General features: G+C 36.2%; 1 protein-coding gene across 3 annotated transcripts; it reads left to right on the top strand.

Moving 5' to 3' along the window:
• Positions 1-14,172: 14,172 nt before the first annotated feature.
• Positions 14,173-67,884, top strand: LOC129248589 (protein rolling stone). 3 transcript variants are annotated; one of them, XM_054888203.1, is made up of 7 exons: positions 14,173-14,815; positions 54,425-54,526; positions 54,590-54,703; positions 60,221-60,449; positions 60,546-60,665; positions 67,132-67,315; positions 67,378-67,884. In XM_054888203.1, exons 3-7 carry the CDS (start codon positions 54,602-54,604, stop codon positions 67,742-67,744), a joined length of 1,002 nt encoding a protein of 333 aa, XP_054744178.1. In that variant the 5' UTR covers positions 14,173-14,815; positions 54,425-54,526; positions 54,590-54,601; the 3' UTR covers positions 67,745-67,884. The 3 variants fall into 3 exon arrangements, with proteins under 3 accessions (XP_054744178.1, XP_054744177.1, XP_054744176.1); XM_054888202.1 differs by having other exon boundaries at positions 54,425-54,529; XM_054888201.1 differs by having other exon boundaries at positions 54,425-54,703.
• Positions 67,885-70,546: the final 2,662 nt, after the last annotated feature.

The raw sequence follows: 70,546 nt of genomic DNA, 5'->3' as shown, positions 1-70,546 counted from the left end.
GAAGGTAAATCTTCACACAAACATTCTTCAATTTCCCTTTGCGTCAATGATAGTTGCATTATTGAAATAATTGCCTAAAATATTGTAAATACCAAAGAAAGTCCCACTCATAGTGACCGTATAAAAAAGCAAATTCTAGGTACACTTACGTCACGGTGGTTATTGTTGCTAACCACCACTGATTATAAGAAATATTCGTAAAATAATCGAAATTTAAGCGAGAAAGCAACCACTGTGCATCAAACACACCACAAGAACTAAATTTGCACAAAAATCAAACCATAAATTACGTTATTGAATTTATTATGAATTTTTACTTCTAGCTTTCACAAAAACGCGCGGCCACGGATTTTTACTTTAAATTTTCTCAACACGTGGTGGGTGTAGCTAGCTACTAGCGTCCTCTTCACTTAAAAGGAAGCAATAATCAATATTCGCGCAAAATTAAAAACATAAATGTCCCCAACCGTCGTAAAAAGAATAAAAAATAGGTGGTTAGCAACGCTAACCACCGAGACGGAAAGAGTTAAGAATTGGCAGATATGAACATAAAATAAATACCTAAGAATTAATTAAAAATTAGGGAATTAAAACATTTCATTTCCAATATTTGGTTGCATTAAAAATATTACATTAATAAAATATCTATACTATAAAGGTGAATCTCTTTGTACGTTGTCCGCGCATCACTACGAAACAACACCAAATGACGTAAAAATTTTTATACATTCATATTTTCACCCAATGAAGGTTATAGGCATGTTTTTATATTGGAACTCCCTTCCCACAGCCCCCAGGCCGTGCCACCACTCTCATTCGTCACTAATAATCAAATATTTGTTTAAATTTAATCTAAAAAATCTTAGTTTTTCCTATTTCCCACTATTTATAGCACACTCTAGACTTTATAATCCGCATAAGCTGTTCAACTGTGACCCAAATGCAAAGTTCAAAAACGGTTTGAGATAGAAAATTAATAAAAATAATTTTGCTTGATATTTTTCTGATTGATTGTTTTGATTTTATTCAACGAGGCATAGCAACGGATGCCGGGTATTGTAATATTATGGTTATTAATAAAAAATTATTTTCTATGAAATTATTGTTTGTAATTCTTTTATATATCCCTAAAGCTAGTATAAGCATATAAACAAAAAAAGATAAATTTAGTTGCCTTAAAATTGCATATTTTAATACAATTTCAAGCTTTTATATTTACATACTTAAAAATAAATTTTCATTTCATTTCATTCAAATTCATTCTAATTTGACTTTTAGCTTTAATTCTAATAAACAAGTTAATTATAGCCAAAAGCAGAAATGAAAGTGAATTTAACTATTTTACAAGTTTAATTATTTAATATCCTCCCCATCTTCCAATTATTTATTCAATAGAATTCCCCTTTCCTTTTAATTTGCAACTGAGATTCGTTGACAACACTATTTGCCTCAGATGCTTGAGCGAGTTATTCTGTTCATTCTTCAAGATGTTGAGCAAACTTGAAACATGTGATTGTGTGCGTTTTGGCCAGCTTTGAGCTCAAAGTAGATGTGCCATATCATAACCTTAACCGTAGTATTAACCATTACGATATTTATGTCATCAATTATTGGTGATATATATATCCATAAGCAGCTGAAATAATATTTACACATACTACTCCATCTGTACATATCGGAGTGCAGAAACTAAAAAAGAGATAACAACAATGCAGCAAATCACAAAGAAGTAGTTATGGTTACGGCGAAAAACCAAAATTCAATTAGTCTCTATGGTTATGGTTATAACTACGGAATTGTGGCATATCACCGCTAATCGACTACAATATTGCCAATATATTGGTTCGATCAGCAAATTTATGGTGTCATGGTTATGGCATCTCTCCTTTGGACTATAAATATCGTTAAGTTTAATACTACGGTAAGCTCCTATTGTATGGAGTCCAAAGATGTTCGACGGAGCCGGGAGGCCATATAAAGGCTAGCCGCAAACAGTAGGCTGCATATTTACTTTGTCACAAGGCATTATGGGGAACGAAATATATTAGTAGATGAGATAGCAAAAAGTGCTGTTAGATTACCATTTGAACAAGAGAACGACATACCAAAACCGCTAAATAAATACAATATACAATGAAATGGACGACTACATTAAAAAGCGAGTGGAAGCTAGGTGGACTAATCTGACCACATGCAAAACAGCAAAAGTCATGTGTAGAACTAACGACAAAAAACTGACTCAATTCGTATTTACGCTCTCGCGAAAGGACTGCAGAACTATCAAAGTTTTGCTGACAGGTCATAATCTATTGGCTGCACGTGCGTACAAGATAGGGATTGTTAATACGGATAAATGCAGAGAGGATGTTGAGGAAACTTTAGAACACCTTCTGTGCGTTTGTCCGCCATTATTAAAAACGCGTTTAAAATGCCTGGGTGCCCCATTGTTTGAGGGTCTGGAGGACGTCTCAAAAGCGGATCACCCAGCGCTGCTTAGATTCGCCAAAAGCGCTGACATCCTACTTGATGTCTACTTTCGGTATTCATAGAGGTCGGCATCCATCTGGTATCGCTGGGGATCAAAAGTTCTATGCGTGGCCTGTTGCCAACCAGGCTAACCTAACCTAACCTAATACTAAGGTTAAGGTTATAGCCTTATGGTATGGCACCTCTACTTTAAGTTTTAAGTGGACAAAGAGAGTAAAATTTTTTTCTTCTTATTCAGTTTACTTTACTAATCCATAACCAAAGAGAATGAGATCATAAAAATGTGTGGCTGAACAGTGGGTAATAAAGATACTATTTATAGTATATCCGACACTCTATTACGTAAATGCGACTTATTAAAATTCATTTAAAAAAGCTGTTCAGAAGTTGCAGAAAGAAACTTATAGTAATAAGAATAAGAGTTTAACCGAAGGAATACATTTTTTGAACACCGTTGCATACTTTTGGCTACTCGTACCAATGCATTTGCATTTTCAAACGATTGTGTAATAATTCCCCTACTGTTGGTACAACACTACTACCTTTTACAATATGAAAACTGCTTTAATAATAATGAAATGTTTATAATTTTCTAGAAAAATGTGGGTGCCCATTTGTAGTGTAAATAGTTGCCTACAAAAATATCTAATATTTATAGAAATTGTAGCGTTTCGTTTAAATGTCATACCTTCTAACAAATGTCTCAAATTAGATTCAATTATCTTTGTAGCTTTTAAAGTAAAGTATACAAAAATTTACATAAACATTCTGTCAAAAAAGTATCGAGAATTGTTCAATAAAACGCAAAATAAATTGTTTAAGGTAAATAAATTTATTTTATCGCCTACAAAATAGGCTCCATTCGAACCAATACACATATGCCAACGATTAGTACAGTGATCAAAGCATCTTTGAAACGCGTTTGATGAGATCTTCATCAGCTCCTTCAGCGAATTCTCTTTAATGACCTCTATCGAGTTTTTGGTCAAAAAAAGGTTCACAATATGAGCCTTGTGAGACGGTGCGTTATCATGGTGGCAGATCCATCAGTTCTCTTTCCACAAATTGGGCCGTTTCCTACGCACATTCTCTCCCAAACGTCGCATAACTTCCAAATAATATTCTTTATTTACCGTAGAACCAATTGGAATGAATTCCGAGTGCGCAACACCATGATAATCAAAGAAAACGAGTAGCATTACTTTCACTTTTGACCGACTTTGACGTGGTTTTTTGTGTTTCTGCTCATGTGGATAATGCCATTCAGGTGATTGTTGACTGGTTTGCTTTCAAACTCATATACCCACGTCTCATCGCCTGTTATGATGCGCTGCCACGTGCTATTTCGAAAACCCTTTGACCTCAGTACAATAGATGCAGGACTCACAAAGTTTATGGGACTCCACGTCATACAATTTCCGAACTCGTAGGTAGCTGCGTTTACCGGTCATTGAACGATCGGTACACACGCGGGAAAGCTTTGGAGACCTTTCAGAGAAGGAGACTGTTGAGCAATTTCTCTGTAAATGCCCAGGTTTGGCAGCTAGACGATTAAAGTCACTGGGTACTCCTTTCTTCGACAGCCTGGGACAGTGTGCCAACCTAAATCCCATCAATCTTCTCCATTATATCAACAGCTCTGGCTGCCTGTAAATATCTGCCTGGTCTCATAATAGTATCAAAACGGCACGTTGCTGCTACTAAGGGAGTGTCAGAGTGGTATTTCAACCATCCATCACCTACCTACCTAAAGTTAGGAGTGGGAGGCGGGCTAAACGAGAAAAACTGCTTCATCTGTAACTTGAATGGAATTGAAACAATCCAGCACTTTCTAGGAAGATGCCCCACATTAAAATGGTATCGACCCGCAACTTTTGGGAAACACTTTCTAGTCCAATCAGAAACTATACAAGTTCTGAACGGTATCGATGATCCAAATTGGAGAATTCTTACTAGCTTTGTTATTGGTGCTTTACGATGTAGGCAATTTATTTTATGATAGATGAGTAATATTGATCTTTCATCCCGCAAACGCCTTAATAGGTATGTCAATGCTGTATATTCATTTTTAACCCTTTCGGTACGGAAAGCCGCTAACGGAAATACAAATTATTTTATATGTTTAATAGTTGCAATGGGTGAAATAAAAGTCTTTTGTCCCATCAAAATTGTAGGTATCTTCAAACATTGCCGGGACATATAAGTCCCGTTCGGACCGAAAGGGTTAAAATAAGATGTGTTTTGTAATTTATATTATTTTTATAAGTTATATAATTAATAAAATATGGATTCTAATCTATCTATTTACAGCTCAAGATCAGTCACTAAATTTTTTACATTATTACCATGAACGATATCCTACCTGCTGCTGGGTGTGGAGCAATCATATAACTTTTAATTTCTGCACAGGATCGTAAAATAAAAATTAAGGTGTATCCTAATTGACATAATAAATCATCAACTTAATACAAAATATAAATCTCCTTTAACGGCACAGCAAATTGGATCGGGGTTTTACTGAAACATAATGTTTTATTTATCTTTATTACGAACAGGATGGTCTCCAAGTTAATGAGTTAGTGTTGTTGCTTTGCATTATAATTCGCTTTTCTATTAAGTGCTCTTTTGTTACTTAGCTATTAAATTCTAAAAAATTAGTAGTATTAACATTAACGTTTTATACCTTTTTAAACTTTTAAAGCATTAACAATTCACAGTTACATGAATAAACCGCTTTAATCGCAATAATCTTGGTGGCTGGGTGATAATGCTGTAACACCAGATAATAACGACATAAAATTTGTGTTGAGGTGTATATGTAGATTCATCGCTGCAAGCGCAACATCATATACTGTACTTTGTACAGCTGCGAAATAAAAAAAAACAAGAAATACGAGAAGCTAAATTGTCTGTGTAGCTACTTTACAATCATAATCATCGTCGCAATAGTTGACGTCGCTGATTGCTTGCCGCAAGACATATTTACATACTCACCGACAATCAAATCAAATATATTTCATAACTGCAATAGCTAAGCCTTGGCATACTGAGTTTTTCAGACCGTCTAAGTCAGTTTTGCATTTAATTTGCTTCAATATGTGTTGCAATTTGTCATAGTATTCACTCAACCGTACTATTTTTTAAAAGATTAGATGCTCTATGGATGGTATGAAAAAACCCTGGCCATCCAACTGGCATCTATCTTCGCGCCATTGGTAGATTAGGTGGTAAGGTCCCGAAAGTGACAGAATGTTAATTTTGCATTAAACCATGATGCCATGAATTTCGTTAATCTTCCTGTTAGCGAAGACCTGGGATATATTTTTTCAATAAGTTTAGAACAAAATTTAATATTAGCTCTGATGCACCGATGAACCAAACCCATTATCGTTTCTGTTCGTCCAAATGCCATGAATATGATGAACGCAATTGTCAATAGATGACTTAACTACAAATCTCTATTTTCAATAAGTCGCATTTATTTTTGATTGCACCTTGCACATTATCAGGGTATTGAATGTAATCTCAGAAGCAAATGTAACTATGTACGCTGCCAAAACAAAAACACTGTTTGGCGCTTTCAAAGCAATAAGAAAATCGAGCCGGAACTATTTAAGGCGACAGATACTCGTACATACGAAAAAATTATAAGACCAAATAATTTCGCATATTTTATTATTAGTTTAAGACTAGCAATTTATGTTATTAATATTTAAATTTTTAATGATGAATGTTTAAAAAATATTCTGAAATAAGCATCCATTTCACGAAACTTAAATTAATTATTTATTAAGAAAAGTAAAATCTATAGAACGAAAAATGTATAAGACCGATGTTATTATAGTAAAAATAAAATTATCAAAGCGTTTTTATATCTTCTTTTATTTTACAATGATTTGTTTGTTGTTTGACAAAGGATAAGTGTTCATTCGATAGAACTTTTTCTGCTCTACAAAACTATGTTAATTGTATTTTTGAGTTATTCTATTTTTTAGCTGCCGAAGCAGCCCGGGACATTTGCGACGTTTATGGAGAAGGTGTCATGGGTGAGTCTATAGCACTAAAATGGTTTGCAAAGTTCAAAAATGGCGACTTTGACGTCAATGACACGTCTCTAGCAGACGACCTTCTGAATTCGCTGAAGAGCATCTCAAATCATTTTTGAAGGAGAACGATCGCCAAACCAGTTATGAATTGGCGGGAAAATAAACAATTCTCAATTACCTTCATTCTGAAAAATTGGAAACCTGGGTGCTTCACGAACTCAACGAAAAGAAATAAAGAAAGTCGTCTTCGAATTGGGTGGAGAGTTTAGCCGGATCTTCATCCAAATAAGATCATGATATGTGTTTGGTGGGACTGGGAGGGCATGGTGCACTGGGAAATACTCGAAAAGAATGCCACGGTCAAAGAGGAGCTCTACATTGCACAGCTACACCGCGTGAATGAGGCTTTCCGACTGAAAAGATCTGATCGACATGGTCAAACAACTTCACTACAACGCCAGGTCCCATGCTGCATAAGTCGTCAAAGCCACACTCCAAGAGCTGGAATGGGAGGTCCTTCAGCAACCACCGCATTCTCCTGACCTTGCACCGACCAATTACCATCTTTTCTGGCCGCCACATGAAGGCCGCTACCTTCGATAACAAAGAGGTCCTGAAAAAAATGCTCAACAACTTTTTTGTCACCAGACCAGTCGATTGTTGGCGAAACGGCATGAACAAGTTAGTCAAGGTGTGAAGAGGTTGTAAACAGCAACGGTGAATAACAGGCGGTATGAATGAATGGATTGCGCTTTCGAAAGATCATTAAGGATTTTTTATGGCCGGAATTGGATGGTATTGATCTTCAGAACGTTTCTTTTCAACAAGATCATTTATATTAAAAAATAGCATTTTTCTTTGAATATCAAAATAACACCTCTTATTCGATTACCTTATTGATATAATTATTGTTATTTGTTTAAACAAAAGTCTCCGGTAAAAACGCTACGAATTTATTACCCAACCCAGCATTTAAAATAAACAAGTAGAATCATTGGTTCATAATTTGGAGCTTAGTAATTTGTGTTGAATCCTCCTTGGATTATAACTTGTTGTAGTCGAGGCATCAATTTTATATTTTATAATATTGTGATAAATCTTCGACCATTCTGCATTAATCGCACTTCTATGGCTTTTAGCGTTGTCAAACTGACTTGCATTTTTGAAAACCGATTGATAAAGTATTGCCCATACATTGCCTATCGATTGAGTTAAGGTCAGGACTGCAGACAGGCCATTCTAAAATTGGCCAATTCTGCTAAAAACTCTTTTGTTGCTTTGGAAACATGAACGGTTGCGTTGTCATACTTGAAAATCCACTCCTTTTCGATATTATCATCAAAAAAAGTAATAAGTACTTCTAGAAGTTCAATATACTTAACACACTAGTAATTTTTATGGATATGAAACATATAAGAGTTTTGGCTTTGACGCTGCCCAAACCATGACAGAACCCCCTCCGAAATTACGGTTGAAATTTTCCATCTTTTTCTTCCGTTTATCATGCCAATCCATTTAAGAGCCATCTGGACCATCCAGATTGAATTTTTTTATCGAAAAAATATACTCTTTCCCATTCATCTTAGCAAAATTGGTTCTTTTCCGCAAATGTCAATCTTGCCTCTTTGTGTTGTGTGGTTAATGTAGGCTTAGGTACTCGTTTTTCATTTTTCAGACCAGAATCCGCTTGCAAACTTTATTGCACACGACGGGTGCAGCAGGGTTATTAGATTTATATGTATATAGCTAAACGTTTGATTATTGCTTAAATATATATCATCACAACCATCTTGGTCTTATAAGTTTGCATGCGGTGTATAAAGCAATGCTCAACACTTTTGGTTTCTAAAAAAATGGGTACAGGGCTTGGACGACCTGCACCTGACATGGTGCAATAATGTTTCAACAACAACGCTGAAGGAAATATTAAAACTACCTTCTGAAATGTATCTACATACAGGTCTGCAGGAGCATGTGCTTTGACGCCTTTGGCCTATTTTTTGTGTGGTTATATGAAGTCATTGGCCTAGGTGAACCACAACAACTATTATGGCATGTACGCCAAAATCGACCGTACTGTTCGTGACATATGATCTCAAATGGTCCAAAAAGTTCTCGGATGTTTTTATTTATTTCTACTGACCTGGTAGGGACCGAAAAACAACAAATTTCTAAAAGAGAGGAGCAGTCCATTTTCTCCTTGATAATATTAAACAAAGAGGTTGTCTGTAAAGTCGGTTTACTGACGATAGTTTAACGTGATAACGTCATAAGAAAATACTGATTGAATGGTTGCATTTTTTAAAAGAAAATTTTAATATTATTTGTTTAATAGATATTTTGTATGGATATAGAGAATGAGTTAACATTAACATAACATAATTTAAAATAACATAACATAACATAACATAACATAACATAACATAACATAACATAACATAACATAACATAACATAACACAACACAACACAACATAACATAACATAACATAACATAACATAACATAACATAACATAACATAACATAACATAACATAACATAACATAACATAACATAACATAACATAACATAACATAACATAACATAACATAACATAACATAACATAACATAACATAACATAACATAACATAACATAACATAACATAACATAACATAACATAACATAACATAACATAACATAACATAACATAACATAACATAACATAACATAACATAACATAACATAACATAACATAACATAACATAACATAACATAACATAACATAACATAACATAACATAACATAACATAACATAACATAACATAACATAACATAACATAACATAACATAACATAACATAACATAACATAACATAACATAACATAACATAACATAACATAACATAACATAACATAACATAACATAACATAACATAACATAACATAACATAACATAACATAACATAACATAACATAACATAACATAACATAACATAACATAACATAACATAACATAACATAACATAACATAACATAACATAACATAACATAACATAACATAACATAACATAACATAACATAACATAACATAACATAATATAACATAACATAACATAACATAACATAACATAACATAACATAACATAACATAACATAACATAACATAACATAACATAACATAACATAACATAACATAACATAACATAACATAACATAACATAACATAACATAACATAACATAACATAACATAACATAACATAACATAACATAACATAACATAACATAACATAACATAACATAACATAACATAACATAACATAACATAACATAACATAACATAACATAACATAACACAACATAACATAACATAACATAACATAACATAACATAACATAACATAACATAACACAACATAACATAACATAACATAACATAACATAACATAACATAACATGCTGTTCAAGCAAGGTAACGACACATTTTTTCGTGCGTGCAGCCTGTTAAATCAAATTATAAGACGTTATCACGTCAAAAATTAATAATAATAACATTAAAACAGCAGGTATTATTAACAAACTTGGTTTTATTTTAAATTCTTCAAGTAAATCAAATTAATAATAATCAATAAGAAGGCATATGCAAATACAAATACGTGAATTTATATATGTACATATGCGCATATACATACACATATACGCTCACTTAAGTAGGAGAGAGCAAGATGTCGAACGTTGCCGTTCGTTTGCTTTGTTTGCCTTGTCGTTCGTTCCGCTCTTTCGCTTGCAGTTAATTCAAGGTAACGGCAATGAGCAAAGTAACGACACATGAGCAAGGTAACGGCAATGAGCAAGGTAACACTAATGAGCAAGGTAACACTAATGAGCAAGGTAACGACACATTTTTTCGTGCGTGCAGCCTGTTAAATCGAATTATAAGACGTTATCACGTCAAAAGACAGCGACAAAATTGATATTTTATGGCACTTTCTAATTGTATAAAACTAATTAGAAGTAAGTGTGATTTATGTGATGGTTCAGAATGAAAGAAATTCTGGGAAGAGAGAGAACACTTAACAAACCTTTTTGTACACGTTCAATTCTGTCAATAGAGAATTGGTGGTAAGGTCTCGAAATATACACAGCGTACTAGAACGTAGATCGAACAAATGCCGTAAATAGCAACTTAAGAGTAGAAGGGTGGGCAAATTTCAAGCTATACACCAAAAATTGTTTCATGTATCCACATATGGAAGGAATAACAAAATTATTTTTCAGTATTAATATCTTGATATCTGCTGACTAAAAAATGATAATTTCTCTAATATTTTATTACTTTAATTTATGATTCTATGTCTGTTATTTTAACAAAGAAGAAACTTCCAAAAAAATCATTATATTGATATAACTCTTTCAAAATGATAAGTTATACATACATTCTTAACTAAAGGATTTTCCAATAACAGGTGTTATTTAAATATATAAAAGGCTATCGAGAGATGATTAACGATTTTTTATGGTCGAAATTGGATGGTATTGATCTGGACAACGTTTATTTTCAACAAAACGGCGCTACGTGCCACACAAGCAACGAAACCATTGATCTTTTACGGGAAAATTTTCCGGAACGTCTAATCTCTCGAAGAGGTGATCACAATTGGCCACCGAGAGCTTGGGATTTAACACCTTGGGACTTTTTTCTTTAGTGCCACGTGAAAGAGAAGGTCTACGCCAACAGCCCAGGGTTGATTCAAGATCTCAAAGATGGAATTTGAGAGGCTATCGAGGACATAGGGTAGCCATTTTGCAATTAGGTTATGGAAAATTTCATGAAAAGGATATTGTCTTGTAAGCGTGGGCGTGGTGGTCATTTGCCTGATGTTTTTTTCCACTATTAACGGCATACCTTCCTCTTTATATTGAAATAAACGTCCGATCATTGAATATCAAAAAAACACTTCTCATTGGAAAATCCTTTACTTGAAGGAAAGTAAAGGTCTTTATATAAAAGGTGAGGCAAAATTAATTACCTAATTTTGTTTTCGGATAACTTTTTCATTAAGTACAAAAGATAACTATTTGAGAGATGGAAATCTTTATTTTCACCTATATGAGCTCCATTACTTGTCTGTTTATATACTGCAACTGTCTAGTTCACAAGTGTCAAATATGATTGCCGTACAACGTCATTCGCAAAAATTATAAATTTTCCGATTGGGTAATTAATTTTACGTCACCTTTTGCAATTGGATTGCCCACATTGCGTTTGAGTATTGACTGAATCTCATTTCAGATACTTCTGTTTTTTATCTAAGTTTAGTGTAGTCTAAGTTTTAATTACTAATTAGCCGGCCTTGTTATGTTTGTTGCTGTTTTTCCAACGAGCTGCTCAAATTGCGTTTGATTACCATTAATGAGCTGTACACATACCTGTAATTGCGTAAATGAAATCTTTGAGAGTAAATTCCCTATGAGCGTAGATCTCAACATTTATTTACGCTCACTACAGGTTTGATTATAAATGCCTCTGTTTATTTAATAACTGTAAGGTGTGAAGAAACAAAGGTACTCAGTGGGTGAAGACCATAAAGCGAAATAAACTAATTACAGTGACGCTGCTATGTTAACCGCTCGGAAATTTTCCGACTTCAAACACGCAAAATTCAGAGGAAGTGAACAGCAATTCAAATGATGTTGATGTGATGCACAGATTCAGATTGAAGGAATGAAAATATATCATATTTATTTAATTAAATAAAATTTCAAAAATAGTTTATATAGTTAAGTTCAAAATTAAAAAATAAGCGAAAAACACGTTTTCGTATTCATTGATCAGATTAATTAATTCAATACTTCAGCAACTACTTCTATAAAAGACTACAGACCAGCAGATGGGCAGAAGCTTCATTGAGATAATGAATCGTTACATAGGTTAACATAATTAATGCCTAGTCGTGAAGTTCATAATGAGAAAAATAATATACTTATCATCATTAATATAATAGAGCATACATTGAAACAACTTCAACATAATCTAAGTTAATATATATATTTTTTAATTTCATTTCACGGTTACTGAAAAACTTTAAATATGCTCCAAAACGCACTAAATATGTACTATTCAGTTTGGAAAAATGCAAACGAAAATTTGAGTGAAGCTACATGCTCGATATCTCCAAGAATGATGGATTAAAAATTACGAAAGCCGTGAGAATATTTCTGACTGCGACGTAGTAGATAAATTCGGTCGTTAATAACCAAGAATAGGCGGTTTCTTCGCCAAACGTTATCAAGTGGCGAATATATGAAGCAACTGGTATAAATAAGCATATATACATATGTATAATGGTAGCACTGGAAAAGAGCTGACAAAAGCACTTAATGAGTCAGGCCGCGTATATACAGGAAAATATTTACTGCTGCAACTCGTCACTTGTGATTCTTGTCAACACCCTTAATGTTCTTGTTGACTGTAGACTAAAAATTCATAATAGCAAAGTGTGTGATCACGAGGGATAACACTAAAAGAGAATTGGCAATGTTGAAGCAACAAAAGTATCTCTGTATGAACGTGGTCTAATGAAGTCTAATGAAACTCTCTTGGAAGAGAGTTGGTAGCGTTGAAAATAGTGAGAAATACAATTGGTTGTCAGAATCGCGAAGAGTAAAGTAGCGGTTTTGGGAAGACACCGCCTTTAGTTTCTGAACACCGTGAACCTACTATAGATTGTGTTAGCAGAGCTCTGCTGAAACAGAAATGTCAGGTGAAGTCGCGAGTTTCATTGTAAAGCATATCTGTCTCACCGAATTTCTTGCCACAACTGCCTTAACACTTTACTTGGAGACCTCATGAGAAAACAGGCCAAAGTCAAAATAGAAATTAGACAGATGTTGAGAAACATTTACTCGTAGTAGAAGGTGTAGATGTGGGTTAAGACCAACCTACCATGTGAGTAACATGTGTTTCTGGTGAACTTAAACTCCACTTAACTTAGAAAACATGAAGAGCTGAAGGCTCGTACAACCAAGCTCTGTGATCTATAATACTTGTTAATATAATAACAATAAAAATGAAAAACAATACAACGGTAAAATGAAAACAAATGCCCACTTATAACTTCAGCTCAATAACTGATTCTGTCCGCGATGGAGAGAATAATAAGGTGGCACCAATCGTGGTACCGTTACTTTGTTCTCAGCGAATTTTACAGAATCGCTGTGTGTGTGGCGTCGCACTGTGCAATTTATTTGGCTTTTGTTTGTATCACTGCTTCTTCTTTTTTTTGTATTCTCGCTCGTATATTCACATCTCTCACATGCAACTGCGCCAATGTGACGTCACACACACTCTAATGGCTCTCAAATTCACTGCGAACGGAATAGCGGTTCACGGCTGTCGCCACCTTCTGTACTCTCTCCAGCGTACGCTGACACAGCTCAAATTACATTCCAAACCACAGTGGGTAAATAATGGATACTCAAACAACAAATACAGCATCGGTGTTCTTGTTTGCGGCTTAATATGTGACCAGGTGGGATTGTTGCTGAGAGCGATATTTACGTTAATGTTGACAGAGTATAGCAGCGCGTGTGTGTGCGATGGCTCCACTTTGCTGGGGAGCTGAGTGCGCGGCCCGTTTTTGGCTCAGTTGAAACATCACAACGTTCACGAGTGGAGCGTTAGTGCGGATGTGCGGCTGCGCGTTGACAACATTGTTTGGCAGAAGTCAGTAAATTATTTATAGCGAATATTTCCGGCTAGAATTCATAAAACGAAAGAAAATAAATAAAAGAATTTTTATTTACGGCACTGTGCTGCAAGTATTGCTAGTTTTTGTGTAAAAAAAAAATTCTGCAATCAAATATGTACATCTGTATGTAGGCGCCATCGCAGGTATATCCTGTGCGTAGTTTTGCTGCAATAACTTTGTTGCTGTGCAGTTTTTTTATACGAGTATTCATCACTTTTCCTTTTTCGTTCGTTTTGTGCGTGCGATGAATACTTCGACGGTATAAAATAACTTACATACATACATATAAAATTTAATTCATACTATTATTGTGGTGTTAATGTGTGTTGTTACTTTTTATGTTGCATATTAGTATTTTGTGTACATTTTTGTTTGTATGAAACTGTTTTTTTATCGCAAATGCCGTAGCACTGCGTTGCGATCGGGGACGCATGCGTAACGTTTTGGCTTGGAATGTAAAATAATTTGGCGCAACCAAAAGCTATAACTATCGCACCTGCAAAGGCAACAACAGCTACGATTCTGCGCTTGTGACTGAGTGTGGGTATTACAAGGTAATTGACCTAATTTGTGTTTGCTAGTGTTGTTATGGTTTTAAGATATTTCTTTGGTGATTAACCCAACGAATGCGTTTTCAACAGTTTGAGTTACTGTTATTATTTATGTTATGTTTAAACTTGTTTGATTTTGTCATTACACAAATAAGAAAAAAGTGGTAAGCAGGCTTTAAAACAATTAAACAGGCAAAGATATCCTTCATTACATAATCAATAGAAGAATTAATATAAGAAAAGATCGAAGCTCATTAATATAAGCAAGCCACTCAAAAATATTTAAACCATTTTTTTGCGTGTACCTTTCGCCCTATTTCAACGAAGCATACACCGCGTTGAAGGATATAACTTCCTTTAGTGCAGAAATGTTAACATCGATGGAGACTGCCATCTGATATACAGACCAAAAAGTGGTTGTCTCTGAGACCAATTAAATTAGGGAACTGAGACTTGGCACGAATACATAAATTGTATATAGTGTGCTTGTGGTGAAAAGTGGTAGGTATTGGAAAAGGAGGCGTGATACCCCCATACGAACGGAAACTTCATATAGCTTTTCTTGGAGCCGCTTATGTTTAGGTACTGCAATTTTATACAATGAAATGAATTACGAATTGCTTATTTAAAGCAATAATTAGAAAAGGGGGCACCTCCTGCTCAAACTTAATCCTCATACCGTGTGTGCAAAATAAATGATTCAACGGAAATTTCAAAATGTTAAAAAAACAAAAACCTCACAGTTCATTCGTAAAACCCCTTTTTCTCATTTGTTATATTTTGTCCGCATATGGGAGAATGGCTTGGTGCGTGACTACCATTCGGAAGACGTAGGTTCACATCTCCCTGAAATAGCAAAATAAAGAAAAAGTCTTTTCCAATAGCTGTCGTCCCTCGATAGGCAATGGCAAACCTCCGAGTGTATTTCTGCCATGAAAAATATCTGCCATTCGGAGTCGGCTTAAAACTGTAGGTCCCTCCATATGTGGAATAACATCAACACGCACGTCACAAAATAAGAGGAGGAGCTCGGCCAAACACCCAAAGCGGGTGTAAACGCCAATTATATATATGTATATACACGAGTATATATGAGAACTTCACGTCCATGAAACAGAGGTTTTTGTTTGATTTGTTATGAAAAGAAATCTTAATGCAATGCCGCGTCCGGCAAAGAGAGTGTCCACGTCAGAGAGAGAGTAATATGTACTGAAATTTATACTTAAAACTTGGCATAGGAAAAAATGTCCACCTAAGGGAGATCTCCGTCTAGTAGAGGTGTCCATTAGGAGAGGTTTCACTGTAAATTTCATTTAGGGATATGCAAGATAATAGCTTTTGGTTTAGACATAAGACGTTTACAATAGCAAATGTCCAAAGAATAGTTTGAATAATTGAAATTTACTTAATCTGCAAATATTGATTAGATCCACTCGAACATCTAAATTCTTCGTATTTTTATATAACTTTACGTAACCCACATAAATAAATCGTTCAGATGATACTTGGTTTTATTAAAAAAAAAAAAGAATATTCCAACTAAATACTAAAGAACATATGTAAATATTTATTATGATAATAAAATTTAAAATCAAGTATTTTGCAATTATATAAAAATCAATAGGTATGCATTCACGTGGTAGAAAATTGTACATATTCTATAACAAAAATTACTTGAATCTAATTATAATGAATTCAAATGGCTTAGTTCTAGCTTCTAGTCGGGTCATCCTTTGCCTTTGCTACTACTCTTAACAGACTTTGCTGAGAAACAACAATTTTATCATTTCGGATGTTACTTACTTTCATTCCTGATTAAGCTCCTGTTTATTGCTATTAGTTCTTTTGCGTATCCAGCCTTCTAATGCTGAAAATAGTGACCGACGTACGTAATCCCTTACCGCAGCCCCTAACGAGCACAAAACTGAGCAAAACTCATCCCGTAGAGAACAACTGCGTTCTTTTAGTTACATATTTACTCAATACATCGGTTTGAGTGTGTTTGGTTTTAAAAAATTTATCTATAATTAACATTATTCAACAGTGTTTTTAAGTTATTTTAATAAAAATTAAAATTTTTCTAATATTATTTTGTAAATGATTTCGAAATGTACTGCATGGCAACACAGTGTGGAGAGAGAGCAATCACCTCACAGGGTTCTAAGGAAATTTTTAAAAATCCTGCAATAAAATCTACGATACTACGATACGGAAGGAAGTAATTTTTCATTTATATGGGGTTCTCATTAGTTTGATCGTAACAGCTGACAGGAGACTGCGTTTACGTCGATGACTGTTTCCAGCATAATTCGTCCCATAAATGTTCTGTAGGGTTGAGGTCCGGTGACTGCTGCGGCGAATAGAGTTGGTTCGGCACGTTATAAAGCAACCATTCACCTACTATATGGGATGTGTGCTTCGGGTTGTCTTAATATGCAAACTGGCCCATAGCTGTTTCCATAAACTGCAATTTACCAATTTTTCCTGTGTGACTGTATCTACTCTTCCCTCTTAAATACATACAAGTATATATGTATTGGAATAAGGAATTGCTTCTGGGAATTTGCCAATAAAGTATACGTACGCATATATGTATGTATGTAGAAAATAATATAAAGATTGTATAGATTTTCCAACACTGATTTATTTATGTATATAAAGTGAACAAGGAATATGGTTAGCTCATATTTAATTCGAATAAGTATGTATGTATATAAGTAAGCAACCCGGCGCGCATTTAAAATAAAGGAAATATGACAGGTGTTCAATAGCCTAACATAAATATTGAGTGATAAAATAAATAATTTTGTATTGAAATTAAATCCGCAATTAAGAGAGTAGCTCAGAAAAACCCAGAATTTGATATCTACTCTTCGCTCGCACTCAGCTAGTTTTTCTGAAATTCTTTCCACTGCAGAAATTAGGCACCTATAGATACATATAAGTTAATAGCTGTATTTTCTTGCAACCTACAATGATCAGAAAGCGAAAGACTCGGCTTCAGTTGGTGTTTCCAATTGGCGCCGGCTAGTATGAGAAAGAAATGACCGGCGCGCTTTGCTAAACTCATCCAAAATCGCGTTAGCGGTATCGTACCAATCAAGAAGAAGATAATTTTTTACATATAATTGTTAAGAACCGTATTTTGAATAAAAATGGTGAAACCTGAAAGAATCTAAATGTTTAGTTTTTTCTATTCTATAACAACATCTAGGCGCGTCTTTTGAAAAAACCTTTATTTGTGGGGCAACCCTTTAATATTTTGTTATTTTACTTCATCATCATCATTTGTTATTTTACTTCAGACATGAACATTTTAAATCAACTCATGGATGAATTTGAGTTTACTAAACTATTTTCGTCCTTTATATTAAAATATATTATTTAAATTCGAAGGCATTGCATGCCAACTTGTCGTCCCATTTTAAGTGTGGCTAACTGTGTATATGTTTGTTTGAGTATGTGATTCTTCACTCATATATGTATTTGCCTTTTCCTCATCCTCGTTTTAAATGTGCAAACTAGTATTTCTAGTAGTTAAAAAAAAGCCTCAGCCACATCGAATTGGTTTTTAAGATATAATAGAAAATGTAAGCACAATTACCGCAAAATTTTTATATTTTCCATGGCATATAATAATTATATTTTATAGTTCGTTTTTGCTGTAAATGACAGACTACAGTTTCAGTAACATTTGTTTGCAGCTTTTCGGAATTTTCGCTTATTACTGTAACTGCTACAAAAACGCGCTTCAACGTAACTTACTGTTGCTATGATTATTTAGCAATTTTATGCTCGCTGTTTTTCTGCAAGTTGTGTGCGTCATTCAACATAAAAAGAGAAGAAAAAAACAAACATTATTGAAAAATTAAGTTTAATATTTTTTTGTGGATTATATTGTCGGGTTTTGGCCGTGTGCACATTCCCACATACATATGTATGTATGCATGTATGTATGTAAGCTAATCACTTGCTCCGGGCTAAAATCCATTTCGCATGCGTATTTGTGTGAGACGAAATTTCTGGAAAAATTTCAGCAAAGTGGCAACGAAAAACATGTTAACATGTTCATATATATTCATTTTTCTATCAAAGGTACATACATATACTTAACATGTGTATACATACGTATACGAGTTATCTCCCATCCGCCTAAGCTTTGATTTTGGGTCAGGTCAGTTTTGTTGTCTTGCATATTTACACACAGATATGTAGGTATGTACACATAGGCATACTTAAAATAAAAGCGCTGCCAAATTATGATTTGTGGGTTTGGTTAAAACTACTATTACCACTAGGTCCAGCAAGCAAAACAAACAAACCAGAAGCTTAACTCTAAAATTTCACCAAAACAAACAAGTAAGTAATTTTGAATTTCAAATTGGCATCTTAAAGAGAAGATGACATGCCATAATTAAATTTATGTTGGAAAAAACATGGATTTCATACATACTATACCTACATACACACACATACTTATGTTTATTTAGCAAGCCATCATTAAATTTACTTTTAAATGGCTAACGTAAATGGGAGGGTAAACATTAAAAACGTAGATTTTAGTATTAAAGTGCATTCATATATACAAATGTAGTGGTGTAATAGGCCAGGTTTTTCAAGGCCGTCCGCGCCGAATTTCCATAAGTTTCGAATTGCTTACTTGTAGTACGATTCACTAACTTTTAACGATTCGACAATTGTTATTTTTGGCTACGGTATTTGCCGTTTGCACTAACGATTTTGCTATTCATAAGCTAATGTTAACTAACGGACAACAGCAGTATTTTTCTATTTATTCAAACAGATTGATAGTGGAATCTTTGTCAAATTAAATATTAAAATGAGCGAATAGTTGTGTGTTTGATAGTTTCTGCAATTCTATTTGCACAAAGTAAGTAAAATAAATTAATTCTTTATTTGAAATTAATATTTACTAAATACTTTTTGTTCATATGCTGTTTTAGGATATTAAAAAAGCCGCTCCACAGCCGTGCAACTCGATAAAAAATTTCTTTTACCGCTTGCCGCTCCACTTGGGTCATAGGAAACCTCATTCTTGCGCAAAACATGGAACGGTTTAGCATCTGTCGGTTAAAGGACGACAGGCTCAGGGATATTTCCTATTGCCCACCTAAAGGTGGTTGATAATATTATATCAAGTTCCAACTAATTGCGGTGTAGCTAGAACATGTAATATAAAGGTTGATTTTAGAAATAAATTGTCTTGATTACAAGATTTACCTGTTTTTCAGTCGAAATCGGTGTTATTCTGGGTATTATTCTAAGATGACTGTTAACCTGAGTAAATAGGTTCTCAGCCAAGTCTGGAGTTAACCGGAATATTTTTTGGAATTCCCCAAACGTCAATCCATTGTTTTGCTGGTTCAATATCTCCTCTCCACGCGGTAGATCATAGGCCAAATACTCAAAGGCCATATTCACGTCTTCCATTGCTTCTTAATGTAATTTAAAAACTTTAATTCAAACTACTAGATCTTGTTTTCTCGTTTAATTTAACCACAGCAAAACTATCTTCGTTTAGTTTGCGATAATCGACATGTAAACCAAACACCTGATTTGTCCTTATCGATTTTCGTTATGAACTATACAATTCGCTAGTAAAATCGTTAAAATTAGGGTTAAGAAAGATAATGTGTTAGTGAATCGCACTACTGGGAACTGAATTTATTCGAAAGTAGACAAATTGCTTAAGCTTAAATTCTAACTGTACTAGAGTATATAATGGATGTTTGTAACAGCTCAACTGACCAATAGATATATAAACACAAATGTATACTATCCCTGGGAAGTTATCATAAGATGATATATACAAGTATTATATAGATTCTCACCAGGCGACTGAAGGACTTAGACTTTGCTGACGTACTACTAACGCCGGGATGCAAAGTCGGGCAAAGTTGTAAAGGTAAACGTCGTAAAAACCAAGTAATTTAGAATCAGCCACACCAACAATAACCACGTAATGATGCATGGCAAAGAAGTGGAGTTCGTTGATAGCTTCTGTTCCCTGAGCTGCACTATAGCAGCGGATGGCGGAGCAGAGGAAGACGTCAACAACAGATTTAGCAAAACAAGGGCTGCATTCGGGCGCTTATGGAAAGTTTGGGCATACTCGTAAATTTCCAGAAACACCACGCTCGGGATATTCAACGCATGTGTCAAGTCGGTGCTACTATAAGGAAGTGAAAACGATCACGCGGAAACTTCAATGCTTTACCAACAAATGCTTGAGAATAATATGCAGAGTACTCTGGCCCAATATAATAAGTAACGCATTACTCTGGAGACAAACGAACGAGGAGCCTATCTTACGCCAGCTAACAAGCAGAAAATGGTGTTAGATAGGCCACGCTCGTAGAAAACCACTCCACAGAATCAAAATAATGCCCCTAGCAGAAGCCACGGCCACCTGGAAAAGTTTCATCCTGCATGACTTATCTTCCATAAACAAACACTGGGGCAATACTAAGACAATAACAACTAACCGCGTACATTGGAGAAGCCTTGTAGAGCTCCTATGCTCCTCAAAGTAGTAATCAGGGTGAAAAAAAAACAAATTGTGTTAGGTTCCTTGTAACGGGGAACATTGAATCATTCTTTCTTTAGAGTAAGGATGTGGCAAAAATAATCGCCTGTAGTGGCGCTCCATTAACGATTGTTGCATAATTATACATTCCCGTTTACTTGAAGTTAAAGTTTAAGGACTAATATCTAAATATTAACATACATATGTATCTTAAACAGTTTTACAGCACAGAGGAAGTATGTACATACATACATTTTTTATAAAAATATTTTTGATTTCCCATTTATTTGACTGAAAAAACAAACAGTGGAAAAAAGTTTTGGTTTTCAAACATCAAAAATGCTAAATGTGCGATTCTACGATTCTCTCTTACAATATTTTTTTATCATCTATGAGTATGTATATATGTATGTACTTGTATATACATAGTATAAGTACAACATGTTTTCGCTTCACTAAACTCACGAAAATCTTAAAACGAATTAACATGCAGAATATAAATTTATAGCAGCGTGTGAATATTTCATTTCATTTCATTTATTTATTTAAGCCTATGTTTAAAAGAACCTTACGGACTGGATACATATTATATATTTACTTAAAAATAATTCTTCCATGTTAGACCTAAAAAGCTATTATAAATAGCGGGACGCAAAACTTGCATGGAAAATAAATCTTGGCATAGCAAAATCTAGCTACTCAACCCCAACCATTACTTACTAAACTTACTCAGTACTAGGGGCAAAGATATAGTAGTTTAATTTTACTTTTTTGACGTTAAATCGATTGTAAAATCGTAAAGTTTTGAGAAAATTTGGTTGTACACTTTCAATCCTAATCGACTTAGAGGTATACTCAAGCTTCGAACGAGCTAGGGAGTTAAAGTATGATTATTATCTAGGATTATTTTATAATCTCAGATTTCTGGAGAGAAATTTTCTATGGGTAATCTCGCTTTTTACTTACGGATTGGGAGTTAAGCACGAAAAAGTAGATCATCTCCTTATATGTGAACGTATTATTATACTCGGATAACATTTTTCTAGTATAGTAGTCTTTAAAATCCCTCGCATAGCGCCTCAGAAATGCTAAATTAGCATAAGCCTTCGACAATATCTTTTTTTTCTCAATTTCCTTATTCCGATATTTTTTTAACATTAAGCGATATTTTTACTTAACGCTATTTAATTCATTTAAGAGACATTTATGGAATGCATTCAGTGATGCGACCATTTACTAATTTTATGATAAATAGTAATATAGACTAATTTATTATGATATGAGGTGTGTTGTAGACTTTCTCTGGAGTCTGGTGAAGGTTAAGGTATTTGGAACTATTTCTGTGACAAGAGGGTTTGAGTGCGAATGGATTTGAGTGTTATTGGTGATTTTCTTATTTCTTAAATTATTGTGGATTCCAATGTAGGAATCTGCGTTTTATTCCTAGAGCTTTCCGTTTGGTGAAAATATGGGTTTTTCAAGTAAATTTGCTCTGAGGATGCATTCTGAGATATTTTGTGACGTTGGTTCGGCAATATCTTACTAACATGATTCACGAGTGTAAAACCAGAATCATATGTTTCGCAACATTTGACAAAGTATAAGAGAAAGGAATAACCGTCTTGAAAAAATGTAGGCATTTTTAAGTAAGATTAAACAGCCAGTTCCCCTCTAGAAAGAAATAGGTTTGTATGAAATTTTTACGAAATGAGCACGCTGTACGCTGAAAATGTGTTTCTCAATAACCTTTTCATTGCAAGAATACATTTGGTGGTTTGCTATCGGGGGCGACCACTATTAGAAAAAAACTTGTTTTATAATTTTGCTGTTTCATGCACGGAGATTCGAACCTAGGCACTTCAGAATGGCCAACGTCCGCTCTTCGACTTAAAACTGTAGGTCCTTGCATTTGTGGAACAACATCAAGACGCACGCCTCAAATAGGAGGATGACCTCGCGGAAACACCTAACAGAAGTGCCAATTATTTATTTATTTTTATTTAATACCTGAGCTGAAGAAAGCTAAGATTCTACGTGCCATTGGTAAAACTAAGCCGACGTTATGTCTAAATGGTTATCGAAAATTTCGACAAAAGGATCAATAAGGGCCATTCGTTACTGGATAGCCATTTGTTACCTTCATCATCTGTATGTCAATGTTAAAACAGAACTTAAAAAAATAGAAGAGACACTGAATTTTTTTAACTTCAAAACTTGAGGTTTTAATGGGACACCCTTTTATACGTGTAGTGTGTTGTTCAGCGCTCGAAGGTTATTGGTTGATCATTGCCATTCGTCAGTAGTTAATAGCTTTTTTGAGGTATTATTTATGTACATTCATATTTAATGTAATTTTTTATATTCAATGCTAATTGTATTTAATTTTTCTCATGCGAACATAATCACATTTTTAGATAAATAATAAGCGTGCCAGTTGAGAAAACGAAAACTCTTTAAAGCAGTGCTGGCCAAAACTCACACAATCACATACCTACATATATCAATTTCGCTAAACGTTGAGAGAATAGAGAGAACAATTCGCTCAAGCATCTAAGGCAAATAGTGTTACCAACGAATTTGAGTAGTAAATCATAAAGAAAAGGAGAATTATTTTTTATGTAAATATTGTGAAAGATAGGGAATTATATTGAATAATTAATTTTCTAAAATAGTTAACTTCACTTTCATTTCTTGTTTAGATTTTTGATTAACATTTTTATTAGAATTAAAGCGAACAGCCAAATTAAAAAGAAAATTGACTTTGAACGATGTAAATATAAAAGTTTGAAATTATATTAAACTATTTATTATTAAGGTAATTAAATTTATTATTTACATATTTTATTGATATTTCTTCGATATTTATTTCGTATTCATATCTACTAATGTTTAAGATAGATACCTTGTAAGTCCAGTGAGACTGGTGCTGCGACATGATTGCTTGATAATGGCGGGTCGGTTGAATATGATCACAGATCACAAGGAAATAAGCGTCGGCATCAACGCTTTATAGCAAAAATTACCGCGATGTACAGAATGCAGAAGTACGACCAATTGCCGACCGTTAACCGGCTCTCAGCTATTTTGAAGGAATCAGCTGATTTACTGGCCCAAATTGCTTACGGAAAAACTGATTTGTGTATGGAAAAACAGGGATTGTGTTGATGATATACGAAAAAAATCAACACAACTTCGTTGCCGTCTGAAAAACGACTGATTGGAAGGTGTCTGAAGACGTGTGAAATGAGCGGGAAAAATTCCATTGCGTCGTCTTTGATGATATAACAGCTGAAGTTACTCCCACAATTTTGCTTCAGATGACCAAACCTGGTAATCTATCTTCGTAAAAATCATAGAACACAAATTGCGCCCATCAGAGAGGCGTGACGTAACGCTGGTTCAGTTGCGTGCGAGAAATGTGAATAATAAGAATAACTTTCTGTTAGCAGATTCAAATTGACTGCTAGCAAAACAACACTACGAGATTTACATGCTGCCATTATTAAAAGTGTTTTATCCCAAGGATGATATATTATCAGATTACGTCTCCAGCTATAGTGAGAAGCGGAATTGAGCGAGAGACTTCAGCTGCCACATCACCAGGTACACGGCAGCAGAGTTCTGTTGACTTTTTTCGTATATCACTAACACAGTCTCAGTTTTTTCGTAAACAAACCGTTGTCTAAACCCCGGCTACGCCAGCCAATCAGTGGATCCTTTCAAACTCGCTGAGAGCCTGTTAACGGTTTGATATTAGCTACATCTTCTGAATTTTTTCCACTATCGTTTTACCCAACATTTATACCCTCTTTCAGATGTGTCATAACATCTATCAAATTTTGTTTTTGACTTTGCTTTGTTTTCTCATTAAAAAAAAGCGCGAAAATGGAGAGAAATACTGCAACCTTCAGTTTGGAAATTAAAAAATGCAGATATACAATATGTAGAAAACACTGCAAGCTTTGACAGTTGATCTAACTTTCATGAAACCATTCCAGTCTACAGAGATTAAACGATTATCTGCAAAATAAATTTTATCTTTCACAATAAGTTCGAATAATTTTGAAACCGTCTATAATCTTATATATAAAAATGGATGTTTGTCTGTATGTCATCGATGAACTCAAAAACTACTGGACCGATTATTATAAAAATTGGTATATATATAGGGTGGGCCATGTAAAATTTGCTTTTTGAATCGGCTATAAAAAATAAACTAATCAATATGTTTTCAAACTTTTCTTTTTATTTTGAAGATTGAACATTGCTATTTATGAATGAAAAATAATATCGTCCAAAGGACTGCCACGACTTGCTTTACAGTAGGTCATTCGATCAACCCAATTTTTAAGCACATTTTCGATTATTTGGGCTTCAATTTCATGAATGGCAACTTCGATTTCGTGTTTTAAAGCATCAATCGTCTCTGGATGGTACGCATAGCATTTGTCCTTAACGGCTCTCCACAAAAAATAGTCCAACGGGCTTAAATTGCAGCTCCGAGTAGGCCAATTGATATCGGAATTCAAAAACGGTAGCCAATAGTTCGTGTGTAACTTCGGCAGTGTGGCAAGTTACACCCTCCTGTTGAAACCAAATGTCGTCCAAGTCATCCTCTTTAATTTTTGGAAACAAAAACTCGTTGAGCATGTCACGGTAACGCTCGCCATTTACTGTAACCGCGGAAGAAGAAGAAGACTCACCCCTTTGGAAATAGGTTTTCAATATTTCCCAATTTTGACATGTCATTTGTGTTACCATTCTCAAAAAAATAGGTAGTTCAAAAAGCAAACGCTATATGGCCCACCCTGTATGTATTTTTCCACGGAGAAGGATGCCACTCGCCACCAGGTGGCGCTGCAGAGTAGTAACGCGTGCCGTGTACAGCTAGTTTTGGTCTATAATACTGGATTAATAGTCTACAGGCATCTATGGACTTCCTGTGTTCAAGGGGTTTGTTGAACATTAAAAAAATTGGGTATGCAATTAAAAATACATGAGATAGCCCGTCTACATTAGATTTTGGTGATGCTTTGCGTTGCCGAATTCCATCTTGAATATCAGAAAGCGAAGCAAAATTAATTGAGGAATTTATTTTTAAGTGACAGTCATAAATCAAGTCTGAGATTACTTCAAAACTTGAGCGGAAGAAATCAGTAAAAAAATTGCTGCAAAGTATCGATGCTCTGGGAGTGATTAACCGTTTCCGTTATAACGAAGGCAATCACCTGAGACACAAATCGGGAATTGTGCAATTATGGTTGATATGGAATTGGTTTCAACGTCATTGGTTTTTGGGCAATTTTAGACTTAACCTTACGAAAAACGTAAGAATTATTATAGTATTCTGAACGATTTAAAAACTGATCTGATACAGAAATGATATAAAATCACCTGCAAAAATATGTTGGCCACAATGGAAAATCGTCTTTAAATATATATGGGAGATCACACCACTTACTGAGCGATTTTCTGTAAACAATTTTCCTAAGCTCCTGGCACTACTAAATAAGCTGTAACCTTAGTTTTTCACACACTTTAAACTTTTGTAAAATTAATGACATCAACACTTGTAACATAAATATGAAAATAAAGTTATTGTTTAAATAAAAAAATCATAGTTTTATGTTGATGCCCTTAGCAGTGCAATAGTGATTCGCTGCAGCTCGTGGAAGACATTCCCTAATTAGTTCCATATTATATAAAGTTCATGACAGTATATTGTACTTATACTAAAGAAGAAAAAAACTCACCAGTAGCTTACATAGCTTTCGCTGGTGCAGCGGTGTCATAGGCCGATAGGTTGAACAAATAATGCCTTGACATTCAGAAGCCTAATGTCGCATGCACTAAAAATATTTTAAAAGTTATTCATAGAAGAATATTCAAAAAATGCGAAGAAGCGATAGAAACTGACGATTCGGTTTAGAGAAGGACAGGTAACCCACAAGGCCTTTCTTTGTTTCAATGATTATGAAAAAGCTTTTGACAACATTAAACATGATAAACTTATAGAAATTCGTCAGTCTATGGGTATAGATGACAAAAAGATCCATTGCATTAGAAATTTATACTGGCGACAAACTGCTTATGTAAACATCGATGGTGATATCACCGAAGGAACATCCATTTCACGAAGGATGAAGTAGGGTTGTGTACACTCCCCTCCGCTGTTCAACATATACCGCGAAAGGATTTTCCAAGCTTCGATCATGTCAGTTGAACAAAGTGAATAGTGTGTTCATAAACAATATAAGGTATGCAGATGGTGGTACTCTTATAGCCGTTAGTCGGATTACATATCAATAACAAAGAGAATGAAGTACAGGGTGGCTGATGAAAGCCGCTACCAAAAAAAAATTGAATAACTTTTTTTCTTTTTAAGTTATCTGTTCCATTTTTGTTTTAATTTGCAGATTGATCTTTAGAATTTATTAAAATGGATAACTGGGACACGCAAACAAGAATTTGGATAGTCCGCCGCTATCACGCACTGGAGCCGTAGTTTTGGTACAGAGAGAGTACAGGCGAATGTTTGGCGGCGATCCTCTGAGCAGATGGACCATAATGAGACTGGTGAATAATTTTGCTGAGCAAGGAACAGTCGCAAGGAGGCCTTATCATCGAAACCCACCAGTTCGGACGGAGGAAACGATCGCTGCTGTAGCTGCAGCTATACAAAGCAATCCAAGGGTTTCAACAAGAAGCTTATCTGCTCAACTTGGTGTCAGCCGACAGTCTTTGCAAACAATAATGCACAAAGATTTAGACTTATTTCCCTACAAAATTCAAATGGTTAACAAACTGAATGCAGCAGACTTGCCGATTCGCTTGGAATTTTGCCAGAAGATCCTGCAAATGGTGGAAGAAGACCAAAACATGTTAAACTGCCTTTTCATGTCTGATGAGGCCCATTTCGATTTAAACGGCAATGTGAACAAACAAAATTGTCGAATATGGAGTACTTCTAACCCACAGATACTCCACGAGACGGAATTGCATCCTCTTCGCGTGACAGTGTGGTGTGCGGTTTCTTCACGCTGTATTGTCGGGCCTTATTTTTTTGAAGAAAATGGTCACACCGTTACGGTTACTGGAGACCGTTATTTGAAAATGCTGAACGAATTTTTCTATCCAGAACTACGCCGAAAGAGAATTCATTTCAACTCTGTGTGGTTTCAACAAGATGGGGCAACGTCTCACATAGCCCAGACTGTTATGACAGAGTTGCGACGAAAATTTCCCAATAAACTGATTTCAAGAAACTCCGAATTTCGTTGGCCCCCAGGTCGCCTGACCTTACTGCACCTGACTTTTTCTTGTGGAGTTTATGTAAACAAGAAGTTTATAAAACAAAGCCAACAAATTTGGATGAACTAAAACAATCCATTCGGGCAACAATTGCGGCTATTCCTGTCGCAAATCTCAAAGCAGCAATGAACAACTTTTTACTAAGATGCCGCACTTGTGTCAACGAGCATGGGAGGCATTTAAATTCAATTATTTTTAAAACTAATATAGTTAAGCTACATTTAATAAAATTTAATGACCTTCAACTTGAAAAAAAAAAATAAATGAATTCCATACACTAAAAAAAAAAGTTATTTGAGTTTCTTAATGTAGCAAAATTCATCAGCCACCCTGTATATGATTATTAGTAGAAAACATTTTTACAGTAACACAAATATATATTTCAAGCACGCGGTCATTGAACGAGTAAAAAAGTTTAAGTATCTGGGGTGTAATGTAAATGAAACCCAGAATTGTACCACAGATATAAAATGCATAATAGAAATAGCACGTAATGCTTTTTTCCAAAAATTAATTGTACTAGAAGCCAAGATCTCTGCCTTAAAACCAAAATACGATTTGTAAAAGCCATATTTGGTCGGCCATCTCTATGCCATGGAAGCTTAGACCCTTAAGTTGGCATCAGATCGTGTTACGAATAATAAGGTTCTACAGAGAATAAATTTAGGACGGAAGATATAAATAAGAAGATTCAGAAGCTGTAGTTAACTCAACATGTTAGTTTTAGAAGAATTACTACTGGTGCTAAGCCAGAAACTTGTCTCATTAGTTCAGGGTTTTCCTACAGGGTATGTTGTTAGTAGTTGATGTATAAATACTTAAACACGAATGTATGATAGCGATAGCACCTACAATAATTCCATGGACTGCATATACAATATTTAAGTAGATATGGGAGCACATATGTTCAGCAAAATCAGCTTTATCTTCACTAGTAATTGGGTAAAGAGATGACATTGCAAGCGTCATTTAATTAGTAATTGCACATAGGGCTGAAACAGATAGCAGTTGCCTTGGTAATTAAATGATGCTAATGTTGATATACTCGCTGCTCTCACACACACTTCAAAATTTAGGTAGTACCTAAGTAACTAACGGGTGATTTTTTAGCTATTATCTTTTTAAACAGTTGGTTTAAACAGCTGACACACGTTTCGTGTTTTGTTTCACTGTCAAACATCTTCAGTTTGGTCTATAATTTAACCATGAATCGTCTTACAAACGAACAACGCTTGCAAATCATTGAATTTCATTATAAAAATGCGTGTTCTGTTAAGAAAGTTTATCGCGCGCTTCTTCCATTTTATGGTCAGTTTAATCGACCCACTGAAGCGGCTATTCCATCCTTGTGACTAAATTTAGAACCAAATTTACATTATTGGACATCAAACCACCAACACGCTTACGTAGAGTGCGAACTGAAGAAGATATCGCAGCTGTATCGGCCAGTGTTAATGATGACCATCAATTATCGATTCGTCGCCGTTCGCAGCAATTGGGCCTCTGTTACTCAACAACGTGGAAAATTTTTCGAAAGGATTTAGGTGTGAAGCCTTTCAAAATTCAGCTGGTGCAAGAATTGAAGCCGAACGACCTACCGCAACGCAGAATTTTTGGTGAATGGGCTCTTGGAAAGTTGGCCGAAGATCCACTTTATTATCGAATAATTGTGTTCAGCCACGAAGCTCATTTTTGGATCAATGGGTACGTAAACAAGCAGAATTGTCGATTTTGGAGTGAAGATCAGCCAGAAGAATTGCAAGAGCTTCCAATGTATCCAGAAAAGGTTACAGTTTGGTGCGGTTTATGGGCTGGAGGTATCATTGGACCGTACTTTTTCAAAGATGCTGCGAATCGTAACGTAACAGTGGAAATGATATCCAACTTTTTTTTGCCCAAAATGCAAGAGCTTCACTTGCATGACATGTGGTTTCAGCAAGACGGTGCCACATGCCACACAGCACGCATAACAATGGACTTTATGAGAGGGGAGTTCGGTGAACATTTTATTTCACATTCGGGACCTTTCAAGTGGCCACCCGGATCGTGCGATATAACGCCTTTAGATTATTTTTTGTGGGGCTATGTTAAAGCTCATGTCTATTCAGACAAGCCTGCTTCAATGAACGCATTGGAAGACAACATTAAAGCATTTATATTGAGATACCGGCCGAAACATTGGAAAGAGTATGCTAAAATTGGACTAAGTGGATGGACCATTTGAAGCGCAGTCGCGGTCAACATTTGCATGAAATAATCTTCAAACATTAAATTATATGGACTGTACTATCGATTAAAATAAAAACTTCATGCATTTTTTTGAATTTTACCTGTGTTTTTTTGAAAAACTTTCCTATAGCTCTTAAAAATCACCCTGTATAATCCACCATTTACTTTTAAAAGCTCCCCTTGCTCGCAGCAGTTTTGATTTGTTAGCTTGCTTTGAATTTTTTTTTTGTTTTTGTTTTTTATATTGTAATATTGTCCAGAGGTAACAAACAGCAGTTGGGTAATTGGAAAACAGACGTTTATTACCACATGTGAATGAACGCATGCTTCTGTGATCAAATTGGATAATTACTTTGATTATTAATTTTACAATTTTTGTTAAGTTTTTCAAATCTGTTTCGCATCTTTAAAAGAAATATGTCTTTTTGTTTTTTTCTTTCTTTAGAAGTTGCACAAAGCATTGAAAGACAAAGTGTGGGACTTGCCTTTCGGCTCACTACACTAAAAACCCAAACCAGCTCCGTCTCCCTTTGTCTGTGGAACTACTGTACTACTGAACTACTGTACTACTTTCTACGAAAAACGCTCCGCCCGATGCAACTTTATGATGATTTTAATTGCCATATTGTAAACAGGGGTCCAGTGTTCTATTGGCTCAAACATAATATCCACCAGGTTGTTAACCTTAAGTGACTTTCCCACCATTCCTTTCAGTTTCAAACCGCAGACAGACAGATGCGGCACAATGTTCTACGTCTTCAATAACGTCATTTGCACGGAATGTACAGTAAGCGTCGTCTTCTTGCCCGAATTTATGTAAGGAAAATTTAAAAATACATGTGCTGTAAATATTTGGGTAAGATGAAAATCCACTTTCCCATGTCGTCTGTCTAACCAACTTCGTACAGAAGGTGTTAGGCGATAAGTCCAAGGTTTATCGATTCTGCTCCCTCTATCAATAATTCTGCTTCATTGTTTGACGACTCACCTTAGATTTTGAGAATTCAGCCATCCCCCTCGCCAAAATGTCTATTGGACAAACCCAGATAGGGGCACCGTCAAGAAGGACACTCGAGTTCACCATGAACCGAGATAACGCCGCTCCTACATTTGCAGCTTTCTCTACTGCATATTCAATGTGTGGCTTAAATGTTAGTCTAGTATCAAACATAATGCCCAGATATTTATGGCTAGCTTATGAGACGGTTTTTTGTGATATTCTCGACCTCACGCACTTTTCTGCTGCTTATTAAAATTGTATCTGTTTTACCTATGCTGAGTTAACGTAAGGCCTGCTTGCGCCAGCCACGGCTGGATCTGGGAAATTGCTACGTTTGCTATTTCTGCCACCTTATTTATGTGTTTGTCTATGTCTACAACAACTACAGCTTGTACGCTCAAAGATTTGCAATCGCAGAATGTCATCGTACTTTACATTTCAGAGTAGTGGGCCTAGGACAGATCCTGTGCCGCCCCTCCACCTGATGTGTCAAACTCTGATGTGGTATATTGGAGCAATTTGCCTTATAATTTTTTTCCATATCGCTAATGGATTTAGCGTTGCACAACTGTAGACGTTCCCATTTTTGAAACAGTTTTTAAACTCAATCGCCGAGACGGGTCAAATTTTCTGCTGCGATTTGCTTGAATCTCTTCTATGTATTTGAAACAGTGTATTTTTTTTAGTAAATTAAATAATAGTCAGAAATCACACAGAGCTAAATCCCACAGTGCTTGTAAGAGTACTCAGTAATAAACGGATTAGGTTTAGGCCATCATTCGTTCGACATTCAAATGGAGTTGAAAATAATTTCGTCCTCTTTCACAATTCTAATAATAATAATCTTGCAAAATTCCAAGCGGACAATAAGCAACTCCGATTTGCTGAGGATTTCCAATCAGGTCGAGATTGCCTGTAAAGTGCGGAGAAGGAAATGGCAATGGATTGGTCACTCACTTCGAAAAGACGAAAAAGACGACAACATCGTGGCTAAACAAACGTTATGGTGGAACCAGTTCCAACCTCGTACAATCTAGCGAAGACCAACCGAATCCGAAATGGCAACTCTTGACCGTACTCTCGATCTGGAATTGTTAGCGTCCTATGCTCCACAAGGAGTTAAAGGAAAACATATGTATATGTTTGTGGCCTTAATACGCCTTGTAAGGAAACCAATTCAAATCTTTTGTCTGCTAATAACTAAATGAACAGATGAATCCCTTGACGGTGTGCAAGAAATTACCTGGCAGCAGCTACAGCAGTTACCGAACTATGGGATCTCGGTAGTTCCATGCTTTATAATAAGTTTAATAGCCTTAATATTCCCTCTTTGCTTAGAGGCCTGATGCAACTTTCTGGAAAATTACAGACTCCTGTACGTGATATCAAAACATAGTAACAAAAAGTGGTTGATTGGAATAGAAGTCCCCGGTTTTTTTGGCGACATATTAGCCTGTTCTTAATTTTAAAAATTTAAAGAAATTCATTGGAGTTGCGCTAAGTATTGTTGAATTTATTAAAGTTTAACATAAGTGGACTTGAGTCACCTTCAAAATAAACGGCCCATACTAGTATATGTGGCATAAAAATCGGACAGAAAAGGCACAAGCATACATTTCAAATTTATCTTGAAACTAAATTCATCCGCGATCTTGTGTTTAAGCCGGTGAAACAGCCATTTATTAATAATAGGACTATGAATAAGTTCCTTGCGGTTTTACAACAGATGGCGTAACTTGATTATTATTCCATCGATCCACATTTCCAAACATTCATTGGAGAGCTACTGTCGTAAGGCACAAACGTCAGTATAAGTTTTTTATTTGAAGCGTAAACAACAATATTTTTACCACACTTGAAAATGTCGAATTTCGTGCCAAATAATGTGTTTTTGCGGGGAATTCTTCTTCATTATTTTAATATGAAGAAAAAAGCAGCCGAAAGTCATCGTATCTTGGTGGAAGTTTATGGTGAGCATGCTCTAGCTGAGCGAACGTGCCAGAAGTGGTTTGCACGCTTTAAAAGTGGTGATTTTGGCTTGGAAGACGAAGAACGCGAGGGTGCGCCGCCAAAGTTCATGGATACCGAATTGGAGGAATTGCTCGATCAAGATCCGGCTCAAACGCAAGAAGAGGTTGCAAAAACTTTGGGAGTTGATCAATCAACCATTTCCAAACGTTTAAAAGCCATGGGAATGATCCGAAAGGTAGGCCATTGGGTGCCGTATGAATTGAAGCCAAGAGACGTTGAACGCCGTTTTATGGCATGCGAACAACTGCTTCAACGGCACAAAAGAAAGGGTTTTTTGCATCGAATTGTGACTGGCGATGAAAAGTGGGTCCATTACGACAATCCAAAACGTCGAGCAACGTATGGATACCCTGGCCATGCTTCAACATCGACGTCGGCGCAGAATATTCATGGCCTGAAGGTTATGCTGTGTATCTGGTGGGACCAGGTGGGTGTTGTGTATTATGAGCTACTGAAACCGAATGAAACGATTACGGGGGATGTCTACCGACGACAATTGATGCGTTTGAGCCGAGCACTGCGAGAAAAACGGCCGCAATACGCCGATAGACACGACAAAGTTATTTTGCAACATGACAATGCTCGGCCACATGTTGCACAAGTGGTCAAAACATACTTAGAAACGCTCAAATGGGATGTCCTACCCCACCCGCCGTATAGTCCAGACCTTGCGCCATCCGATTACTATCTCTTCCGATCGATGCAACATGGCCTGGCTGACCAGCACTTCCGTAATTACGATGAAGTCAAAAAATGGATCGATTCGTGGATTGCGGCAAAACCGACCGAATTTTTCACAAAAGGAATCCGTGAATTGCCAGAAAGATGGGAAAAAGTAGTAGTAAGCGATGGACAATACTTTGAATATTAAATTTGTAACCATTTTACGTCAATAAAGTTTCAAATTTCGAAAAAAAACCGCACGATCTTATTCATAGTCCTATTAACTGAAGTTTTATTATTAGTCATATAAAATATATATACCAAAGCCGATTTGGATAGGCTAGGGAACCAAAGATACTTGTGCTACTTCTGCACCCATTAGAGTATCGAATGGAATAGCAAAGCAGTAATTTCTACGATTCCACTCCAACAAATTATAAAAAACAAGGTATTTTCTAATGGCGGTCGACTCTCAACAAGCTATGGGAAACCTCTGAGTGCATGTAAAAGTTATTTGCCGCTCGGAGGTGGCATAAAACTATAGGTGCCTCCATTTGAGGTAGACATCAAGACGCGCACCATAACTTCTACATACGTACAGATTCACATACATATACGAGTACCATATAATCGATTGGTTTCTTATAGTAGATCAGCGGTATGTAGGAAACCACCGGTTGACGTCAAATTATGAATAGGCTAACATAAAAAAAACTCACGTACATGCACTTGTAATTATGAACCACGTTTCACAGTGAACATTGTGCAAATTTTGGTCTCCACTCGTTTGTGAGTATGCGCGCATGAAAAATAAGCTATTACACGCATTATTACGCATTCATCGCAAACCTTTGCTTTGGTCCGTCAACTGGGTTAAAACCCCTTGTACGTGCTATCTTTTCTGTAGTTTTTATTTTTGTGTTACTCAAGAGTTTTGCAGGCTTTCAAGTTCAAGGTTGAATCCAAACAATTACGACTACGCACTCATACAAGCAGTGAGATTTTATGTGTAGGCTCGTTCAAGTGTCAGTAACTGCTCAAACTGTGCTTAATTTTTTATAATGCTGAGATTTTTTGTTATCATTTATGGTTGGAAGTATTGTGGATGTTTTTTTTTGGTTTTTGTTTTTGTATTTTCGAATCCATTCAGATTAGCGTATAAATAGTTTATCAAAATACCATGTTTTTAAGACAAAGCTCAGAGTCATTAGCTTTTTGCAGTGCTAAGTGGACTGCCTCTCTGTGGCTCCTTAATTACACTCTAGAGTTTCGACTATGGCTTACCGGCGCACTAATTAGTTATTACCGAGAAAGAAATACAAATATACAAATACTCTAAGTAACTCCCTTTGGGAGCAATGGATACATCCAAACAAAAAAAAAAAAAACAAAAAAGCACGTCAAAGTTATTTGTGTTTGGTGTTAAAATTTCATTTTTTTTATTAAACACTAACGATGTTGTCTAATGTTGAATGTAAATCGGAATGGGGAAAGTTATGCGTAGCTAATACTAATCATTCACTTTTGATTTTCAAGAAATTTTTTTATTGAAACTAAAGTGATTCTCAGTGATGTAAATATTTATTTTGAGCCTTACGCGCTCCATTGCTGGAATATTTGTATACTGCAATATATGAATATACATTATATTATACAAACATTATCTTCCGATAGGGTGACTAATTTTGCGCCGCCTTGTATATATATTTTTTTGATATTGAGTTAATAAATACAGTCTGTGTCAGAAAAACGGATCCGCGATTATTTATGAAGTATAAAAGATATATATTTAAAAAAATTTTACATGAAAGTATGTACAAACCTACGAGTCGCAATTACTCAATAAGCCATGTAGTCTTTTTCGTTGTCGAGTATAGCCTGGCATCTTCTTCATGCTTTGAACCAGACTTTCTGTGTAGTTCGTCGACAAACTGGAAATTAGGAACTGGCCTTCAGGCAAGATGCGTTTTCATATCCAGTCCAGTCCAATATTGTCACGTCATTTTCTTGTTTTGTTGTTTCTCAATGTGTTTTTCTGAGAGCAGTGGTTTTGTGGGGTGAGACGGTAGGATATTTTCGCCTCCTTCAGTCGGCATTCGATGGTATTGATACTCACATCTATTCCCTTTTTAGCAAGAATTGTACGTGCTTGGCGTACTCGCAAAGAAGGGTCCCGCTTAAAAAGTTGGACGGTCACTTTATCCTGCTTTTTTATCGTCACTCGCTTCAAACCGCCCTCGGAATAGTCATCAACATTTTTGTACACCTTATGCCGCTGCCACATCACAACAAACTTTTTTGATTCTCTAATCACTTTTACAGTCGCGGCGTAAGATAATTCTCACTCTCGCGTACTTCTCACTCATTTTTGTTTGATTGCGTTTACGGGAACGACACTAGCACTGGCGTCGTAGCCTTTGAGTGGGACTATTATGAAGCAAAAAGCAGAATGAAATATATCTTGAAGTTTCAAGAAATAGACCGGTTCTTTTTTTCTGACACAGACTATAGATTTTTCGATGAAATCAAGAATCAATCATATAGGAAGGTCAGAGGAGGAAACTTTCCCTCTGTTTTGTTTTTCGGCCTACTCTCCTTTTATGTTTATACACTTCGTCACGTTGTTATAGTTTATTGATTACTATTACAAATATTAGTCCGAAGGATCCGAGGGAGTCAAGCGTGGCGAATAATCTGATCTGGTTTAAATTTGATGTGTGCTCTTCTAAGGGATGCTACTAACTAAACATAACCTCGATATGCGCCAGTAACGCTACCTCTCTGACTTTGCACGGACTTTTAAAACGACCACCGTAGATACTTTTAGAGCAGTAGCGTCCAAATTCATTCCTACTGCATTGCCTGTCACTTTAATGCGCTAGTGTTTCATGCCGGTGGAGAGCATCGATCATATCATTTCTATCTTAGCAAGCATACTTATACTTAATGTCTTGCAAACTTAGAGTCAATCCCCTCTTTCTTAAAAGCAGCTTATTTGTTATCTCACATGGAAAGGACGAAATTAAAGCCCGCTTACGAGATATTTCAATGGGACGTTTAGACTAAGTGTGTCTTTCTACAGTCCGTAACTTAACTTAACCTAACCATAATTACGCAGAGATTATATGGCAAGTTTGATAGGAAAACAACATTCTGACGGAGCTGGAGTACAGTTTCGCGTAGTTTCCAATTTAATTTTTTGACATGATAACGTCTTATGATTCGATGTAGCCGGCTGCACGCACCAAAAAATGCGGCGTTACCTTGCTCATGCGGCGTTATCTTGCTCTTGCGGCGTTACTTTGCTTGAACTGCAAGCGAGAGCGCAGAACGAACGACAAAGAGGCACAATCGGCCCCCGCGTTCGGCAACGTTCGACACCTGACTTTTTCCTACTTGAGTGAGCATATATACATATGTAACTATGTATGTGCGCGTATGTATATAAATTCACATATTTGTATTTGCATATGCCTTCTTCCTGTGTGCATGGTAATTAACCATTTCTCTGTTGAGAATAGGACGATGATAGGAAAAGTAGGAAATGAAAGGGGGTGTTTCGAGTGTAATGGGTCTTGAAAAAGGCAAATCGATGATGTTGCCTCTTAGTGTTGTTGACTTATTAACGTCTGATGCACAATCGAAATTTAACATATCTCTCATGACTTTGATAAAAGTTTCGTAATTTTCCACGTTTGTGTAAATGTAACTTGATCAATTCCATTGCGATTCCATTTATTTCCTTCTCTATATCCATACAAAATATCTATCAAACAAATAAAATTAAAATTTTGTTTTGAAAAATGCAACCATTCCATCAGTCTTTTCTTATGACGTTGTCACGTTAAACTATCGTCAGTAAACCGGCTTTACAGATAACTTCTTTTTTTTATTAACATGTTTTAACCAACGAGCAATATGCGTTGAGCTTTGTCTAATGTATTGTATTAAGGAAATAAGTTTGTAGCGGTTTTATCGAAAACTTTTATTAAAAAAAAAAAGCAATAATATATCAATAAGTTAATCAACCCATTTGTTGATGCCCTTTCTCCAAAAACCGACTGGTTTGGTGTCAAAGAACCCGGTATTTAAGGACTTCTTTGTTACCAAAGGTAACGGCATTCATATGGTTTGACAGGGAGCGAAAAAGATGGTAATCGGCCGGTGCAAGGTCCGGAGAATATGGCGAATGCTGAAGGACCTTCCATTCGAGCTCTTGGAGTGCGGATTTGACGACTTGTGCAACATGGAGCGTGGCGTTGTCGTGAAGGAGAATGATTTGAAGTTGAAAGGCCTCTTTCATGTGGTGGACAATGCAGAGCTCCTTGTTGACCGTGACACCAAACACATATCACAATATTTTTTGGATGAAGATCCGGTTTGACTCTCGACTTTGGCGTATCTCCAGGAGCTACCCACTCCTTTCTCTGCTTCATATAGTAGATGTATAGGCACGATTCTGTAAAAAAAGCGTTGTTTATGACCGCGTGTTGCTCGATGGCAGCCGAGATGCTGAGAAGCAATTTGAAGGCGACTCAGGCTCCGATTTTTTCGATATATCCCATGAATGAGGGTGATTGAGAATCGTTTTATGATCCCAGTTCATTGTTTCCGCCAATTCATGATTGGTTTGGCGACCGTTCTTCTTCAAAAGTGATTTGAGACGTTCTTCATCGAATTCAGAAAGTCTTCCGCTGCGGGACGTGTCATTGACGTTAAAGCCGTCATTTTTGAATTTTGCAACCCATTTCCATGTTGTAGGCTCCCTATGACACCTTCTCCATATACGTCGCAAATGTCTCGGCTGCTTCGGCAGCTTTTTGACCTCGATGAATTGCAATGAAGAGCAGGTGTCGAAAATGTTGATTTTTGCCTCTTGAGTATTCCATTTCTAAGCCTGAAAACTAATAAAAAGTAGAATAACTCAAAAATACAATTAACATAGTTTTGTAGAGCAGAAAGAGTTCTATCGAATGAATACTTATCCTTTGCGAAACAGCAAACAAGTCGTTGTAAAATAAAAGAAAATATAAAAACGCTATGAACTTATTCCTCAACCCATTAGATAATTTTATGGGAGTTCCGCAGATTTGCAGAGATGTTGTTTACTCCAGGAAATTGTAGGTATTTTTTTGCTTAAGCCTTGTCCTCCAATATCTTAGGTCTGACAATACTGAAGCTTCGCTGTTGATTTGCTATTGAAGTCTACCCTTGTGTAACTTAGCATACTTTTGTATTGTGGCGGCGACTAATTCGATGCCAAGATCGCGTTCAATCTCGTTATAGCGAATATATTATACTATACATATCAACATTTACGGCGCACCTTAATATTTTATTCTGAATTATTTGAATCGTTACATGTAACTATGTTCCATATATTGTATTACATTTATGTTTCAACTTATATGAAAATTGGTTTGCTTTTTTTTTTTTTAACAATTTTCTTACAAAATTCTATTGAGTTGTCTGCTTAAAGAAGATAGAAAAAAATGCGTGTTAACTTATATACGTTAATAAATAAATAAATTACTTCAAATCTTTGAGGAAGGCTCTCTGAAGGACATCGTACGACAATCATATTTAACACTTCGGAACTAGACAAACAGCCAAGCAAGGGAGCGTGTAAAGGTCAAAATAAAAATTTTCATAGTACTAAGTTCGCGTGAAAACACCACTTGCCATGCCAGCAACATTTTTTCACACTTACACTCACATATCACATTTCATTTAAAATTGAGCGAAAACTGACAGTTCGTTGGACAAGGCAACAAAATCGAGAGCAAGGCGAATAGTTGTGGAGGAAATTTAAAAAAAAAAGAAGAACCAAAAAATATAAAGAAAAAATATTGAAAAGCCCCAAAAAAGTATGAATGAGATGTTATTTTACTTTGTTTTATTGTAACTAAATTCAATTTAGTTTGTTTTATTTTATTTTTTATTTTATTTCTGCCTATTGGGTATGTTATACCTGTATTAAACATAACATATCGAAATAAAAGAAAACATTAATGAACTAAAATCGCCGCAAGCTGCTTCTTTGATTGATTCCATGCTGGTGGTTTGCCGAAAGCTCGCAAAACTACCCAAATGCTGGTAAATGTAGTAAAGTCTGTTAAAAAGAATTACATATCATTGTGTTTAAAAACAATTTTCTTACGAAAATTTGCCAATTGCTTCTGGGGCGATACTCACAAATTTGTTTGCTTACATTTGTTCAATTTTCATTTTGACACTTCTTCTCTTTGCCAATCAATGTTGCTAGCCACATTTCATGGCAAGCCAAAATGTTGTTGGCGAAATTTCATGGCTGTAAAGTTGGTGCTAGCTTTTAAAGTGAAAAGGGTATTAAAAAACAAAATTGTAGGGGTTAATTTTACGCCACATTTTAGTTATATATTCATAAACCATTCGAGGAAATAAAACTGTTTTTATATTTTTATTTTTGGATTTTATTTTTCATAATTTTGTTTTTAGATCTTTTCCTAGAACGATTGTTTTTAAAAGTAGTAAAAAATAGAATTAAATGAGGAAATGATATGCAAGCCGTTAATAAGCCAAAAAACGTAAACATTAAATATTTAAAAGGCATAGCAGTGTACTGAAAGCTACTCATATCATCTTAATCATCGCAGAATGATGGATTTCCAAATTTTTAAGCTCATAACCGCTTTGTGATTTGTTATAGCGTTTTTATATTCGTCTCAAGATTGACTACATTCCATTTATTCGTAATTTAGATATAAATAAAATGTGTATGTACAAACTTACATACATTAGAATGCGCTAGAAGCTTATTTGGAGTGTGACTAGTACGCGTTTGCTGTAATCTAAACATGAAGTTTTCGAATTTTTAAGCGTACGAAAAATCGTACATGATAGTCTAAAAATGGAGTCATGCCTAGGAGGAAGTGTTCAATAACGATTAACATTTTTGGCTTAGGATCATTGGCAACTTTTGGTTTTGTCATTCACAAATGTGAAATAAGAAACATGCTGAGAGTAGCTAATTTAGGTAACGAAAGCATTTTTGTTGAGCCCTGTAGTTGATTAATAGTAAGACATGGACTGAAAAGTCCCGAGCCTAACACATAGATGGTACTAGTTTTATTGCATTCACCACTTTTTCAGTTAGTACTAACCTTAAAAAGAAAGCTGTTAAAATTTGATGATATTCTATTTATCATTTCGTGAGTGAATTTGCTAAGAGTGACACTACTTTTGTCACTTTCAAAACAAAAAAATTCTTGTTTTAATTTTATACTACTTCTTGATGGGAAAAATACCGTTCAAGCGAAGCAATGAATTGAAAATTGTTATGGGAACTCTGCTCGAACAACAATAAAACGATGGTTTGCTGACTTCTCTTCTGGTCGTAGAGATACCGATGATGAACAACGCAGTGGACGTCCAAATGAGGCGATAACACCAGGAAACATCAAAAAAATCCACAAAATTGTTTTAAATTATTAAAAAGTGAAGTTGCTTGAGTTACCTGACATCGTAAAGATATCGAAAGAATGTGTGGCCTTTATATTGCATGAGCATTTAACTATGAGAAAGCTCTGTTCAAGGAGGGTGCCGCGTTTGCTCACTCTTGACCAAAAACAAGAACGTGTTGATGATTCTGATCAATGGCAAAACTACATGAACTGAACTCCCACATCCACCGTATTCAACAGATTTGGCTGTTAGCGACTACTGGCTGTTCGCAGTCGTAAATAAAATGCTCCCCGGTAAGAAATTTCGTTCGAATGAAGTGGTTATTTCTGAAACTGAGATCTATTTTGAGGCAAAAGTAGTATTGAAATTCTAGAGCTAATTTTTAACAAAAAAAAATCGTGTTTTCTTTGTTAGGCCCGGAACTTTTCAGCCCATATATTATTGTGGTAAAATATAAATGACGCGTACATCCTTTATTAGGAGCTTTTCTTTGAAGGGAGTGCTACAGTTTAATATCACATCTGAACGGATGGATGGTTTTTATGAGTAGCTTTTTCATAGCAGAAATGCTTTCAGAGGTTTGCCATTGCCTACTGAGCATCAACATTTCCTACCATTTAATGTTGTTTCATGCCCACAATGGGTACCGAGCCCGCTCCAACCGAATCCCAGTCACGGACAAACCCACTCGCTTATGTCTGTCCATAAATTCTCGCAGAAAAGTACTCGCAATTAATTATATTAACATATATAAATATTAGTTTAAAGTTTGGCCAAAAATAGGGAAAACGATGAGAAAACATATCCTCAAAAAGGGCTAGATTTGTGCAAAAACTTTTAGTTATCGCACCGAAAGTCTTAAAACTATATAGTTCGACAAGCCTTTCCTTTTCTATGTTAGACTAGTTTCCGTTGTATTTTTGTTCGTCAAGATTTTAATAAAATCGGTGTTAAAGGTCATAAAGTGTTTTTGCGTGTTTTTACCTCAACTTTTCTCAAAAACTTGCCAATTATGTAAGGATTGATACTTACACTATATTAACTACGAACGTAAGTTTCAAATACAAAAAAAAAAACAGTTTTTAATAAGGGTCAACTTTTAAAGTCCAGGATTTGGAAAAAAAATCTATTTTGTGGACCTGTGCTATATGCGTTATTCGTGGTCATTTGTTAAAAAACTCGTTTCATTTAGTTCCACAACCCTTTGTATTTATCTATTGATGCTTTCCATTTCAATTTAACCGGGCTATTCGGGTCATGTTCTTCGATTTCGATGTAACTCAAATATGTTGCTCTCTGGTCAAAATAATGAGACGCGTATTTTTTTGTTCGCCCGAAAAAAATTTTTTCAAGAGTTATCGGCAATTTTGTTTTTCGGCTCAAACTCGATTTTTTTTAATTATATAAGAAAAATTTTTTTTTAAATGCCCATAACTTAGTCAAAAATGAACCGATTTCAATAATTCTGGGTTCAAAATTATCGTAATTACTTACACGAGCGACTTCATGTAGAAACAATTGCAAAAAAGTAGTTGAAAATTTTTTATTTAGCAAAAAAGAAAAAAAATTTAAATTTTTTCGAAATTCAATATTTCAAAAAGTGTATTTTTGTTTTTTTTATAACTTTTTCCAAATCAAAAGGCCATCTCAAACTTTAATTGAGCTGAATGCCTAGTAGCTAAAATGCGTTGTTTTTGAGTAATGAATTTTTGAGTAAAAAACCTGTTTCGCACTTTTTGTTTTTTGCAAAATAAAAAATTTTCAACTACTTTTTTGCAATTGTTTCTACATGAAGTCGCTCGTGTAAGTAATTACGATAATTTTGAACCCAGAATTATTAAAATCGGTTCATTTTTGCCTAAATTATGGGCATTTAAAAAAAAGTTTTTCTTATATAATTAAAAAAAATCGAGTTTGAGCCGAAAAACAAAATTGCCGATAAAGCTTGAAAAAAAATTTTTTCGGGCGAACAAAAAAATACGTGTCTCATTATTTTGACCAGAGAGCAACATATTTGAGTTCGAATACCCCGGTTGAATTGAAATGGAAAGCATCTATTGAAATTTGCCTTGCTCCGGCTAACTTTTTCTCTGTTCAAAGCTCAAATAAATCTTATAAAGGGTGGTGAAATTTCAAGGAGCGATGTTTGAATGTGAACCAGACCTAAACGTCAAGTTTTTTTCTGCATTTCATTTGACATTTTTCAATTTCAGACCAACTCAATTTGAACCATGAAAAAATACACAATCGAGCAACGTATTAAAGTTATTTAGGCTTATTATGAAAACGGGCGTTTTAAATCAAATGCGTGATTTTTTCGGTCAATTTAATCGTCCAATTGTGGGTACAATCGGAAAAATTGTGCAAAAGTTTGAGCAAACCGGGCCTGTAGGAGATGTGAAAACACCAGTGCATACTCGTACAGCTCGTACTGCAGAAAATATTCCTGCCGTTCGCGATAGTGTGGTTGAAGAGCCGTCCACCTCAACTCGTCGTCGTGCCCAACAATTGCACCTCTCTCGCTCGTCGTTGAGGAACAGTATGCATAAAGAATTGCATTACACGCTTACAAGGTGCAATTGACTCAAGAACTAAAGCCTCTTGACCATTTCAAGCGTCGTCAATGGTCAGAATGCTGGCAGGAAATGACAACAGTGAATGACCAATTTTCGAAGAAAATCATCTTCAGTGATGAGGCACATTTTCACCTCAGTGGATTCGTCAATAAGCAGAATTGCCTCATTTGGGCGAATGATAATCCAAAAGTGATTGCCGAAAAACCAATGCACCCACAAAGAGTGACTGTCTGGTGCGGCATCATTGGGCCGTATTTTTTTCCAAAATGAGGCCGGTGGAGCAGTTACTGTGAATAGTGTTCGCTATCGTGAGATGATAACCAATTTTTTATGGCCCGAATTGGAAGATATGGATGTGGACGATATGTGGTTTCAACACGACGGTGCCACTTGTCACACAACTAACGAAACAATGGCTCTTTTGCGCGAAAAATTTGATGACCGAATAATCTCACGTCGCGGCGATGTCAATGGGCCGCCAAGATCATGTGATTTGACACCGTTGGACTTCTTTCTTTGGGGTTATTGGAAAGAAAAGGTGTAGGTCGATAAGCCAGCAATAACTTAAGAGTCCTTTAGCTCTAGAGATAATTCGGCACATTAACGGCATAGAACCTCAATTATGCCTCAGCGTCATCGAAAATTTGTACCATCGGATGGAGGTGTGCCGCCGAGGCCGGGGCGGCCATTTGACCGATATTTTGTTCTATGCGTAAGTGAGCCACTCCAGTATTATCATAATAAAGAGAAATGACAAAAACTTCCTAAAAAAATGTATTTTATTCGAAATCAACACCGGCCCTTGAAACTTAACCACCCTTTATTTCTTACCTTCTTTCTTGATAGCCCTATACTTTTAAAGTCGACCAAACCAAAGACCAACTTTATTCATTAGTTCTTTCTTACAAACTAAAACTTATTTCTAACCTTAAATGAATCCAAGCTTACAAATTAGACTTACATGAAGTAATAATGGAACAAGTTAACAGAAGAGACGGTTATGTTATAGATGTTAGCAAGAGTATGTGGATAACTATAAAGATAATGAAGAATAGTAATAAGAGAGAAATAAAAAGAGTGTGGTGGGTGAGGTCAAATATAGTCACATACATTCAATAATACATAATACATTTTTGAATCATGTTGTTAACTATAAGTTGCTACATACATTAAACAAATTTTTATTTTAATAGAAAAATGTATACGATAAGCCGCCAATCACGTCAACGAACTCTTTGGGTATACGAATTATGTATGTTTCGATCGGCGAAGACACGGGCACTTTCAACTTTGCGCAAGATTGCAAGAGCCGAGGAACAATTCAGGAATGATATATACATCTATGCTTTTTAATAGCTTTTATTAAATTCTCTTCAAACATTTATGAAAAGCAAATGTAAATAAACAATTTCTCCTAAAATTCACAAATGAAGCTAAACCAAATCAAAATAAATGAACGACAGTGGTGTTCAAATACTAATGTCAAAAGCGCTGTCAAATAGAACATTAAGATTTTTGAAACTTCACCGTACTTCAAGCGCTTCAAGCAAAGCTGCCGTTTGTTCTCATTTTATATGCTTTGGTATTGTTCTACTTATTTTTGTAAGCAATGCCAACCTACATTGCGCCAGCACCTTAGATATGCCATAATTTTTTGCCGAAAAATAAGAAAAAAACCTATGGTAAACAATTTAGCGGGATAAAGAATAAAAAACGGATAATAAAGCATATTAAAGTTCGGGATATTTTTCTGAGATTAATATGTATTTTTTTCTTTCAAAGAACGATGGCAACGATGACAACATCCGATGAAGCGACGCTTGGAGTGTTCGAGAGAAAGATTCTGCGTAAGATTTTTGGACCTTTGCACGTTGGCAACGGCGAATATCGCAGACGATGGAACGATGAGCTGTATGAGCTTTACGACGACATAGACATAGCGCAGCGAATAAGGATCCAGCGGCTACGTTGGCTGGGTCATGTCGTCCGAATGGATACAAACGCTCCAGCCTTGAAAGTATTCGGTGCGGTACCAGCTGGTGGTAGCAGAGGAAGAGGAAGGCCTCCTCTGCGCTGGAAAGATCAGGTGGAGAAGGACTTGGCTTCACTTGGTGTGTCCAACTGGCGCCGGTTAGCACGAGAAAGAAACGACTGGTGCGCTTTGTTAAACTCGGCCAAAATCGCGTAAGCGGTTATAGCGTGAATTAAGAAGAAGAAGAAGAAGTTCTGAACTCATTTTTAAAGAGTTGTACAACTTTACACTCGAATATATCAAATTACATTTCTCAGAAAGAGTTACTTCAAGCGCATGACTGAAATAAGAAAGTCTACGCCTTTAGTTCCTTAACACGAAGGCACATTTTCACGGTGACGTCACAGGTTATTGGCCGCCATTCTGACTTGTGCAGTTCTATATCTTTGTAGAAGGGGCAGGCAAAATAAATAAAAGAATTGAATTATAAAATTTACGTAAGTGTGTATAAATAAAATTAGAATTTTAAAAATCAGTGCTTTAAAAGTCGTAGAAGATGGCGTAAACCTCCACTTGGAAGATGCTTTGAAAACTACCCATCGGCATAGAACGATTTGCTTTGGGGCCATATATACTAGCGCCTATGCCTTCTGGTGCTTTCAAGCCATTTGTATATCAGTGCAGGGTACACTCTTGTAGTTTCCTTTCAAATACAGATGTACTCCAGTTTACTTTAACGTCGAGTTTAATTCTAAACTTTTTCTAAAATTTAACGACTTAAGTGATACATTCCTGGGTAGTTGTACAAATGGGAGCTGCCGACTCAGCGATTCCATGTTCTGCGATGACATCACTTTTCCCTTAACGAGACCTGCCCTAGTAATACGTACGTTTGGTTGATTGCTGAATAACTACGAGTATGTGAAGCGGTGCCAACTCGAGCACTACCTTCATCGCTGCTGTCGAGCAGGTTCGTATCGCCTCGTGATGCAAGCGCATGCTAACCACTGAAACTTAGTCAGGGCTGCCCGCTCTGCCGACAGCGGGTCTCTTGATACCCAAGCAAAAACTTCATATGTTATCATTAGCCTTATTATCATGATGAACATCTATCGCAGAACTCTTGGGCTCAACCCCAAGAGGTTCTTGCTAAACGTTTTCAGACCATAAGAGCATCTGTTGATTGGACATGGAAGCGTTAGCCTGCCTTTTTCAGTAAATCTTGGCATCCAGGACAAGGCCAAAATAATTAACTTCGCCTACCAATCCAATTGTCACTGACGGCAAAATATATTCAGCGGAACTGACCAACTCAGTGTATTACCTTTTTCATCATGCTAATGATCGATTTGGAACTGAAACATCATTCTTTCGCCATTTTTTAATTTTTCGCTGCAGTAGAAATACTCAATGTACCAGTTTTAAGCGTACAATTTCACAGCACTGAAAAGCTATTTATCCAGAAAATTACGTCCACCAATATGCGTTAAGAATTGTATGTGCAAAATAGGATTCACCCAAACCAAAAAAATGCATTTATAAGAAGTTTCAAAAGACGCGAATAGATTTCACTATTTTTATTCAAAATACGGCTCTTAACATTTATATTTGAAAAATGACAGCAGCAATATTCTCAACTGAACGTCCAGTTTTGGCCTGCCAGTCCTTGAAACCTCTGAATTGTCAACTCATTCGTATGATTATTTTCACCAAAAATTGACGAATTTTGCGATATGTTGTTGTTAAAGTGCGACCATTTTTATAATAAGTCAATTATTTTAACCTTTTGCTCTATAGTGTAAAATTTTATTTCTGTCTACTTGACAAATGCCAAAATGTCATAAAATATCTGTACCGTGTAGAAATTATTCACTACTGACATCTAGGCATCACTTGTGAATGACCCTATCTATATTTGTTTGACCCAGACCTAAGTCAATTTTTAACATTGCACCTTCAATAAAATGCTGAAAGCATTGTTGCTAGTGCTGCCACAAATATGTAATATATTTATTTATAAGTATATTTCATTATATTAAATAAATAACTAAGACCATAAATACAATTCTTTTTTTTCACATTAATTCAGAGCATTTTGCACTCATTCAAGCACACAAACATACACACTCATACACTTGTGTATAAGTGTCTATAACACTTGGCAAACAATGCACCCTGGAGCCTGAGGGCAGATTAGCTCAACTGAACTTTGTCATCGAAACTTAAACTGCATAAAAAATAACAACAAAGTAATCTCAACCCAACAACTTTGCGTAGCATTTAATTCACCTTTGGTGTAAAGGTGTATGTCAGGCTGCACATCTTACACTTTTTTTGTAATTTGTTATAAATACAAGGAAAACCGTATATTAGTAATTTTATTCAATACAGCCAAAGGTATAGGCACTAGCAAATGGTAAAATGTATTGATTTCAAAGAGAAAGTATATTCCGCCTTGTATATATATATATATCTGCCTTGTTTAGGAAATCTCAGTGTTGCCTAAAAAAACTTTCATCAACAGAGAAAAAGGGGATATTTCCCAACATTTTGTGATAATTTATAAAGAAATAACAAATATTTTCATCAAATATCTTATCATTCAGTTACATTTTTGAAGTGAAACTCCTTAGGCGTCGATGGATGAGCGAAAATGGAGAGTAAAATTTCAAGGCAATGCAACGTTTTGGGCATTTTCGTTCCGCGAGAGAGAAGAATGGTATAACGTATAGGAAAAGAAGAAAGACAGCTACCTCATATATATCTTAGATACACTTTAGGCTATTTTTCCTGAGTTTTTCCTTGTGGTTTCTAATTTCTAGTGAGAAATACCACTCGGCGCTTGTTTGTTGGTGCAAACTTGTAAGAAATATATTTTTGATGCCTACTTTTTGGCGTTATATTTCCTTGGTGCCTACTGTTTGGGACGTTTTTTAGTCCCAATTTTTTTGGTGTTTTTTTGGTGCCTACTTTTTGGCGCTTATTTCCGTTTCCTGGCTAGTACTTGTGCGTACTATAAAGTGCTATCCATTCCGGCCTCCGGTTTATTGGTATTGCCTTGTGATAATTTGTGCCGTTGCTGCTTTCCTGGAATCGCTGCGTTTAAGCGGGTGAAACGCGTTGTTGCCACGGTTTGTGTGCGGCGTTTACCTACACCGGTCGACCCTTCTCCGTTTTTTGTAAATTTTGTCTATTTGTATTCTCTGCAAATGTTGTGAATTTATTTAAATATGTATTCTCTCTCTCTCTCATTCTCTCTCGGGTCTCTCCCTCTTTCTTTGTCTACCTTGAAAGTTTCACTTCTGTTATGTGTACTACGCTACACGCACTTGTTTTGTTTTTTTAATTTTATACTGCTACTCTTTTGTCTAAGATATCAACATGTCGATTTAATTCTGTTGGGTCAACGTTGTCTTGATTTACCGCATAAAAATATTTGTGATCTCTGCACTCGATTTACGTTCCCAATTTGACTATAGACAAAAAAAAAACGATTTCGGGAATCCTGTGCTTGAGCTTATGAGAATTTTATTTCCGTCTCATGAACTCGCTCAGCTACATTTTAAAAGTATTATCATCCACGCCATTTATTGCCATGTGTTATTCAGCTGCTTGTTTCTGAAATCTTGACATAAAATAATAATCCCGATAGGTTAGGATAGGTTTTCGTGGCAGTCGGCATAGAGTAGCCAACTCACTTAGACCATGTAGGTCCATTGTGGTATCACTGCGTGACACGGAAACCTTACTGGTCATTTTTTTATGGAACCAATTAGACTCTCTTATGAAGCGTAGAAAAGATTTTAACTCAACACCGTAAGAGGGGGCAATTACAATTATACTATACTTGTCAGAATAAAGGTAACTGCATAATTAGGCAACACAATAATAAGCAGACAGTTCTACTGAAGTACTCCCAGAGGACCCCTCCCTCTCCCTTCTCCTCTAGATTTTGGCAGTGAACTCCTTGCTGCTGGCCCTAAAGAGAGGCGGGTTGCCACGTCACAGCTTACGCTGACGATGTGGTAATCGCGGTTAAAGGCAAGTAACTGGACAGAGAGTAGGGGACTCGGAATAAACCGCGATAAAACTGAACTAGTTCCCTTTACCAGGAAACATAGGCTGCCTACAGTCTCCCTGCTTTCAAGGGTGTGGTGATTCCTTTGAAAGAGAATGTTAAATGCTTTGGACTCATATGAGACAGGAAACTTACGTGGAAATGTAATATTGATAATAGGGTACAAAAGGTCAACATTGCATTGCACAATGCAAAAAAGCGGTCGAAATCAAATGGGGATTAGCACGTCGTATCGCACACTAGCTTTACACTTCGGTAGTTCGGCTTATTTTACTATATGGAATACTTTTGTGGTGGCCATCAACTCAAGAGGCAAGTTATAAAACCACTGAGCAAGGTCCAAAGAACTGGGTTTTTATGCGTTACCGGCGCTCTAAGCACCACCCCACCATGGAGAAGAGAGGAAATAAATTTCCACACGGATGGATCGAAGCTAGAAAATAAAGTAGGCTATGGAGTTTTTTTAAAGAATTAGGATTAGAACTATCAGTCCAACTTCCTGACTACTGTAGCGTCTATTAGGCAGAAGTCTTAGCCATAAAAGATGTAACTGTGTACCTTAACACACACGCCACAACAAAAACTACGATAAATACCTTCTCGAATAGCCAGGCGGCCATCCAAGGTCAGCCTTATATGGGTTACGAGACATAGAGACATTGAAGGAAATTGCAAGCTCGATGAGCTAGTCCGAAAGGGTACTAATCTTCCACTGCTTGAAAACAGAGGCAATATTGCAATTCCTATGGTAACTTGCAAATTAAGGATACAAATATTATTCTCCAGGAGGTCAATAGGTCGTGGATAGGAGAAAATACTTATGTTACAACCAGGCTAATTTGGCCGCAATTAGATAAGAAAGGATAATCAGGAGAATTGCTCAACCTCGCAAAAGAGAACATCTCAAAGGTCATGGCTTGTGTCACCGGTCATTAGCTGTTAGGTAGGTACTCTTCTAGGCTAGGAATATTTTCGCATGAGTACTGCAGAAGTTGTAGACTCGAGGAAGAAGAAGAAACAATAATTCCGATAAGTGAAATATATTTAAATTTCAGTTTTTATAAATTATTTAATTTAATGTTCCTATCTTTTATTTTTTATGTCACAGAATTTTCCAATATGGACCTGAATTTTACTTTTTGTTGGTTTTGAAGCTTGAAATTTATTTGAATTAATGCAATTCTTAATTATTATTTTTTTATGCTTTCAAAGTGTTTATGTACTTTTTGTACCATACAGTTTTTCGTATGCAATTGAATTAAATATACATCTTTACTTTGAAGCAATAAATAACCTTGGCTTTGTAATCACATGCAAGATTGAAATTTTGATTTACTACTTGATTTTGCCACCCAGAATTGGATACCTCCAAAACAGGCTGTTTAAACGCTTCAGCAGCTTCTTCAGATGTTGAAAAACGTTCACTGCGCATTTTATTTTTGATATTGGGGAGCAAAAATAAATCATTAGGTGCCAAATCAGGACTGTAAGGTGAATGACCCATTAATTCGATCTTTTGGGTGAAAAACTTAAAAGCTTTTTTATGTGGGCCGATACGTGAGAGCTCGCAATCGTCAATAGCGGGTGTTTTCCCGAAATCTTCTGGCAGTAACTGGTTCTGTATACAGAATTGATCATTTTAGGTTTTTTGGTGGTATAGTTGCGATATGACCACATTTTCTGAAAAAAAAAACAATCCTAATAGTCACCTTTGAGGCGCTTCTTCCGCTCTCAACTTTTCTTGGATTAAGGTCGTCTTGGAACACTCATGCTGCCGATTGCTGTATACTGCTCTCATTTATGCCCAAGGATGCCTCTCTTTCGCGATATGTCACATGATGATCTTGTGTTATCGATTGGCGCACAAAATCGATTGTTTCTGGCATAACAGTCATTTTTGGATGGTCTTTATGAAATTCATTCTGCACAGATCGACAGCCACGTTGGAGCTCGTTGTATCAGCGTTTGACAGTGTTTGCTAAGTGTGGCGCTTCACGAAAAGCACTATAGGTAAGTTGATCAATGAACTCCTGTCTCGATAATCCACGTCGAAAACCATAGTAAATCATCGCAAGAAAATATGCACGATTTAATTCCATCTTTTGGGTAAAATTAATTTTTCAGCTCACTGAAAAAGAACAAATAAAGCTCGTAAGTGAAAATGTTCTATGTAAGTTTATGCTAAAAATACCAAACTTTCTGATAAAAATATCGAAATACAGTTCATCACACGTAGTGTTGCAAAGGCGAAAAATATAAAAAGCAGCCCCCCTGGCGGCCGCCGTAGCCGAATGGGTTGGTGCGTGATTACCATTCGGAATTCACAGAGAGAACGTAGGTTCGAATCTCGGTGAAACACCAAAATTAAGAAAAAAATTTTTCTAATAGCGGTCGCCCCTCGGCAGGCAATGGAAAACCTCCGAGTGGATTTCTGCCATGGAAAAGCTCCTCATAAAAATATCTGCCGTTCGGAATCGGCTTGAAACTGTAGATCCCTCTATTTGTGGAACAACATCAAGACGCACACCACAAATAGGAGGAGGAGCTGGGCCAAACACCCAATTATATATATATATATATATATAGCCCTCGTATAACTCTTTGTCCAGAGAGTTTGAACAAAAACCACGCCCACGTGCCGTATAACATGAATGATGCCAAATTACTAAAATTTGTTGCAACAAATGAATCTCAAAAAGAAATACGGCACAAACTTTGAAGTACAAGAGGTACCACGCCCGTTTATGGGCGAATGTATGTATCTCGAAATAGGCTTAATAAAACTCGCTCAAGAGATATATAGATTCATTTAACTCCTATCATAGGGCGTCAAAATCCGATCTTAGTTCTAATACGATAGCCAAAGATCTTTGACAGTTGGTTTGTTTGTGAAATCCGAGGCAATGTAGTTAATGATTCGTTAACGAGTTAAATAACAGTCAAGTAGATTGCTGGCACGGCTGTTCTAGTTTGGTAATAGAATACAATCAGCACCTCCAAGCAGGTGTTTTACTTCTTTTGGTCCACGAGTGGTATTTTGTTTCCCACCCACCTTACACATAGGCCCAGCATTCCCCGATCCGCCAACTGGGGACGCCTGCAATGGGAGACAAGCAACTGAGCACCTCATTTTGAACCGCATAATTATTATTGAAATCGTTTTTATCCGATCCACTATGCATGTGTAAAAAATTAAAAAAATCTAAAGTTTCGTTCATTCCACTATGTTTAGTTTGTTTGATTCAACAAATTCACAGCTAGCACAAATTTAATTTTACTGAATTGCGCCGAGGTATATAAAGTTCTGGCTGGGCCGAGTTTATCTAACCTTGTTTGTTCTTGTCATTAAGTTTACAGTACAAACATTTTCCGCCTCTATTAAACTATAAAATTGTACAATTATAAGATTTACTTTGTTTTAAGTTTTGATATTTAGAATAAAAGTGTATATTTTTTCGTTTCCACTTGAAAACTAGTCATTTTCACAACTTTCGTGTAGTTTAAGCTACTTTGAGTCATAAGGTAGGACAGACCCCTGTCACGAAAATGTTTAACAGGGAACTTAGTAGAGGTTAACAGTAAATGGATTTTTTTCGTTTGATTTTTTTTTATAAAAAAAACAAGCAAGTTTTATATAATTGTTGTTATTTAATGGTCACAAACGCAGTCACGAGTGTATGCTATTTTTAAATTTGTTTACGCTCAGTTAAAAAAATTTCAATGCATTATTTACTAATTTTTCTTTTTCTTTTAAAATTACAGTTTCACACATGCCTGATAAAGGCGTGAAAACACTTGGGGCGGTAGATCAGATAGTCTCTATTCTCTACATTTGAAGTGAAGTAAATTTGCGTGACGTTGGAAGTGGTTCGAATGACTGTGTACTTTAGAATTACAGTAATTACATAATTGTATGAGATATTTTAGGCCAATAGCAAAATGAGCCGTTTGCATGAAATAGTGCATCCTGTGAAAAAGGAATTTCGTCGAGATAAGTGCGGATTCGATCACACGCCGGCGGATGATTTTGTAAAGTCACAAGTAAGTATGATAAAAGATTCTCGCGTAACTGGTAGATTAAAATATATTTCAAAACCTTCTACAAAAACCATTTAAATTACATTATTGTGGGTGGTCCATATGCCAACACATTTATTCATTGGCAGAGCCCCACCCACTGTTGACCAACTTAAGGAAAAATTGGAAACTTATTTCTAAAGTCAAGTTGCCTGCACAGTTCGTTTATTGAAAAAAGGCTTTCGCCGAAATAAAGTATCCACCGCGTGTGCAGAATGGAAGTTTGCGAAACTAGTTTGCTTGTGGACAGAACTGACGTTCCATGAATATGGCTGCTGTGACAAAGGCTGTGTACCTCAATTCAGGACATCATACAGCCGTTGATATCAGCAGCTCAAAATTTCACATTATAACAAGACATTCACGTGAAAATCTCAGGTTATTCGCTTTCAAGGTCCACTTGTCTCAGTAATCCCAGACAAGCGTCTATGTCTTTAGTTATCGCTTCTTATTTAGGGCCCTACATCTGCTCCTGGACCCATTCGCGTGTAGTGCAAATTTTGAAATGTAGAAATTTAGAGCATTGTTTTTGACGATCTTTGTTTTAAGCAGAATGGCAGTCACTTGCAACAGTCGATATTTTTCCGCAGAGTTTATCCATTTTGGATATACACCGTTGAACACATTTTGAGTTAGTGCAAGGGGTCATAATTGCTTCAATAGCCGCTTGGGTATGAGTGAAAATGTTTGTCGGAGTACTAAGATTTTCCCAAGTTTCACATAAACTTAGAGGTTGTTACTCAGCGCGTCATTACGATTCACCGGCGACATTCTCCGTGCCAATGTTTACAATTTACGTAAAATACAAAACTGAGAAATCTAAAACTTACAGCTCTCTACGTTTTCTAAGTTGCGTGGAGCTTAGGCTAACCAGGCTGATATGGTAGGCTGATATGGTAGGTTGGCCTAAGCTATGTATGTAAAATTATGTCTAAGTCTTGGCTAAAAGAGCTATAATACAAATAAATACATACTATATGACATTTTTAAAGCTATTTTTTTTTCTAAAGATGATACTGATACTGTTACCATTGTTTATTTTTTACACAAAAGACGCCAAGGTTCATTCATATAAGATGGTGTTATTTGAACAGCTGATTTGTGTTTCTTTCTCTCGCTTTAATAGTTTGAATGTCAAAGTAATTTTATTTACATTTTGATTGAAATACGTGGAACCAAGGCGTGTCTATGTATACAAGGTGGTATTATTAGAACAGCTGGTTCCTTCTTCTATCATTCGCCTTCAACTTGCAACATTAGTAGAAGGGAACGGCGATAAGTTTTATATACATTCAATTCGAATAGCTACAAATAAAATTGTTGAAAAACATCTCCAGCACATTGAGTATCAAACGCAAGAGAAATTGCACCATCCCACTATATATGAGGTAACCGAATTCGGTGGTTACAGTGCAATGAGTTTTGCCCGCGAGGAAATTTGTTTCGACTTTTTTACAATTTCTCTTTTCTCAATTGACAAACTTTTTCGAGATCTCGCGTATCGGCTTACATAAAAGAGTTTTCGAGCACTCCAAAGATCGAATTAATGTGCCTTGATTTGGCCCCCAATGAGTTGTTTTGTCCAAAAACATCAAAAATAAAATGCGAAGTCAACGTTTTCCAACGGCTGAAGAAGCTATTTGAAGCCTCTAAGCAGCTCATTTTGGACGTGTCCACTTCTGAGTGACAAAAATGCTTTAAAAAGTGGTTCAGCGAATGCAGAAGTGTATTGACTTCCAAGGAGAGTGTATTGAAAAGCAATAAAGAGATTTTCAGTATTACTTTACTGTGATTTCATTATTGAGCGGAAAATATAAAAGACAGCCTTTGTACTTTATTGTTGTCTAGAGCAGCTCAATTGGCCTTGGCCAAGGATGATAGATTTACCAGGTTTGCTCCTTAACTAAGTCGAAAAAGAAAGTTGTGAGGGGAACTTCAGCTGTCACGTCACTTGGGAGATTCAGCCGTATTCTGCATGATCATTTCACCTGTATTCACACACTCGTGCAATCAATAGTTTTTCAGATAGCAACGGAGATTCATGGATGAGTTTTTTCGTATATCATCAACACAACCTCAGTTTGTTTGTAAACACATCCCAAGTCACGTCAGCCCATCAGCTGATTCTGTCAAATTCACTCAGAGACGAATAACAGTCTACTAAAGAGCACACCTCTACTACGGATCACTGCTCTATAGAATTTCAGCAACAACAAAATACACGCCATTGTTGTTTTTGCTCTACTGCTGCTATGCTCTAGATGTAGCTTAATTCAAATCACCAAAATGCAAAAAAAAAAATTCGTACGTGTAAATTTTTTTTATACTATAGCTATTCCTTATAAGAACTCACCTTGGAAGACACGCACGCAATTGATCGATTAAGTGTCGATCTGTTGGTGTCCAAACACTTAACATAAGTGCTTACGATACCAAGTATTTTAAGTATTAATTTTAAAATAGTTGTTTTAGTTGGTACCAGTAAATAGATAGTGAAGTAAATATGATTACAATTCTAAGTTTCACTCGGTTCTTGACACGTAATATTTTCTGAAGTACTGCACACATTCTACTTTAGATCTCAACAAGCGTATGGCGATTCGCGCTGATCATATTTTACAGCATCCAATATAAAATTAACGGAATCTTAATTTCTCGCATTTCTTCGGAGCTGCATCAGCAGATCGAAGTTTGTTGGCGTAAAATTAATATTCCAATTTTTTTTTTAATAATTTTTTTCCTAAACAATTTTTTTTTGCTAAACTAATCATTCAATATTGTTTTTGGATAACTTCTTTAATAAACACAAAAAATGATTTTGAGTGGTGGAAATCTTTATTTTGACTTATACGCGCTCTATTGCCTGTCTGTTTGTACGGGGTGGGCCATATAGCGTTTGCTTTTTGAACCACCTATTTTTTTGAGAATGGTAACACAAATGACATGTCAAATGTGTTCATAATTTACTTAAAGGTTTGAAATTTACGAAATGGGACGCTATACGCTTGAACAAAATTGGGAAATATTGAAAACCTATTTCCAAAGTGGTGAGTCTTCTTCTTCTTTTCTGATGAAGCTCATTTTCACATCGGTGGCTACGTCAATAAGCAAAATTGTGGATTTGCTCAACGAATTGTTTCGAAAAATTGAAGAGGATGACATGGACGACATTTGGTTTCAACAGGATGGTGCAACTTGTCACGCTGCCAAAGTTACACTCGAACTTTTGGCTACCGTTTTTGAAAACCGAATAATCAGCCGAAATTCCGATATCAATTGGCCGCCTCGGAGCTGTGATTTAAGTCCGTTGGACTATTTACAGTAAAGCTAGTCGTGGCAGTCAAAATAAAAGAAACAGTTTGAAAAAGTATTGATTAGTTTTTTTTTATAGCCGATTCAAAAAGCAAATTTTACATGGCCCACCCTTTATATTGCAGCTATCTAGTTCGAAAGTGTCAAATACGATTGCAGTACGTTACCTTTTGCTAAAATTAAGTGTCCAATAGGGGAATTAATTTTGCGCCACCCTGTGAAGGAAATAGATGCTCAAATACCATGGTATTCCAGCCGCAATTTCTGAAATTATATGTACATATGCAAATTATATGTACATCTGGGCGGCCGCCGTAGTCGAATGGGTTGGTGCGTGACTACCATTCGGGAGTGCGTAGATTCGAATCTTCGTGGAGGAATATCAAATAATAGAAGAAGTTTTTTCCACTAGCGGTCGACCCTTGGCAGGTAATGGCCAACCTACTAGTGTATTTCTCCCATGAAAAAAGCTCCACATAAAAGCCATTTGCCGTTCGGAGCCGGCTTAAAACTGTAGGTTCCTCCATTTATGGAACAACATCAAAATGCACACCATAAATAAGAGGAGAAGTTCGGCCAAACAAATAAATAAAAAAAAGTGTACGCGCCAATAATTTGTTTCAAGTATGTATGTGCATCTCAGTGGTAAGGATGGCATGACTTCATTTCATTTTAAGAATGGGTAAACTTTGCCTGGCGGCCGCCGTAGCCGAATGGGTTGATGCGTGATTACCATTCGGAATTCACAGAGAGAACGTAGGTTCGAATCTCGGTGAAACACCAAACTTAATAAAAAGTTTTTTTCTAATAGCGGCCGCCCCTCGGCAGGCAATGGCAAACCTCAGAGTGTATTTTTGCCATGGAAAAGCTCCTCATAAAAATATCTGCCGTTCGGAGTCGGCTTGAAACTGTAGGTCTCTCCATTTGTGGAACAACATCAAGACGCACACCACAAATAGGAGGAGGAGCTGGGCCAAACACCCAAAAAGGGTGTACGCGCCAATTATATATATATATATATAAACTTTGCCATTTGACCAGTTTAGCCCTATTTAAAAACATTTTGTTTACCCTGATTGCTTGAGGGCTTTTATGTAAAAGGTGATATTTATTTGCCATCTACGGCCAATCATTCGCATTTGATCCAAAAGAACGTCTTCAGTAAACCGGTCTTCTTTTTAATATCTGAAAAGTATATTCCTTATTTGTTATTCGGAAATTACGTACACAAATAACGCTGGGTAATTTGTCCATCATCCTACTAAATATACTGCCCTTAATACATACAAAATTACTTTCAAGGTTAGTACAAAATTTTAAATAAAGTTCTCAGTGTTCGAGTAGAATTTCAAGGCATATGTTGAAAATCCCAAACTTGAAAAGCCAGAAGTGGTATTTGCAGCCGTGCGAAGAAAAACAAACGAGGCACTGCCTACTTACAGCTGGTCAATATTTGTCTGTGATATCATATTTTATTAAAACGCATGATTGCAAGGTGCTTGCCATGTCCACGTACATTGCCCAACTAGAGACGATTCGAAATCGCCTTCAATGTGGCATTGCTACGTAGCTTGCCTCAATTAGGGTCATCGTACATACAAAACACAAATAAGAGGGTTGGCTATAGTACGAAGGCCTGGAAGGAAATCTGCGTACAGCAGTGTTTGTGTGAAGAATTTTAAAGCACGACAGATGCATCCATTATGACCTGAAAGGTTTTGGGAGGTGTGGCTGCCACAGTCATCACTTGCCTCAAGTAATGCAACGTTGCCTTGATCACCTTGAGAATGGCCGATGTGAATTCAGTTCGTTCCGTTGGTGTCGGCTGGAATTAGTTATGCTATATGTACACGTATCAATATGTGTGTACGTGCGAAGGAAAGACTAAACCATCGCATGATCCAACCAATACCACATTTCCGCAACTATTTACTAACAACAGCAATAGCGCAATAGCGAATAAATAAAAGCTACTTCGTGGCCATCAGTTGGCGTTTGACCGCATTATTAATTAAATACTCGTAGTCATTAACAATGTACAATAAATTACACAGCTACACCCTTTCCTAGGAATTTTGTGTATTCGTTGCAACTTTTGAAGTACTCTTTTGTTTTTATTTTAATTCATTTGTTTCTCATTTTATACTTTTATATTGTTATCCTTTACAGTGGCAGAGTCGCACCAAAAGTGTTGCATATTTAATTTATCGTTGGCTTATTGCGCTGTTTTTCACCGCCGTCGTCATAGATTCGATGCTCGAGAAAGAGGAGGGTTCATCGACGAACTTTTGGCTGTACTTTATTTACCTGACAAACTGGGGTGTTATGCTGTGTATGCTTACAAATATATTGGGTGCAATATTAGTGACCGCATGGCACTTTCATCCCGAGTACGCGGGTGTGTAAAAACTCATTTTCTATTTATTAAATACTCGTAAAAGCACCTTTACTATAAATATATATAATTTGTACTATAATATGCTTTCTTTTGTAGATAAACTACTGAATCTGGAGTCACTGACTAGTCCATTCGTTATTTATTGGAGCATGCACATAATTTCTCTAGTCCTTTCAATAGTGATAACCGTAATTTACTGGAGCGTTCTTTATAATGGTAAATAACAGCTTATGTAGAATTGTAAAGGGTCTTTTAAAACATGCGCCTCGGTGTTGTTTTAAAATAAAACAAGTAAAAAGTTATGTATGTATATTCTTCCAGGATTCACTATTTTTATTACGGCTCTTAACAATTATCTGTGACAAATGACAAATTATATCATTTAAATGAGAAATGGCATCACCGTCTACAGGTAAACTTCGCCAAACAGTCGATTCACGAACGCCTAATTATTGAGAGCGTCGAAATATCGATGTTGAAGGTTTTTTCGAAACTATTTACGCTATAACAGCAAAGCTCTCAATAGAACGCCGAGTTTTAGGTCTCCCAGTTCCTTTACTACTAGGTGCGCAGCTAAGTTCCCGCTGTTTGTCAATAGATGCCGCCAGCAGTGAGTGCTAGTCGATTCTAACATAACTTAAACGTCATAAACCAAGCTTAGACATATGGTAAATAAACTGCTTCGACACATTAGTTTGTTTTGGTTTCATGTACTTTTGGTTTTGTGAAAATGTCTGATTTTGTGCCGAATAATCGTAATTTGCGGGAAGTGTTGATTTTCCTCTTTCATTCGAAAAAAAAATGGCGGGTGAAGCGCATCGAGAGCTACAAAAAGTTTATGGAGATGCTGCTTTAAATGAAACAACGTGCCGAGGTTGGTTCTGTCGCTCCGGTTCCGGACGGTGATTTTAATGTTGACGACCGTCCGCGTGAAGGATGGCCGAAAACCTTCGAAAGCACTGAATTGGAGGCATTGCTCTATGAGGATCCGTGCCAAATGCAAGAAGAGCTTGCTTCACTAGAAGGAGTTACCGCCAATCCATTTCCAAGCGATTACATGCTTTGGGAATGATTCAGAAATAAGGGATTTGAGTTCCTTATGAATTAAAACCAAGGGATGTTCAACGTCGTTTTTTCGCTTCTGAACAACTGCTCCAGCGGCAAAAAACGAAGGGTTTTCTTCATCGCATCGTGACGGGTGATGAAAAATGGATTCATTACAGCAATCCAAAGAAAAGAAAGTCATGGGGACTACTCGGTCATGCTTCTACGTCGTCGCTTCGGCCGAATATTCACGCTGCGAAGGTTATGCTATGTATTTGGTCAGATCAAGTTGGTGTTATTTATTATGAACTGTTAAAACCCAGCGAAACCATCACTGGGGATCGGTATCGACTTCAATTGAAGCGATTGAGACGAGCACTGCGCGAGAAGCGGCCGCAACACGCGGAGAGGCAAGAAAAAGTGATTCTACAGCATGACAACGCTCGGCTTACGTGCCCAAACTCGTTAAAACCTACCTGGAAACACTGAAAAGGGAAATCCTACCCCACCCGCCATATTCTCCAGATATTGCACCATCCGATTATCACCTGTTCCGATCGATGGCACATGGCCTAGCTGGCCAGCAGTTCCATTCATATGAAGACATCAAAAAATGGCTTGATCCGTGGATAGCCTCAAAAGATGAACAGTTTTACCGTGACGGTATACGAGATCTACCAGAAAGATGAAAAAAAATAGTAGCCAGCGATGGGCAATACTTTCAATGATTCATTTGTAATCATTTAAAAAAAAAAAAAAAAAAAAAACTGCGAGAACTTAGTGGGGCTCCTAAAACTCCAGAAACTGTTTCTTGAAATTTTTGAAAATTTGTTTACCAAGCTTTAAATTTTCGACTCATTCGGACGATTATTTTCACCAAAAAAAAAAATAACGAATTTTGAGATACGTTGCTCATAATAAATTAAATTTAATTTAATTAAAATTCTACATTTGTCGACTTGACAGATATCAAAGATGCCATAAAAAAAAGGTACCGTCTAGAAATTATTCGGTACTGACATATAGGTGTTACTTTTGAAAGACTCTTTACAAGGTGGCGCAAAAATATTGACCTTATCGAAGATTTTTCCTTTTTGCATATGGCGCCATACGTTAATCAGTAAACAAACAGACAAGCAATGGAGCGCGTAAAGGTCAAAATAAATAATTCCACCACAGGAAATCACTTTTTTATTTAGTAAACATTTTATTCAAGAATAAAATTGTATAATTAATTTTGCGTTACCTTAAATGTATATAGTTTTAAGTCATTCAAGTTTTAATTTATTGTTAAAATATTTTGGTTAATGTCAAAAACTTCCAATTTTGCAGACATCAGGAATAGCCATTACTTATAATTGTTATCAATATAATATATATAAATGAAATTGCCAGGAAAGGCTCGATAGAAGCGGTTTCAGTTGCCCCCATCTCAGACACCGGGGTACCATTGATGGTTGTTAAAAGGAAACTGCACAATTACTTGCTTAAAAAAGCGCAAGACAGATGGAGTTCTATCTTATCGTTAAATTAAATTTCCAAACTCATAGCCATTCAGAGTTACCGGTCACTGGATGATCGTAACTCATGCGGAGAAGTTTGGACTTCCGTACAACCCCCATTGCAGAAGCTGTGCAAATCCGGCAGAGAAAAAGGCTGCTGAACACATTCTTTGCAAATCTTCAGGTCTTTCTTGAAGTTCCTTAGTGTGCTTTTCGGGGATAGCCTGAAACAGTTCTCCAGTCTAGATCCCGTTTCTCTCCTCTCCTACATAAACAGTACTGGATGATTGTAGATGGTTTTTCTTGCTTTAAATTGTGAACATTTTCGCTGGTAGGGGTCTACTTGTAATGCACCCGTGGTACTCTTGAAATGTAACCTACCTATCTTTCGTTAGGTGTTTGGGCGAGTTTCTAGAACAAGTCGTGTTTTGTTTGCTTTCACATGACAGATTTACAATTTATTTTTATTAAGGGATCGCGGTGGTCTAGAGCTCGAAAATTTAGGGTATTTTCAGTACAAAAAAAAAAATGAAAAGCAATATTTAAATTTTTTAGGCTTATTATTTAATTTCTTTTACATACAAAAATCACAAAAAATTTTTTTTTTTTTTCATTTTAATAATTTAAAAAATGGCGCTGAAGTCGACTCTTCCGAAAAATTGCGCCTGGACGGTGCTGTCCATTTTGGCTCTTCTAAATTTATGTGAAACACAAACACCAAAAAAAATTATTAATCAGTATTACTGTAGCTATGTCGCACTAGAAGAATAAAAAAAATTACAAATTTGCACTCTAAAAACCGATTTTTTCAGTTTTTTAATAAAAAAAATAAGAAATAATTGAAATAATTTCAGACGATTCGATGGTAAGGGTATTTTGACAACTCCTGGCTGAAAAAAGTCGTTTCGAGATAAATGAGTTTAAAGTTTTAGGCACAGGAGCGCGCGAACCGTTCTCTACTTAGTTAATGGATAATTTTTATTATTAATTTAATTTTTTAAATTTCTAGACCCCCGGGTCCTGTTAGAAACTCATTGCCCGGCTACGACGGCCTGCGTTTCAAGCACCAGCGAAGTCAATCCTAGCCGAGCCTATGTCCAGCGAAAATGAATTGTTTTACTGTAGGATAGTGTACTATAGCTCTAATAATTGCGCAAATCGCTGAGTGATAACAAAAATTCGCTTTGTTGCATATTGTGGGGAAGCGCTCATTCACCGATGAAGTCTCTATCACATCCCAAATCCTATGGTCTGCCCAACCAACAAAGCAGAAATGCCTTCCCCATTAAAGCACCAAACATTTCAAGTTGATTAAAGTTCTTAAAACATAAGCAATGGTAAAACACTACCCCGTATTTAATTTTCGACCACCGCCATGACTTTAAAGCGACATTCAACAGTAAAGATGACATTTAAAAATGAAAATAAATTTTTTATACAATAAATGTTGTCATCTCAGCAAATCAGTTAGTTTCGACTTTCGATCTCGCCTTCAAACGGCTCCAAATTCTTATCATTAGTAATTTGTTGGACGGATACTATACATTAGGGTGCCTCAGCAAAAACAGTTCCACCGGAATTATAAATAAAATATGTTAAATTTTAGGATTTCTGCCAAAATATGATCAAAAAATATTAAATGAGATGGACCGATTTGACAATGAAATGAGTTTTTAGAAATATATTTTCCAAAAAATTACGTCAAATGATACAAGAGTTTAAGCTTCAAAAATGTATCAACAGAATCAAGATAATGTGATTTTTGGAGATACTTTCAAATCGGCTCGACTCATTTAATAATTTTCGAAATATTTTGGTGACAGTCTTAAAAATAACATATTTTAAAACTCCAACGGAAAAACAGAACCATTTTTTGGCACAGAAGCAATAAGATTTTTGATAATCTGGCATTTTTGCTGGCACAAACCACTTTTCCTTATCGCCATTTATGTCGTCCCGTTTTATTCACGTGTACAAAATCAGAATGTTGATATTCTCTATACTGATCCAATTTAAAACATGTTTTCATGGTTTTTTAGGGACATTGTCATATTGAAATGGCCACGAATTGGGCATGCTCCACTCAGCATAGGGAAGCGTCAAATTTTCTTGGATGTACTTATACATAAATCTGCCCATTATACCATTTATTAGATGGAAAGGGCCGATACCATACCCGGAATAGGCACCCCTTACTTTTAAGTTCGGTCTGCATGCTTAAAAGTACCTTGAGAGTAGCAGGGATTTTACTGCTTATTTTTTGGTCGACAAACTCTTCACATTCCATCCGAGTTTCTCAAGTTAAACTTTGGTTCATCAGAAAATAGGACGTACTCACCAGCTGACATGTTCATGAGCAAATTTTAGGCGAGCTCAGTGCTTTTTCTCGACATTTAATGGCTGCTTGGTCGCCCTATAACATTTTAACCAAGCTGCGCATGCTCTTCTTTGAACTGTGTGACTGCTTACAGTTAAGTTAAGGCCCTTACGTCGCTGATTGCGAATTTGTCGGAATATTTTTTCCATTTCTCTTACTAGTCTGTAGCTTCTTCAAGTACGGTACTTTGTAGTCGTCCGCCGCGTTGTTTCGACGGCTCCGGACTTTTTAATTTGTTGAAAATGAAATTTACCTTTACTCTTGATTTGGCTAAGCAAAACTCTTCCGAAATCCAATATCTGTGTGTTCACATTTTAGTAAAATAAATTTGCCCTCTCAAATGAAAGAAATGTAGATGATGCAAGTTCTACATAACTTATAATATCATGGACGGACAGACGGAAATTTAGTCTAAATATATAAAAAAGTGGATGTTGTTTTATCTGATTTCAAAAACATTTATGCATGGCATGGCCGCCACTGGATTGCTTGTTCGGCTGTGGCTGCATATGCCTTTGAGAACGAAGAAACATCAACCAGACGACGGTCCACGCAATTAGGCATCATCAGATGGACCCTACTGTGAACTTTAGAGAAATACTTATAAATGTTCCCATACAAAGTGCAAACAATGCAAATCAATGTCTGTTGATCTTCAGTAGCGTGTGTTACCTTAAAATCATCCTCAATCTCAGCAAAGAAAAGGCCTGCTTTATCTCGAAAATTATCATGAGTGACGAGGCGCATTCTCACTGAAGCGGTTACGTCAATGCACACAATCTTCTTTTTTTTGGGGCACCGACAATCCGCGTGTGATGCACGAAAAGTCATTATATCCACTCAAAGTCCCTGTGTTGGCAGGGCGTTCAGGCGCCAGTAGTAATTGAGTCGTATTTTTTTAGAGGATGTCATCGACAATACGCTCCCTGCGGACGAAGGTCTTCTTATTGTCGGAACTGTATGTGTGGGGCTTGGTGAACATGTGGTTTTAGCAAGACGTTGCAACCGCACACACAGCATAGGCCACAATGGATATTGTGAAGGAACCATTGTTTGGCCGCGTATTCTCCGACATGTGCAGCAATATCGCCCAGTTTAACCATTCCAGACTTTTTTCTTCGGGGCTACTTGAAGTCGCGAGTGTACGCCAATAAACCTCAGACAATCACGGTCCTTAAGAGTATAAGCATTTATTATCAGAAATCTTGCGGAAAGACATGGAGAACGTGATAAAATGAAAACGAAAGTCTGTCAACATTAGCGGCAGCCACTTCATCTTTTCAATTTGACAGAAACAATTTGAAAGGTCTAAAGGCCGCCGTAGCCGATTGGGTTGGTGCGTGACTGCCATTAGGGAGTGCGTAGGTTCGAATTTCCGTGCATGGAACAGAAAAAAACGGCGCCAGTTATTTATTTATTTTTTAATTAAAGACGTACATCTCTAAAAATAATTTTTTTATTTACCAAATAAAAAATTATTCGGAAACAAATTTGGATGATTAATTTTGCACCACTTTGTACATGCTTATCTATCTCGGTTCTTTATGCTGTTAAACATAACTGTTATGTATACACAAATGCGCGTATAAAAAGTATGAAGCCATTTGTAATTTTATTCATATAAATATATGTATATATACAGGAAGCTGATATTTTAGATATTCTATAGTATAAATAATATTTTGTTTGCAATTGTTATTAGTGTATCACTGCAATAAATTTTCCAATTTATTTACATTCTACTCTTAACTATTTCCAGCTGCAGAGAGTTCATTAAACGCCACCAATGTGCTGACACACGCCTTCAATTCCATTTTCATGTTCATAGATTTGCTGATTGTGGCGCATCCACTACGGCTGCTACACATGTTTTTGCCAGTATTGTTTGGTCTAATTTTTGCAATATTCTCTGTAATATATCAGAAATGCGGCGGCTTGAACAGGTGATTAATTTACCTATAAATTTTACGCAATTCGTACATTCTTCTGACCAATTGAATTATAGGAGAGGTAAACCTTATATTTATCACGTGATCGATTGGCGTCAACCGTTGAGCGCGACCTTTGTAGTGGCTGGTGTACTGCTACTTACCTGCTGTATCTACATTGTGCTCTTCACCATCTATAAGTTGCGCACTTTACTCTACAGACGTATCAACAAAGCATGCTACTATTTCCCAACAACAATGCCGAACACTGTGAGTGCAGGTGTAGAAAAGTCAGCAAATGGCACTTTACCTAAAACGGTTAAAGGCACCGGTATTCAACACTCACCTTCGGGCATCTCAATGGTATTGGGCAATTTCAATGCAACGACTGGCTATCATAATCAGGTGTTTACGACAAGCAACGAGAAGTTGGATAAGTATTAAGTGGTAATTGGGGGGAAATAGGGGAATTTAGTGCAAATATCTACATACGAGTATGTTGTAGTAAATAAAAGTAGTTAAACACTGTTTTATTTGTACATAATTGGCATTTAAATAAAACTAGCGGTAGTGTAAAAATGTAATCTTAATTTTAATTAATTAAACTGTCTTAAAATTTACTAAATGCCTATCAAAGATGGGGCGGGTAGCACTGTTTTTAAGAACTGGGACTTCTCAGAGGGAACTGGGGCTTTCTCCAACATAAACCACCGAAGTAGCGGTGACGTAAGTTTTTCTGATATTTCGCGAAAATATATCAACTAAATCTAAAAGTAACCCAATATTATAATTACAATAGTATTAGTGTTTTGAAGAGTATAAACTACAGAATAACAAATAAATTATTAAATAATAATATTAGTTTGGGGAAAAATAAATCCACTCGATCAAATAATTTAAAGCTTATGCCCGTTTCCAAGGTGACATTTCACACTAAAAAATTCGTTTGCTGTTTTTTGTTTATTCCGCACAGTTGTGAGTTACAGGGTGTTAGCAATAGAAGCCAACAAAGACACAATTCGGCACATTTTACAGTTTTTCTTTGATAAAGGCGAAAATGCAAGCTAGGCCGTTGAAATTTCGAATTGGTGTTTATGCTGTCGATACGGTAAGAGTCGATTCCGTTTAGGCATTTTTGATGTTAAAGAAATGATCAACGTCATTAACCTGCATGTTAGTAGTCGTAGCATCGCCCAGGAGCAAAGATCCATAAAACAATTTTAAACCTTTTGCGCAAAAATTTGACGCAAAAATAATGCATTTAATATTATATATTAGGTAACCCATTCGAGCCAAACGTTGGCTGAAAACGAAATCGTGTACTGCCATCTATCAAACGACGGCAAAACAACTTACAGACTGATTTTTGGGTTAGTTTGGATTTGGCAGCTATTGGAGTAAGACGTGTTTAGTGATTTTGGCTAAGATGAAAGAAGAGAAGTGTCGTTCGCTAAAACTAAGCAAAAATCAAAACAATGGATTTCTCCCGGAGGCGAAAACACTCCCATCGGCCCGAAAGGTTATGGCGACGATTTTTTGGGATGCGAACGGCGTCATCCTCATGGATTTTTTAAAAAAAGGAAGACGATCACCCGACAATACTACAATGAGCTATTGGAGTGCTTTCAAAAAAATTGAAGGAGACACGGCCGCATTAGGCGAAAAAGGAGGTTCTGTTTCAGCACGGTAACTCCCCATGAAGAAATGGTTCGAGGAAAAAAATTTGTTCAAACGAGGAAGTCATCGCCGAGACTGAGGTGTATTTTGGAGAGTTCGACAAATTCTATTTTTTTAAGGGGTTAAAAAATGGCAGGAGCGTTGGGAGAAGTGATAAATCGTGATAATATCGTGAACCCGACTAAATTGAAAAGTCAAAAAATGTAAGAGCTATAGATTTAATTGGCCTAGCAATATTCTTTCTTTTGTTTTAGTCTCAGAATGAGTTAAGGAATGATTTCATTCACAAATAGTTATGCAGGGCTGAACAAATCCAAATATATTTTAAGAAGAACAAAAGAAAAACATATTTTACAAGATCTACGGAGCAATCAAAACCCAATTGGTGGTGCAATGATTTTATTAGCAGGAGATTTTCGTCAAACATTGCCAGTGATTCCACGATCAACGCCTGCTGATGAACTCAATGCATGTTTAAAGTCCTCCAATTTGTGGAAACATGTCAAGGTATTACGCTTAAGCAAGAATATGTTTGTTGAGTTGCAAAATGACCAATATGGAGACATATTCTCTAAACAATTCATTGACAACTATACACACCTTGACTGGTGCATTAACTTTCCTCAAAGTTTTTGTCAGTTAACTCGATCAAAAGGTGAACTTATTCAAAAGGTGTTTCCAGATGTTGCTCAAAATTACAGAAACCATGATTGGTTGAGGGAACGGACTATATTGGCTGCAAAAGCATAGATGTAAATGAATTAAATCTCAAAATTCAAGAACAAACTACAAGCAAATTGAGGATATATAAATCAGTTGATTCGGCTACAAACCAAGATGAATTTTTAAACTCGCTGGATTTACCACGATTTCCACCTCACAATCTTCAATTAAAGGTTGGATCAGTAGTTATAATGTTGAGAAATATCAACCAACCGCGTCTTTGCAACGGCACACGGTTAGGAATAAAAAAAATTATTGAACAACGTGATAGAAGCGACTATACTGAAAGGAAAGTATAAAGGAGAAGACGTTTTGATACCACGCATCCCAAATGATTCCGACTGATGTGCCATTTGAATTTAAAAGACTACAGTTTCCAGTGCGGCTTGCTTTTGCTATGACCATAAATAAGTCCCAGGGGCAATCATTGGGTGTTTGTGGTCTTAATCTAGAAAACCCATATTTCTCGCATGGTCAATTGTATGTTGCCTGTTCCCGTGTTGGAAAACCATGAGATTTGTTTGTATATTCACCAGGTAATCAAACAAAAAACATTGTATATCATAAAGCACTACAATAAAAATAAAACATATTCACTTGATTTACAATAAAGCGATTACTGAAAATACTTATGCATATACGTTTTATTTCGTTATTCTTTATTATATCGGTTATTAACCCTATGTTAATAATAATAATAATAATTAATTATCTCTATGTTTTGTCCTTAAAGCAACCACTTTATAAATATTTGTCACCTTTAGGTTTGAACCTTAAGTTCCCCGCTTAGTTTGAAGCCATCTAGCAGACATCCCAGTCGGGATTTTTAGTGGGTCCCAAAAGCGT

This window comes from Anastrepha obliqua, chromosome 5 (assembly GCF_027943255.1).
Source record: "Anastrepha obliqua isolate idAnaObli1 chromosome 5, idAnaObli1_1.0, whole genome shotgun sequence".
NCBI lineage: Eukaryota > Metazoa > Arthropoda > Insecta > Diptera > Tephritidae > Anastrepha > Anastrepha obliqua.
Note: the sequence above shows the minus strand (reverse complement) of the source record. Positions and strands in the feature narration are given on the sequence as shown.

Coding starts and splice junctions, on each gene's coding strand:
- LOC129248589 (XM_054888203.1), top strand. CDS start 54,602: ATGAGCCGTTTGCATGAAATAGTGCATCCTGTGAAAAAGGAATTTCGT. Junction 54,704..60,220: donor ATGATTTTGTAAAGTCACAA/GTAAGTATGATA, acceptor TATCCTTTACAG/TGGCAGAGTCGCACCAAAAG. Junction 60,450..60,545: donor CTTTCATCCCGAGTACGCGG/GTGTGTAAAAAC, acceptor TTTCTTTTGTAG/ATAAACTACTGAATCTGGAG.